The sequence below is a fragment of the Hyaena hyaena genome, unplaced genomic scaffold (assembly GCF_003009895.1).
Source record: "Hyaena hyaena isolate Hyena2069 unplaced genomic scaffold, ASM300989v1 scaffold_965, whole genome shotgun sequence".
Classification (NCBI taxonomy): domain Eukaryota; kingdom Metazoa; phylum Chordata; class Mammalia; order Carnivora; family Hyaenidae; genus Hyaena; species Hyaena hyaena.
In genome coordinates, this window is record NW_024081598.1 from 378,283 (window position 1) to 450,371 (window position 72,089).

Genomic DNA, 72,089 nt, shown 5'->3' on the forward strand with positions numbered 1-72,089 from the left:
CAAATAAACAAACAAATGATTGGCTGGTGTTCAAGTTATCTATTGTTTCATAATTAACTATCCTAGACTTAGGACCTTATAGCAACAATTTATTACCTCTCATGACACTGTGGATTGATTCAGCTCAGCTGGGTAGTTCCTGCTTAGGTCAGTTAGGCAGTGAGATACCGGCTGTAATTTCAGCCAACCGAAGGCTTAGCTGGGCTGGCTGTTGAGCCTGATCTTTAATCCCTTCCCAGTCTTGTTCTTGAACACAAATCTTTTTTTTTTTTTTTTTTTTTTTTACAAATAGTTTATTGTCAAATTAGTCTCTACATAACACTCAGTGCTCATCCCCAAAGTGCCCTCCTCCATGCCCATCCCCCCCTCCCCCCCACATCCATCAGTCCTCAGTTTTTGTCAGCATTCAAGAGTCTCTCATGGTTTGCCTCTCTCCCTTTCCCCCACCATTTCCGCCCTTCTTCTCCCCCTTATTCCTCCGTCAAGTTCCTCCTATACGTGCAAACAGATGATATTTGTCCTTCTCTGCCTGACTTATTTCACTCAGCATAACACCCTCAAGGTCCATCCATGTTGCTACACATGGCCAGATTTCATTGTTTCTCATTGCCATGTAGTATTCCATGGTATAGATAAACCACATCTTCTTGATCCATTCATCTGTTGATGGACACTTAGGCTCCTTCCATGTTTTAGCTATTGGGGAGAGTGTTGCTATGAACATTGGGGTACATGTGCTCCTATGCCTCAGCATTTCTGTATCCCTTGGGTAAATTCCTAGCAGTGCTATTGCTGGGTCATAGGGGAGTTCTCTTGTTAGTTTCCTGAGGAACCTCCACACTGTTTTCCAGAGGGGCTGTACCAGTTGACATTCCCACCAACAGTGTAGGAGGGTGCCCGTTTCTCCACATCCTCGCCAGCATCTCGAGTTCTCTGATTTGCTCATTTTAGCCACTCTGACTGGCGTGAGGTGGTATCTCAGTGTGGTTTTGATTTGTATTTCCCTGATTAGGAGGGATGCTGAGCATCGTTTCATGTGTCTGTTGGGCCATCTGGATGTCCTCTTTGGAGAAGTGTCTGTTCATGTCTTCTGCCCATTTCTTCACTGGGTTGTTTGTTTTTCGGGCATGTAGTTTGGTGAGTTCATTATAGATTCTGGATATTAACCCTTTATCTGATATGTCATTTGCAACTATCTTTTCCCATTCTTGAACACAAATCTATACCGATTCTTGGTTACAGTAAAAATAGAAAATTTGTCACAATTTGAACACTCCCTAGGCAAACTAAGTCTTTATCTTTATTTATGACTTCCCTGGAATACTTTTTTCATATCTCAGCTACTTAGAATAATAATTTACACATAGCAAGGTCTCAGTAACTATGTATTACATTACATTGAGAAGGTTTCTTGGAACATCACCACATTTATGCATTTGGTTAATACTTTTACAAGGAAGCATCTATATAGTGTTTGAGTTACATGAAATTAAAAATTCCTGAAATTAAGGATCCACACATTATCTTGAAGATTTCTGCCTAGTGGGATTTCTTATGCTTTTATATTATTATTATAATCATTATTAATTATTATTGTTTATTGTCAAGTTGGCTAACATACAGTCTGTACAGTGTAGTCTTGGCTTTGGGAGTAGATTCCCGTAATTCATCACTTACATACTACACCCAGTGCTCATTGACACTTTTCCAAAGAAGACATCCAGATGGCTAACAGACATATGAAAAGATGCTCAACATCAGTCATTATCAATAAAATAAAAATCAAAACCACACTGAGATATTACCTCACACCGGGCAGAGTGGCTAAAATGAATTCAGGAAACAACAGATGTTGGTGAGGATGTGGAGAAGAGGGAAGCCTCCTGCACTGTTGGTGGGAGTGCAAAGTGGTGCAGCCACTCTGAAAAACATTGTGGAGGTTCCTCGAAAAATTAAAAATAGAACTACCCTAAAACCCAGCAATAGCACAACTACGAATTTATACAAAGGATACAGGAGTGCTCATTCATAGGGACACATATACCCCAATGTTTATAGCAGCATTTTCAACAATAGCCAAATTATGGAAAGAACCCAAATGTCCATCAATCAATGAATGGGTATTATTATTTATTTTAAAAGGCAGGGAGTGATATTTGAGGTTTTAGAAATAACTACTACTACTAATAATAGCTAGCAGTATGAAGGGTCCACAAGATATTAAAAATAAAGCTACCATATGATACAGCAATCCCACCTCTGGGTATATATTCAAAGGAAATGAAAATAGAATCTAAAAGAGGTATCTGTATCCCCATACTCACTGCAGCATTATTCATAATAGCTAAGATATCAATACAACCTAAGTGTCTATCAATGGATCAACAGATGAATGCATAGAGAAGACATGATATACACATTCACACACGCACACACACATATGTATAACAGAATATGATCAACCATAAGAGAGAAGAAAAACTTGTCCCTTACAACAACATGGTTACATCTTGAGGGCATTCTGTTAAGTGAAATAAGGCAGACAGAGAGAGATAAACACTGCACAGTATCATTTCTATGTGGAATCTTAAAAAAAAAAAAACTCACAGAAACAGAGAATAGAAAAGTATTTGCCAGGAATTGGGAGGTGGGAGATATGGGATGAGGTTGGTAAAATGGTACAAAATTTCAGTTGTAAGATGGATAAGGTCTAAAGATTGAATATATAACATAATGACTATAGTTAATAATACTGTGCTGTATAACTGAAATTTGCTGAGAGTAGAACTTAAATGTTCTCACCAAAAAAAGAGAGATAAATATGAAAAGTTAACATTGATTAAATCATAACATCACTTAATGCAATATTAATCACATGAATTACCTCATTCGACCCTCATAATTCTTATGATGTTCATATTGTTACTCTCTTAATTGTGTGACAGAGAAACTGATGTGTGGAGAACTTATTCCACTTCACACGATAGTAAATTTTGGAACCAGGATTTGACACTTCTTAATCCAGATTCAATGTTCTTAACCACAATGTTATATGGATCAAAAAAGCAGTCCTCTAAGAAACTGGTGAGGGGTAAGTAATTAATTGCACATTATGCATAAAGAAGCACGACGAAATCCAGTGGGAGTATTCAACAATGTCATTCTTCTAAATATAATGTGTTTTGGAATTATTACATTGAACCATATGAAATTGGCATTTGGTGGTTCATAAAATTTGAATATTGACAATTTCACAAGATTTAAACTATTGTTAACAGTACAAAATAAACTGTTATATAATTATATATTATATAATTATATAAAAAATTATATATAGTATCAACAGAACTGTAATAACCAATACCTTATATTTTAATAGCATTGCCCATTAGAAGAAATAAACCAGTTTTAGGTCAGAAAGTTACAAACAGTATTATAATAAATATTACATTGCCTGAAATAATTAGTGCAATATTCAGAAGAAAGGTCATTTTGTGATATCGAAACATCATAAAATAAGAGACTCAAGTCAGTTTGATTGTTCTCTTCATAACAAGTGATAATAAATGATCTAGAAAGAAGCTGAATGCATTCTTTTATTGTCATTAAATAATCAACTTTTACAAAATCATCAACTAAATATGTTCTGGAAATTTAATTTATGTAATAAAGAACAAATCTTTAAGTTGAGTGCTTTCCTATGTTTTTGTGTGCATACGGGGAGTATATGTGTATTCTGTTAATCATATTGATAATAACAAATTAGGGGAAGAGTGATTTATAGACATAAAAGAAAGTCACTCAGCTAGGGAAGGTTGCCTTGCTAACTGGCTGTCCAGATATCTCTCCAATAGACATTTATCTTTGTAAATTTGTCTCACTGCAGTATCTAGGAATCAGTTTTGCAGGCTCAGAGACTTGGATTTATGAGTTGACAAGGTACTGGTCACATAGATTGAAAATAACAAACATTATAGGAAACACTTTTATAAAATGTGTCTGTTTATTAATTTAAAGTTGACACATATACCCAGTAAATCAGACTAGCATATTCTCTTTACAATATATGTTTTTTTTTCAGGACATAAACTACATTGGAACACACATTATAATCAGATGTTTGCAGGGAAATCATAAAGTATGAACAAAAAGAATTAGTTTTAAGATTCACAGGCCTTATGGTATGAAATTATGGAAGACTGAGTCAGATTTCCATTATACAGAGATTATTCTAGCCTTTCAGATCAAGCAGACATGATCCTGGAGAGAGTGCACTCTGCATGAACAGGGCTTCCATAGAAACTAAACTGGAAATGTTGATCCTTGTCTACGATGCCCTCAAAGGTCTTAAGGGTATCTGTATTGACCATATTCCTGCTGCCAAGAGGCTATGTCTCTGCATCTGCCACTCTCCTCATGTATTTTGGACCAAAAGTGAACACCAGACTGCAAACAACGGATCTCCAGACTGACGAGCCATCTCTAACCACAGTGTGTATCCTGGTTCAAAATGATGAGTTAATCAGTTTTCTCCTTCAGGATTTTGAATGAGAGTAGAAATAATATTACTTCAGAATGGTGAAATTGAAATGATAAGGAACTTGTCATGTCAATGTTAGCAAAAGGGACAGTTGTGTTAGTAGCAAGAATGAAGTCATTCTACAAAGAGAAACAAAGTAAGAGTTTGTCCTTACAGCTAAGTCCCTTAAAAAAATCATTTTCTCAGTGCTTTTTAAATGATTTTGTTTTGTTTCTCTTCAAAAAATATTTAATGTTTATTCATTTTTGAAAGACAGAGAGAGACAGAGCATGAATGGGGTAGGGGCAGAGAGAGAGGGAGACACAGAATCCAAAGCAGGCTCCAGGCTCCGTCAACACAGAGTACCATGTGGGGCTCAAACTCATGAACCATGGGATCCTGACCTAAGCTGAAGTTGGACACTCAACTGACTGAGCCACCCAGGTGCCCCAAATTTGTTTCCTTAAAAAAAAAGGTTGATTTGTTTTTGAGAGAGGGAGAGAGAGAGCAATCAGGGGAGGTACAGAGAGCGAGGAGGACAGAGGATGTGAAGCTGGCTCTGCACTGACAACAGTGAGCCCAATGCAGGGCTTGAACTCACAAACCCTAAAATGATGACCTGAGTTGAAATCAGACACAACCGACTGAGGCACCTACGTGCCCCTAAGTTTCTTTTAACTGATATAAAAGTCAAACAAGCACTGTCAAATGTCTAAGGATTTTTTTCCCCAATTGCTTGTTGTTTATAGATTTACATTTGTGATCAACACATTATTGGTATATGTTAACATAGACTTTTCTTCCACTTCAGTTACTCTTTCTCTTTCAAGAAGAATTTGAATGATTTTATCACAGATTGTTTTATGAGTTAACTCAAAGGGAAACACAATTTCTGTAATTTTCAGCTTCTTCATTGACTGAATCTTATGGTTTTCCCATAACTTGCCTATGGTATTAATAAGGTTACAAATACAATTTCAATATAAAATATTAATCTTTTGTAATGGCATTTACTTTAAGTCCGGTCTGTTATAATAATAATCAACTTTATTATAGGGATAAATTTTCTTATTTAAAAAAAGTTCATCAGGAATGAGAAATGTACCACTTGGAAGTTTGGTAGAGTTTAAACAATATATTTAATAAATAATTTTATTTATATCATATCTTTCACAAATTATTAAAAAGTAATTTAGTTTTAAGTAATTCCTAAGTATTTATTCATATGAAGTTTTAAACTTTTAACAAACATTTTAATATTCAAAATACTATAATTAAAAACTGAAATTTAAAAGAGGATCAAAGTGGGGCACCTGGGTGGCTCAGTCAGTTAAGCATCTTGCTCAGGTCACGATCTCACAGATCATGAGTTCGAGCCCCACGTCACACTCTGTGCTGACAGCTCAAAGTCTGGCACCTGCTTCAGATTCTGTGTTTCCCTCTCTTTCTGTCTCTCCCTCTTTCAAAAAAAGATTAAACATTAATTTTTTTTAATTTTAAAAAGAGACAAACTGAGTGGATTAAGAGTACAGTTATCATGATGAGCACTGAGTAATGCATAGAATTGTCAAATCACTATATTGTACACCTGAAACTAATACAACACTACATGTTAACTACACTAGTATTAAAATAAAATAAGCATTTTTTGAAAGATCAAAGTGTATATATGGCACCTTATTAAATGTAAATATTGGCATTTGAAAGTTCTTGCTGCATTACAATCTATATTGTTTTTGCTAGGAAGCTTTTTATCAAATTAAAGACTAATGGAAACCTAACAACATAGAGATGACACTTAAAGTGGTTTTATTTATTTTTACAGTGAACAGTATGAATTCAGGAATGGATTTCACTACTTTTAAAAAACAAGTCTGCTTTTTTCCATTAACTTGAGCCATACGTCATCTTTATCAGTCTTATTCCCTTTGAATTGGTGCTTTTATGCTCCCTAAGAACATTCTGATGTATTTTCATTGCATGGATTTGGTTCAAAGATCCTGGATGTACAGAGATAAGCTACCACCTCAAACTCTCAAGTCAACATTAAAATTTCAATGACTTTTATTATTGTTGGCTATTGTGTTCAGTCTGAATTATATCTCAAATCTGAAGTGGCAATCCAACCTATCAAAAAAAAAAATTGAATAGTATTTTAGTACATGGTGTTAGTTGAGTTAAAATTAACATGGAAATCTCAGAACTACTTTCTAAGTGTTTAACTATTTAAAAGAGGTATTTTGATGTAATTAAAAAGTAGTGTTTATGGGGCGCCTGGGTGTCTCAGTCGGTTAAGCATCCAACTTCCACGCAGGTCATGATCTCACAATTTGTGGGTTCGAGCCCCACATCAGGTTCTGTGCTGGCAGCTCAGGGCCTGGAGCCTGTTTCAGATTCTGTGTCTCTCTCTCTCTGCCTCTACCCCGCTCATGTTCTGTCTCTCTCTGTCTCAAAAATAAATAAAGTATAAAAAATTGTTTTTAAAAAAGTAATGTTTAATTTCCAGAATACAATTAAGATTCCTAACAAAGTAGTATGTATATAATTTTGCATCTGTCACTAATTTTATATATCTCTTTTTCATTTGTGAAAGTAAGAAACGCTATTGTGTATTACTGTGTCTGAGACAGGGAGTTATCTATTTAAAATCTACTTAGGGTAATGACGTATACATCTTTACCACATTTATTGTTGACTACGAAAACAGTAAAAACTCAATGATTATTAGATTTTGATCAAAAATAATGACTCAGTCACAAAGAGATTGTCACCATACATTTACATATAAGCTATCACACTCTATTTCTTAATGATAATAAAAAGACACATTTATACACAACACACATTTGTTTCTCATCATTTTTTTCCCTAGACATGTTTCCTTAATTCTCTGCTAGGTCCAATTGACCACTCAAGTAACTCAATAACTTTTGCAATATTATTGCTGTGTTACCAGAAGATATTCCTCCTCATCTACTCATTTGATTAATAATTTTCACTTGTATTGATTGTCTCACAAAATAATTGTAATTTTGAAATTCCTTTTTAGCTGGGCTTCCCTTAAATTGAATCAAGTCATATTAGCTTTCCTAACTATGTTATTATTCTGCACCTCAGCAGGTAGATTATAAGGAGGTAATGGGCTATAGCAATTATTTGATATCCATCTGCATACTTCTAAGTGATCACTTCCTGCATCTAACAACAACAAAATTGTCAAAAATACATTTGTGGGTGCAAGTGAGAGTTCCCAAGTAAAGTCTAAAAGGTACCTGGTCCTAAGAGATGCTACTAATAAGTGCTCTGTGAAAGAAGTACCTTAATTAGAAATTTGAAGTTTCTGGATCATTTTCCCAGAAAAATGAATATTGAAATCTCCCAAAACAAAAAACACTTAATTTAGTAGGGTCATAGGTCCTGGAAACTGTGCTCACGACTTCAAGTGTTAGCATCTTTGTCATCAAAATCAGGGAGTATTCTCTAAAAAAGAGATATTGGAAATTGTTCTTACATTGTTAGAAGTTCTTGCTTGAATATATATAACACATATATCATCATACATGTATGTGGATAGCACATGATATGTATCATGTATTAAATATGCTACACATAATATATAAAATAATTTTAAAGCCTCTGAAAAATCCATTTAACTTTGTTTACCCTGGTTTATCTCAAACCTTTGTTTATATGGGAATATTATTTCTACATAAGACATTTTAGCACATAAGAATCCTAAGAATACAATTAAAAGGTTACCATACTAATTTATACTTGATCAGATCACCTTGATGGATCCGAAAGTTTCCATGTTTGAATAAAACATTTTTCAAAATTCAAAATACATTTTGGAGCATAATCCATAATTAATACATAACAGACACTTTAAGCAATTTTATATTTATAAATATATAACATTTCAAGCAAAGAGTAAACACTAACTTTGATTTGACCTTATAAGCCAGACTGAATAGGACATGGTTTTACAACTCAAGCATCCTTAAAAGCTTGTCCTGACTTTCCTATTGCTAAAAATAAAAGTAAACACTACTTGCAATAAACTGGTCTGTTAGATCTGCCAAACAAAAGCTTCTATAACTCTAAGCTCTAAAGTGACATGTGTACTTTCAGAAGTTGCAGATTTCTCAAGGACTAAATGAAGCATTTTCTTAAGTTAATGCATTTATCTCTTACACAGTTTCAGTGACCCTCTCAAACATTTCATGGAAACTATTCACATTCTGTGGTTTATTGTCCATAAGAAGACCATTTAAGTCATGGGAAATAAACAGCTTCCAGTGAACAGACTGACTCTTCAGAAAGTTCAATTTAAGTTAGTGATTTCATACTCAGAATTGTAGTTCCCTTTAAAGCCGTGTTGGCACTAGCTAGGCAATACAATACATCAAATTCTTAACCAAGGCACCTCATCTCCTTTTATAAAATGATTTCCTACAGTAAAAGATAAGCAATGACAACAATAAATACAGCTTTCTTACTTTCTATCATGAATTGTTGTGTAATCATCAAGTTAAAACGTTTTGAGCAGGCATTCTACTAGTTGTGGTAAAAAGTTTATCTCCTGGATTTATCTGAAATAATTTCCTGTTGATCAAATTCTAAACCACATGCAGCAAGATAGACAATAAAAAGTATTTTGGGTTGAGTATAAAATTTATGCCAATAGCCTTTAGATTAATGTTCCAAATTTGTTCATGTCGTTGTGAACATCTTATTTAGTATTTCTTAAGTTTGGTAGTTCACATACCCTTTGCAAATCTATTGAAGTTTGTAGATCATTTTCCTGGGAAAATAAAAGTTGAAATTCTCCCAAATTACATTTAATTTAGATGGCTTGTAGGTGATGAAAATTGTGTTCAGGGTCTCTAGGGTTAGTGTTTCACCAAAATTAAGAGCTGTTCTCTTAAAACATCATGAACTGGAAATTCCTGCCTGAAGTTCCTGCCTGAATATAATTTCATAATAAATGTTCATAACTACAACTACTCTGTCATTAAATATTAAATAACACCTATATTATTTTGTGTATAATTTGAAAATATATTAATGCTTGTCACATAGGGAGGAAACACTTGCTGGAATATCCAATGAAATCTGGTAGAGTTTATAAAGTAGCTGCTATAAGATACAAAGGATATCCAGAAAGTTGCAGGAAGGAACTTCTTGGAAGAATGATACATATGTTAATGTTGAGATTGTCAGCATTTGACAGTATTCTGTCATTGCCTATTATTCGCTCCTCATAAGCCGCATCCACAGTATATGATGTGGGTACTGTGAACTCAGGTATAACTGGAGGCAGATAAAAACTGAACTATATGGTGTAGAAGAAAGTGTAGAGGAATTTCTCATGGCCTACATGAGTCTTCATTGGAAATAGGCACCTTTGAGTCAGAATCGAAGAGTTATTTTGCTGATTTCCCATTTGATACTCTGACCTCATAAGGAAAATAAAAGCTCCCAGGTTACTGAAATCAGATTGATCGTTGTCTTCTTTTACAATAGAAATCCAAAGTCCTTAAATATCGTAATAAACAGAGGGCTTAGACCCTGGCAACAGTGAAGTTAAATTTTCTTATTAAAAAGTATGTTAGTACGGAGCACGTGGGTGGCTAAGTCTGTTAAGTGTATGACTTTGGCTCAGGTCATGACCTCACAGTTCACGAGTTCCTGCCCTACATTGGGCTCTGTACTGACAGCAGAGAATCTGGAGCCTTCTTCAGATTCTGCCTCTCCCTCTCTTTCTGCCCCTCCCCCGCCCCTGCTCACAATGTCTGTCTGTCTCTCTCTCAAATAAACACTATTTTTTTTAAAGTATGTTAGTGCAATTGCTGGTTACAGGGTAGTTCTATTTTTAACTCTTTGAGGAAGCTCCATAATGTTTTCTCGACTGGCTGCACCAGTTTGTATTCACACCAACAGTGCAAAAATATTCCCCTTTCTCTGCATCCCTGCTAATATCTGTTGTTTCCTGAGTTGTTAATTTTAGCCATTCTGACAGGTGTGAGGAGAGCTCAAATGTCCATCAATTGAATGGATAAAGAAGATATTATATGTATATAATATATGTATATATATATATATATACGTATATACATATATGATAGAATAGTCTTCAACAATGAAAAAGAATGAAATCTTGCCATTTGCAACAATGTGGATGGATCTAGAGGGTATTATGCCACGCAAAATAAGTCAGTCAGGGAAAGACAAATATATGATTTCAATCATATGTGGACTTTGACAAACACAACAGATAAACATGAGTAAGGGAAAGAAAAATAAGATAAAAACAGAGAGGGAGGCAAACCATAAGAGACTCTTAAATACAGAGAACAAACTGAGGGTTGCTGGAGGGGATGTGGTTGGGGGAATGGGTTACATGGGTGATGGGCATTAAGGAGGGTATTTGTTGGCATGAACACTGGGTGTTATATGTAAGACATGAATCCATCACTGGGTTCTATCCCCGAAGCAAGACTACACTATACATTAATAAATTTGAATTTTTTAAAAAAATGTATGTTAGCTTTTAAACAACGTTCATTATCCCACACAGAGATCCCATTAGTGAACTGGCATCATCATCATCTTCTATGCAAAGGAGCTGATAATGATCATTCTGTCCATTTATGTAGGAATACAGAGCTCAGGAATGATGATTCACATTTCTTTGCACATGAGTGTTGTTCTCACAGAATTCCTTCCCTTCTAACCTCCATGTAGTTGGTTATCTGCTTAGCTACTGTTAAATTTTATGCATAAAAAGACATTTAAACAAAGCACTTAGTTTTTCTAATCATTTTTACAGATGCAAGCAGTAATCAGTTTGTGGAGACAAATTTTAAAATAGCCATTTCTGTTCAGGTAACCAAGTTAACTGTTTAGATTGAAATTTTAAAAAAGTTAATTATGTAATTTTCCATCATAAAAAAATGTTCAGTATTCTTCTTTAAATTAACTTGGAATACATATCACACACATAGATGAATTTATTTATAGACCACCTGACATGACTAAATTGTTCTCTTTTACAGGTCTTTGCCTATTTATTTATAAGGTATGTAAAAATAAATGCAACTTTAGCACATAAATATTCATAGATTCTATGTATCTGAATGTTTATATAGCACCTGCCAACTACTTTGACAGGCATGATAGGTTAGAATGCATATTATAAGGGGGGAAGGATGTTTATTGGGCTTTAGGTTTCAGGTCACTTCTAAAACAAATGCAGTGTAAGTTTATACAGCACATATAAGCAAAAAGCAATGTTGCTTAGAAATGGACGAACAATGGTAGACTTACTTGCTATAACACCTTTATAAATATTGGGCTAAAATAAACTCTATATGGTGAAATGTTGGGACTCATTTTAATCTTGGTAGTTTTGCAGATGTAGTCCTTTCCTGAAAAAATCCTGGCATCATACCCATATATAAAGATGAGATGCCCCTCCTCAATAAGAATGTAGGACATGAGAATTCATTTTTATAATAAAATTCCAATGTAACAACCTTTTTATTCAGTTTCTAAAACACCCAGAACTACCTCAATGAGCAGTCTTAGTCTCGTGCTGATTACAAAATGCAGTCTTACTGTTTTATCTTGGGACACCCTTGGCATAGAGAAAACTGTAGAGAAGTTAACACAAGAACTATGATATCTATTCAATACTTTACATAAGCCTAAGAATTTAATCACAAGATCCTTATTAAATTTCGTTATCGGAAGACTATGTATTTCGAGCACGTAATACTTGCCTTTTGCATTTGCATGAATTGATTTTAGTGTGATGTCTCTTCAGCATATATCAAAAGTCACCACGTGTCCTTTCCATTTGGAATCTCTTAAACATTAGTGTTCTGCAGACTTCTGCTTAGAGTCTTTCTCTAGAATGTGAAGTAGGAGTATATGCTCTAGTGCCTAATTGGCATAATTTAACTTTCAGGTCTGACATTTTATAAGCAATGGGAACTTGGGAAACTTACTAAATTTCTCACTAAGGGAGCGTGATAGTAGTACCCATCTCATAGGTTGTTATGTGTATCAAAGGAATTAAAATGAAACATTTAGACTTGGGACTAAAACTGTAAACTCTCCCCAGATTTTGAAATCAATGTGTAAACTCTGCCCTTCTCACTCAAAAACATCTTTCTTCTTGGGCTAAAATGGATACCTAATGTTGGAAGACCATACAATGATTACCCACTTAGTTCTACTGATCTAATTAGAGATTGTTACCTAATTGTTCTTGGACAAAGAACTCTACCCAACTTTAAGACAATGCTCATCTTCATTCCCTCCATTGTAGTCACTTCATTCTGCTCTCTGATTTTTGTTTCATTCTATGTGTTAGGCCCAGACACTAATTCTGATCCAGGAGCAGTCCAACTGTCCACCTTTAAGAACATAGCTCTGGGTGCATATCCATTTCCTTTTAGCACTCATCCACCATGCCCTCAAGATCTCATCTTTCTCCTTCACAGCTCCTTTAAGATCTAAACCTCTCTGAGAAGGAAAATTCTGACTTTCTCTAGCTAATGATTACTCTGATACTTAACACTGAAGCATTCTTCCCCCAAGAAGATTTAGTGCTTCTTTAATTTTCTGAATAAATGTAATACCCAGAGAAAGAAAATTTAAGGCACACGGCTATAAAATGTCTTTCTCTGCTTTTGGATTTGCAGTAATTTAGGAATTTTTTTGTTTTATTTTTCTACCAAAGTTCTTAAAAATGAATGGAATACACTTTTACAAAAGGATATAGGCTTTTACTTCCTTTTAAAAATTCTTCTGTGCATGCAGCTCTGACATAAAAACTAATGATCATGGCTTCAAAATTAACAAATCCTGAGTCAATTTCTCACCACATGGCTAAAGTTGCCCTAAGTGACCCAAATAAAGTTTAAAACATTAATAGAAATAGAAGTGTACTGCTAATCTAGCACAACTAGTTACATGTTGAACTAACATTTTAATTCCAGGATAGTCTTAGTCTTCCACAGCTCAAGTGGATCTCAGGTGTTTTTGACCTTTAAAGATGTGGCTTGCAGACTTGGCTGAACATCTCAGTGAAAATAGGAAATATTGTTTTTAAAATGTCTTCCATTCCATAGTGTGGTTTCGCCGGATCTAAAAGTCTCTCTGAGGGTGTTTCCCCCTGCCCCCTCTGTTTCTCCCTCAATTGAAATTTCAAGAAGAAGCACATGGCTTAAGGTCTTCTGTTGGGGTCCACATAATGAGGCTCCCATGACTGTGTTTACCAAGGTTTCCATGGCAGCCATTTGCCTCTTCCCCCAAGCCTTTATTTGCTAATTTCTCTGTAGCCAGTGATTGCTAAAGCTAACATAAGTCATAATGACATGCCAAAGAAAAAATTTCCTAATGGTCATATTTACTAAAGCTTAAGGTCTAAAATACTGATGGCCTTTAAATGAGCAACATTCATTTAAAGACAAACACACAAGTGTGAGACTACTAACTTTCCTGGCACATTGTCCCTGTCTTCAAGACCTCTGGGCCTATTAGGTTATTTTTAGTTCCTAGTGGACAGTGAGTTTCTGTTCCCTTATCTCTGCTTTGCCAACCTTTATTCATCCTCAGGACTTAGCTCAATACTTTCTTCTGGATATTTTTCTTGACTCTCCTCACTAGATTAATCGCCTATTCCTTTGTGTATTATATTTCTTCTAGTATGACATTTAACATATTTTTTATTGTTTGTTGTCTCTTTTTTTATATTAAAATCAGACAAGCTTCTGGATAGGAGGCATTGGAGATCCACATGGATGAAAAGAGGAAGTCCTGAACAACAGTAAGGATTAGGTAAATAAAGTTCTCTGCCATATGAGAACATTCCCTGTTGCCTGGAAGAATTCTTGATCTATAGTAGAAATACACTGAATAATTTTAAATGAATACCTGAGTACAGAAAAATGCCCTATTTAAGCCTTCTCTTCCAATTCACTTTGAAATTGTTAAACATGTTGCCTAAGACATATTTTTTCCAGTTTTGATTTGAGAAATATATTGAATTACCCTCAGAAAGTAGTGACCTATTAATTTTATATTTTTGTTTATTAGCCAGAAGTCTATGATCTGGTTATATTCTTAATCCTTCCAGATTTTGCTCTAATCTCATAAGTGATAGATTGAAAGAAAATGGCCATGAGTTCTTCCCTGACTCTATTCATGCCACTGAAAAATAGTTCTTTGCAGGCCCTTCACTGAGTAGGGAAATCTACTTCCCCACCTCTTAAATCTGAGTTGGGCTTGTGATTTGCTTCGACCAACAGAATGCTCTTGGAACAGCTCTGTGATATTTTCAATCCTGCACTTCACAAGACCTCACATGCATTTGCTCATATTTTTGAAACTTTACGAGCTTCCAAGGGAACAATTTTGAGTTAACCTTTGAGATGATATATACGTGGTCCAGGCATTTTTGTCAACCCAGTAAAGAACCTGAAAGTATCTAGATATGTGAAGGAGGCAGCCCACCATGTGAGTGTGGAGGCATGAGTGAATCTAGCCAAGAACAACTGACTGTGGTTCAGATCTACACAATTACCTGCCTGGCCCAAACTCTCATGAGCCATAATAATTGCTGTTTTAAACCAATGAATTTTGAAGTGGTTAAGCAGTAATTGCTTCTGAGTAAGTCCTGCCTAAGTGATCCTATTTTAGAAGAGCAACTCCTCTTCCAAGTATCACTTTCCACTTCCCAAATTTCTATGTACATCTTTGACTATACACACACACACACACACACACACACACACACACACCATACTTTTCCTACTCCCAAATTGTAAAGGAATCTCCATATTAACAGGATCTTATTTGTTTTATTTGTTTTTTTTTTTTTTGTCTTTATGCTATCTCTCCAACACCTAAAATAATGCCTTGCACAAAATGGACATGTGATAAGTATTCATTTAATTAATTTAATTAATCCTGGCAATTTTATTTATATTTAAATATGAAATACTTGCTTCTTTTACCAAATTAAAATTTACCCCCTCTCTTGCTCTTCATTTGATCAATTCAGTTACAGCTTTCAGATTTATTGTTACCTAATATATTAATTATATTAAACAGTAAAAGTAAATGTATGCATGAGTGGCTTACACGAGTCACTATAACAATACAGTGAAACCCTGTTCTAATGAACAAAAACTATAACCTTTCCTAGTGAGGTTCAGGGATAGTAGCTAATTAGAATATAATCCCTGGGTTTTTCTCAATGTTTTATTTAAAAAGCTAATAAACATTATAAGAATCTAACAGAATATAGGCAGTTACTTATTTTCACTGAATTTCTGACTGTTTATGGTTCATCATCCCAAAACAGAGAAATGGGGTTGGTGTTTCTAACAAGATAAGAATGGTTACTTCTGCCCTGTGTCTCATCCCCTTCAAATAAGTAAGCATGCAGCTTCAGGAAGGGCACACGTGGAGGATTGCTGATGGACACAAACTAGCCATATGATGGATCAGTGCTAGAAATGAATTGTTGTATGTTCCAACTTGATCACTTGCATGTTGCATTACATATGCCTTTTAACATGCAAGAATTGGGAATTATTTTCTAAAATAAATTGGCTACATGAACAACCTAAGAAATCACTCAATTTAATACAATCATCTATTAAATGAGAAAATCAACACAAAACAAGCATAGAGTTTAAAAGATAAAAGATGTTATTGAAATTCCAGTTGAATTATTTTTGTTATTCTACACAGAGTTTATTCTAATGTTAAAAGGGAACTTCAAAAGGAAAATATTCTGAAATATCGTTCTCTTAAAAGTTAAACATATAAAAATTCTGTTTAACAACCTTAGAATAGTTGTAAAAAATAGAGAACATCTCAGAGTTCATGATATTAAAGCAAAGCATAATTTTTCAAGTCGTAGTAATTATGCTGACTATCACCCCATTACTGATATAATGTGAAGCTAATAAGCCAAGTAATTAGTATGCTCTGGGTCAGAATTTTCACCTCAGTAACTGAAGGGTAAATGAAGACAAAGCAGTATAATATTAAATGTACAAGCAAAGGAGTAGTAACATGTCATAATGAAAATCTGAAAGATCACATAAGAAAGAGTGTATTTTTATGTGCTTATTGAAGAAAAATAGGAGAAACTGATTTAGTTTTTAAGCTTAGCAAAAGTTAAGACATATTCGATTGTGTTGCCAGTGATTACTATTAAATACACAAACACTTAAATGTTAATACGTGTTGAACATTTTTTAAATCATGCATTAGGTAACTTATGCTCATTTTAATTGGCTGTTGTAGTGTCATAATTGTAATGAAAGTAATTTTTTTTTGCTGTCCTGAAAAAGAAAAACAAATAAACTTGCATTGAAGAGCTGGTGCCCTCATAATGAAGAGAAAAATAAACCAAAGGTAACCAGATATTGAGAGTTTTCCTATTGTTCTGCTAACGGGAACTAACACAATAGCTTTTCTTGAGGATAAAAGAAGGAAATTACCCCAACCCCCATTCTATGTTCAGAGAGCCCTAGAAATGACAAACAATCCCCACTCCGAGAGACTTCTTAAGACCTACAAAACTGGCACTAAGTTCACTAGCCTGCCTCTACCAGCATGCCAAAGAGAAGGTTGTCTCTTTGTGGTAGTACAGTGTTCTGGGAAAAGGATATTTCCTACGCTCTAGAGTGGAGGAGTGCTTGCCATCTTCCTCAAGTCAAGTTTTGCAGAATAAAAGGATGTTTATTAGGAAGCACAACTGAAATCAACATTTATGGAAATAAGGGCAAGGAATTAAGAATGCGTAGAGAGAGACGTTGATTTGTGGTACAAGATGGTTACAGTGAAGAACCCAACTGACCCTACAGAAAGTTCTAGATTTGGAAGGCTCTTCAGAGGAGACCTAAATTAATTTGAAGGGCCATACCTTTATACCTGCACTATGTGAAGTTACTGAATGTAGGCTGCACCTGGGGGCAGGTGTAACTCTGGGCAAAGCATTTAACCAGAAAATTCCTAAGAAGGCTGAGCACTTTCCAGTAACAACCTCAGCAGTTGCAGAAATAAGTTCTTCAGTCTTGAGGGTGATCTGTGTAGCCTAACCCATCATCCATTTCACTAATTCTTTAAATCTTGGCAAGACATATGATTGAGAACCTCCACACACAGAAAAGGCAAAAATGCTACACTGATTCTTGTACTTCCTCCTCTTTTTTTAATGTACATTATTTATTCTTTTTTTTTTTCTTTTGAGAGAAAGACAGACAGAGAAGAGAGAGAAAGAGAGAGAGAGAGAGAGAGAGAGAGAGAGAATGAGTGGGGGAGGGGCAGAGGGAGAGAGAGAATCCTAAACAGGCTCCACACTTAGCAGAGAGCCACATGACACGCTTGGCTCGATCCCACCACCGACCTTGAGAAATACTGATCGACCATGAGAGATCATGACATGAGCCAAAATTAAGAGTTGGAGGCTTCACCATCTGAATAACCCAGGTACCCCAACCCCAGCACTTCTCATGGCCTGACAGTGATAAAAATGATGGGTCTTAAATAAAGTTCAAGGACTGAAGAAAGTACATGAGATCAGGGATTTTCATCTTGTCCAAACAATGTTAGTATGGATGTGTGGACTGTACAAAGCTGTTGTGTACAGGCTGAAAGCCATGGGTCAAATGAAAGGGACTGCCAGGTAACATAAGAAAGAATCAAATTCTAGGGGTTTGTATAGGAATGAGCCATTTTCTGCCGCATCTAGCCCTAAGACATGAGTCAACCAAGGAGGGGATTAAAACCTTATTCAATTAAATGAGTAGACATAACTTTTTCTTATGCTTCCCCCTGTCCCATGACTAGAGAAGTAAGAAGTAAGGCCAAAAAAAAAAAATTGAGAAAAGGAAGTGTGAGGAAATTATACTTAATTCCCACAACTCCAAACTGCTAGAGCCACAGACAAACCTAGATTGCCCTAAAAGAGAAGGGGTAGGAACAATCCAAAAGTATTGGAGATTTAAGGTCTTTGGGGTAACAGGTGACTTTTGAGGGATTGAAGCCAATAGATAAAAACTCCCGTTTATTGCTTCCAGGGCAGAAAACTGTAAGACTTACTGTAAGATTCCTTATAATGATCTAAAATAAATCAGCACCAGTGGTCCTCAGTATGGCCAACTCATACAACTTTGTTTATTACCCTTCTCTTCTTTCTTGTTTCACTCTCCTCCCCCTCAATTCTGGGTACTGCTATAGTATTTCTAAACTTTTGTCTCGGTTGTGCTTTCCAGAGAACCCAAGTTGACATGTGCAAAACACATTATTCTTTGTTTTTATGTGAAACAGGAATCTTGTCATTCCCAGTTTTTCAGGAACCAATCATTCTATTAATAATACAAATTATAGCTGTAACATATTTGAAAGTTAGAAAATATTTTTGTCTTCAGTGCCTTCAGCACTTTTATTGAAGAAATTGAGATACTTCCTCTCAGCAGCTTTCGAATTGGAAGTATAATTTTCTTCTTCCCTAAATTTGATCAAAGATACTGGATTGCATATGTATTCCTCTCATATCATAGATCTTTGTAAGCTTTATATTGTGGTTTTAGAAATTTGATGGGCTTAGAAATATTTCTACTTAAACTCTCTAGTACCAGAAAACTATAAAAATAATATATTGCAACCTTGGGTTGGACTTGTATTTAAATAATCACAGAGACTATTCTAGGTTCTCTTTTTGAGGAACTACAGTTGTAGGACTATCAAAGTCACTCTGAAATATTCATGTTATAACTTATATATAATATCAGACCTTCCAATAACACACACTTTCCCTTGCACTTTATGGTTTCTGCAATTTTTTTCTCTCAGTAAAATGAATACACCTTGGACATTTATATAAATCATCAGTAGAGAAATGTTTGTACTTGTCAAGCTGAACAAATGTTCTACACCCCTTTCATTGCCATGAATCTACCAACTGACTGCTTATTTATTCATTGTGTTTGCATGTTTGATTTATAAAGGAACAAAACTACATGATTGGATACATTAAGTGTTACATCATTTTTTATAGTGAATAAATGAAAAGCATTGGTAGGTTTGAGAGAAATTTCCATTAAAATTAGATGCTGAGGATCTTAACTCTAAATTAAAAGAAATTTGACCTAAAATAAACATTATTTGAAAGAAGTCAAGATAAACATTTGAAACCTATCTCCTGAAAACTGAAAGTGAGGGACATCCCTAGTATAAAACAGCTGCCAGAGATGACACAGGAGAAGGGAAAGAAAGCATGTATAACCATCATACCCAAAACTCTTCTGCAAATATGCATGCTATTGTGTGTCTGTGTATGACAACATAATATGTTATCATTCATTTTAAGCCTCTTTGTCATGGTCCAAAAAATGTCTTTTTGCTTTTTTATGAGGAATTTCCTTTATGAGAAAAAAATAATTACTTTTGGAAAGTAGTTACTATATGATATTTATTTTTTCAGCAACTATCCTTAATAATAAAAGTAAATGTCTGGATATCCTGTTCTTTCTCTTCTCATTGCCCCAGTACTGACTTATCCTCCCTCTTTTCTACACCATGCCCTTGATTGTATATCAAAGCTAATAAAGTAATGCTATTGTAAATTCTAGTCCCTCACTAATAGCTTCTTTTGATAGAATTTAACAGGAGAAGTAGATGAAAGGCTTAAAACCTAATCCAGCTCAATCCAGCTCTAAAAGGAAGCAGCTCAGAAATGGCTACCTCTTAATCTCCAACTCAACTGCTTTGGCCATATGTGAAGAAAAGATCAATTTACCAAATGGTACTTCAAAATAGAGAACTTCCCACCCAAATCTCAAGGATAAGTTCCAGCTGCCAAGTCTAGCAGAAGCAGAAGCAAAATCAAAGGAAACACACGTACAAAATCTAAACAGTTGGCTCCAAAGAGTTTTTGATCTAAGAAAATGTGAGCCAAAAATGAAGACATTTCCCAAAGAAAAAGCATTTTCAGAATGAAACCCAGCAAAATGAGTAGATGAAGTATACATCATTAGCATTTCTGGAACTTACTATATGGCTGTTCGATGCATGTTTGTATAGTCTATGGGAGGAGATGTGTAATAAGATGTTAATGTGAGGCCAATAAATGGGCAAATAACAAATAATCAGAAATAAAGCTCTCATGGTCTCTAACCTCAAAGCTATAGTTGCCTCTTTCCCTCTCTTTTGCTCATTTCTTGTTCCAAGAAACTTATATTGAAAATCTGCTCAATTCCAGACACTTATTATTTTATTTATTAAATTCTTAGGATAAATCTCTAAAATAAAAAATAGCATTATTTCATTTTTAGGAAGGAAGAAATTGAGTTTTGAAGACATTATAATACTGAGTAGTTAATAGTTGGTAGGTATCAAAATCAGAATTCAATTCCTATCTTCTTGCTATAGAATTCCAGTGTGCTACCACACCAGACCTACCAAATTATATGCCAATTCACAAGCTTTCAAACTGTATGAAATGTCTATCCAAAACTAGTAACAGTTTAGTTTGCATCATCTTGCAACCAGAGAAGTTCCTGATAACTTTTAACTTCATTCTTCTGATTTTTCCCACTCCAATTCAGTATCCAAATTGCTACCAAAATTATGGTTATAAAATGCACATCTGTTCCTTCCCTCCTTTATCCTATACCTCTAAATCATGACTTCTTAGATCATGACATCATGACTTCTATTTTTCAAGTAGGCTGCAAAGTAACATGAGGCATGCTTTATGATCATATGACACATTTACCTTTCCTCCAGACTTAGAGAATATATTGAAGAATTCTGAACTCAACATTAACTTTCATGCTGATGTGCCACTATTTACTCCAGGACAAACAATCCAGCATATATTTGTGGGTAAGTTGTGCTCTAATGATAATTTGTGCCTGGAGTCCTGTACTGATGTGAAGGGTGAGGAAGTGTCTACCAGGGAAATTGAGAAGAGAGTAGTTCCATGAAATCAGTGGATTTGCCATCCCATGTCTCATTTCTCTATTTGCCTGAAAAATCTTTGTCCACACACTAAATCAAGCATTACCTCCTCCTTGAAATCATCATCAACTTTGTGTAAAGCAAAGTGAAACACAGTCTTCTTTGGTTTCACATGACAGTTTTTATAGATATCTACTTATCCTTGATTACATGTGGAGTGTAGTCAAAATGTATGTGCTTATCTCTTCAAACCTCACAAGTTCTTAAGGGTAAAGGGTCATGCTTTTCTCAATTCGTGTTCTGATGTATAGTACCCTGTCTGACTTTTGCAGTCACCAAATGTGTAATTAACTAGATTCTAATGATTAAATAGATGTCTTTGGCTGATCCTCTTAAAGTTTTCTATCTTATATTATTTTTCTTGAGATGAATGAAATATATATTTAATATGAGAAAAGGACAATCTCCAAGTAAAACAAATATTTATAACTTGAATTTAATATATCTTTAAAATGCTAGGGGGGTTAAAATAGCAATGATGCATATATTTATAAAAAAGCAACTTCAGTCACCAAACGTAAAGAACAAAACAAAACTAAAAAACCAAACCAAAACAAAACAAAAAATCAAAAAAACCCCAAAAAACTTGCCTTGTATATTAACAAGTTCATAATATAGCCATATAAAATCATCATTAATTTATATTATCGATGAAGAAAAACATCACACTTGCATTGTTATACATTATAGGTAACAGATAATATTGCAGATTATGTTCTGAAGGTTTAATTTTAGATATAAACAAATTATAAAAATATCATTTATTTTGATCTGTAGTCTATAGAAAGTGTAAAGTTTTGGTTCAATTTTCACCTATGGATTGGTTTCCAAAATAGTTTGGCTTTCCCCACAGCTTAACAAAAGGTATCTTTAGCATTGACATTTTTTGTTGAGCTACTGTATCTATGATTGTGTTCACTGATAGAGTGATACCCTTTCATCCTCTATTGTGAGAAATATCCATTAGGGATGGTTTCTACCTGCTCATGCATTCTCAAAGCATTCCACAAATCCATCAATTTGCGATGAGAATGAAAGAAGAAAACTGAAATTATTTTGGCAGCATTTCTGTTTTATATTCATAGACTCATAAGTTTTTGTGTGATGAAGAAATCACTGTAAATTTTTTCAAGTGATCAGGAAGCATAGTCCAGGCCTAAGGATAGCTAAGGACAGATATGTAAATGTGACTGTTTGAAAAATGTCAAATCTTCCACTTTCCAATGTTCTACCTATCCAAATGGATATTTTTAATGGAAAAGCTCCTGCTGACTAGAATGTCTGTAACAGCTTTTTGGTAAACTACTTTGTCTATGACATGCCATCTCATAATTTAATATGTACATCCATGGTATGTATGGTATACATGTGACAGGTATAACCTGCCACAGAAAAACTTGTTTATCAAAAGGCTGATGAAAAAAGGTCATAGGGGAGCCTGGGTGGCTTAGTCGGTTAAGCGTCCGACTTTCGCTTAGGTCATGATCTCGCGGTTCGTGGGTTCGAGCCTCGCGTCGGGCTCTGTGCTGACTGCCAGCTCAGAGCCTGGAGCCTGTTTCAGAGTCTGTGTCTCCCTCTCTCTCTGACCCTCCCCTCCTCACTCTCTCTCTCTCTCTCTCTCTCCTAGAAATAAATAAAACATTAAAAATTTTTTTTAAAAAAAAGAAAAAAGGTCATAAATAAAATACTTAATTCTTAAGGCATGGAAGTTGCTTACTGAAATTATATTGCCATTAAAACAAATGGGTTTGTGATGAGTATTTGTAAAATACAATAAAATTTTATCTTTGTGATAATATGCAATTTAAAATCATTGTTCCTTCTGACTTCCTATTTTTCAGTTAGTTACTAAGGTCTCTGCGTTTTTGAAAGTCTAAAGCTAAATAATATTGACAGTCTAAAAACATGGTAAACAAAATGGCAATGGAGAATTAATATAGAGATTTATTTTAATACCTATTATGTTCAAAAAAAAAGTATAACAGAGAAGTAATTAGGCATAGACATCAAGTATGCATTTTTTCTCCATACATTTTCTGAAAAATAAAATCACTTTAAAAGACAAATTTTATATGTAGATAATTTGCAGAAAAAAGTAGAAAATCCATAAAACATTTAAATACTAAACCCTATTTTTAATTAACACATTTCAAAATCCAAACAATAATGAAGTTCTATTTTTTACTGACCATACAGTTGCAAATTTAAAAGCTTAATAATGCTTGGTGCCTATGAGAATTTGGAGACAGGCATCCCCACATTTCTGGAGAACCTGATGAAACATATTATAGGATAATTTGGCAATTTCACTGCTAGTAATTTACTCAATGTATATAATTCCATTTGTATTCACAAACATACACAATTTTATTTCTTTGTTTTCAGTAGTAACAAAAATGTCAAAATAATGGGTGGAAGAAAGATAATTTGTTGTAGCACTGCTTACAATGAAAAACAATGTTGCTTAAAAAAATAGAGCCATATGAATAAATGCTGATGTGGAAAAACCTCCAAGATTTATTTGTAATGAAAAACAAACAATACAAATAAGCTTAGTATAATTGTACAAGTGTTGTGTGTAAGAAAAAGAGAGAGAGAGAGAGAGAGAGAGAGAGAAAGGGCTCTTTTCAAACTATGAAAATACATGCTTAAAAAAAGTCTCAAATGTTTGCATGCCCAGAAGAATGAAACCTGACAAGGTAGCTGAGGGAATAACATAAGAGGGAAATTATCTCATTTAAGTTATTGAAACATAGTAACATTAGAGAATAGGATAAAATTAACAACCAGCAAGAAAACTTTTAAGAGAAATAAGCAACTGGGAAAAAGAAACAAAAATGTAGTTTTGAAATCATTTTACTAAAATAGTGTGAATGATGTACAAAATTAGAAACAATATAAAAAATAGACTTTCAACAATAGAAGTTATAAAAAAAAAATCAACTCATCTCCTGCCAAAAATGCTGGATGAAAAAAAAAATGAGTAAAGAACTAAAAAGAGAAGTGTCGGTGTAGCTTAGTCAATCAGGTGTTTGACTCTGTTTTGTCTCAGGTAATCTCACAGTATGTGAGATGAAGCCCCTCATAGGGCTCTGTGCTGAGCATGGAGGCTGCTTTGGATTCTCTCTCCCTCTTTCTTTGCCCCTCCCCTATTTGCACTTGGCCTCTCAAAATAAATAAATGTTTTTTAAAAAGATTGCAAGGCCTGTGTGTGTATGTGTGTGTGTGTGTGTGTAAGACAGGGAGGGAGGGAGAGAGAGAGAACATATACACTCGAAATATTAGAAATATACACAAAAACCACAGAAGGAAATTAATATTCAAATCTAAGAGAATATAAAAAATAATGAAATATCCTTGGGGACAACTTCAGTGTCAGGTCAGCAGTGCCAGCCTCATATATATTTCCTTTTGTTATAGATAGTTCTAGAGTCTATGTGTCAAGAGTGCCCTGGTGGTGGTGGTGGTGGTGTAGTCATCTTGTTACTTGTTGAAATGCCTGAATAATGTCTTACTCATAGGTAAATTTTCACAAAGTACTGGGTAATAAATAAATTAATGTATTAACGGCAGTATGTTGAATTTAATGAAACAAACAAACAAACAAGCAAATATATCCATCCTATAGGCATAAGAATATTGGGACAAACTTTGATGTAAATATTTGGCCTAGAAATACTGATTTTCAATTCATTAATACAAAGTGAAAGAGTCTTGTGAATAAAACCTAAACAGATTGCAATTGTTGTTGTAGGACAGTATTAAGTGCTATTTATCTTATATGAACAACATCAAAATAATTTGAGAAAAGCACTTAGAGGTTATTTGCCTTTTCAAGTCATGTTTTTCAAAATTGGTTATGATATCAAATATCCACAATATTGATGAAATATTCAGTACTTCTCACCTAGCACAAAACTATCAAGAGAAATTTTGATTCTATGAAACATTACATTTCTTTGAAGAGTTTCATTCACACATGATTACGAGAAAAGAAGGATTTTCCACAGATCCGTTGAGAAATGCTTGAAAGGAAAGCATTTCAGTTACTATACCATTCTTTTCTATATCCCTAGCCCCACCTTGAAATAAAACTGGGGTACATATATCCTATAATAACTTCATGAAAAATCATCTAAAACTCTTATTTTTGTGAAATTAATGTGCAGCTGTTGAGCCTGTCTGCCAGAGAAGCACTGTAAAAATGCATCTCTAGACAAGAAAGAACATGATATTAGTGGAGGAGATGGAAATGTAAGATAAAGAAACAACACATCTCTTTCCATCAATAGATTGTATGGGGAAAACATTGAGAAGGAAAAAATGGACTTATTTGGGCAATTGAGACAGATACTATTTTCAACAATGTGAATCACATAGTAGTCAAGTATCAGAGAATAAGTTCATTTTTACTATGATATAATAAAGCAGGAAATAACTTAAAATATATAATGTGAAGTATATTAATATATGATAATAATAGATGATACTGTTTGTTTAGTCCAATTATATTTCCTTCTTTAGTCACTTAGTAGAGCACATTCTACAGTATTTTTATATTAAAGAAAGACATAAAATATAACATCTCTCAACATATATACTTTCTAGTGATTATATTTAAGTCATCCAAATATAGTCATTGTCTTTGGCAAAACCTATTTTTCACATGAAAGCCAAATTGAGAATTAGCCACTCAATTTTAAAAATGCTTTGGCTCATTCTGGTTTTATATTTTCTTTTGTGTAAGGCTTTCTATTTTCTCAAGTGTAAGGGTATGTATTCCTTTAAATGCAGAGATTTTTTTATGGCACCAAGGCAAAATAAAGACTTTCAACCATTTTTCCCACGATAACACAAATGCTATGACATAACAGAAACATGAGCACTAACTCAGCATGTAGTTACTTGTGAAAATGTCTGAAATTAAAATATATAAAAAAGAAATAAAATATTGTACATGATTTATGTCATCACAAGGTTAATATCCTCTTCTTTGTTTACCTATATTCTTACCTTGCAACACATATGATATATTCTTAAGTATTTTATACATATATACACATATATGTTTTTAAACTTATACATATACATATAGAGGGAGAAAGAGAGAGGGAAAGCGAGAAGGAAGGAAGGAAGGAAAGAAGGAAGGAAGGAAGGAAGGAAGGAAAGGAGGGAGGGAGGGAGGAAAGAAAAAAGAAAGTTCTTAGAATATATTAAATTGAAAACATAGGCCAGAATGAAAGATACGACTCTAATAACACTGAAAAGACACAGAGAATTGAATCTGTTATAAATGATTTATGCTCTAGGATCATGAGGTTAAAAAGGCAAACGCTTTAATGCTCACTCATGCGAGAATGTCAAGTCACTGGTCTAGATAAAGAATTTGACAGTAATAAGATTTTAAAAGCGGATATTTTCTGGTAGCATTGTCTGCCATAATAAATAGAGGTTATAAAGCTTTGGTCTAAACATATTCAGGGGGGATTAATACTGCAAGCAGATCATTCATCTGAACTTTGAGAATGTACTTATAGGCCAATTTAATAAATGGATAATGACATAAAGACTATTTGTGAGTCTCAGGGAAACATATGCCTCTTCTGAGATTTTTTTTTATTTCACTATAATTCTTCTAATGAATAATTTTTACTGCAAATTTGAACAAAGTTATGCTGCTTTTTGAGTAAAAAAATATAAATCACTTATATTCACTACAATAACAGAAATGTCACCACCACCATTAATTCCTGTATGTCCTAAAAGATACTGAGAGAAGTGAACCATATAATGGAAATGGATTTATTTTAAAGGAAGATAACTTTGAATCTGAGTGTATCACTCATTTAAAAAATGGATTCATCTTCTAGGAGTTCACCTTCACAGAGATGGGTTGTCTATTATATTTGACAAATAATCCTATTCACTTAGGCAACACATCAACTTAAAATACAAATTTGTTTCAGGGGATATGAGTTAATGATTAATCAAAATTACTTGGTCTAAATGGAACATATTATGGAAATATCTGACTTTCATTTAGTACAGAAACAAAGTTTCCCTTCGAGTTCTAATACTAATGTTCGACAGAAATATGGAGACAGAATATTAGCAATAAATCAACCATTTATTTATAATGATCACTTGTTCTCAACTTAGTTTAATCTACAGAATTAAGATGGCTTTAATACCTTCATTGCATATAAATATATAATTATCCAACACATTAACATATGACATTTTAAAAATTTGGCACAGAAATTTGCAAATGCTGAAAAGGCATCTGCTTGGCAGTGGCTCACAGATGAGCCTATTATTTTACCATTAAACACTTACAGGTAGGAGAGATACAGTTCTTAGAATTCATAAATGTGTATGCATATGTGTTTGTGTGTATGTATAAAATTATAAGAAATTTGGAATTTGCATGATGCAAAAAGAAAATAATGTCACCACAAACAAGATCCAAAAATAAATTATACTAAGGTTTTAACATATACCACATTTCCAAGAATTACATATATATACTTTCCCTTATTAAAAAAAATCATAAATCACCATGTTACCATTATAATGGCTTCAAAATGTTGTCATTTTATTGTACCACTATTTGATTAAATACTCTACTATTCATTTCCCTGTTGAATGGTTTTAATAGTTCAAGATGAGCATATAATATGCATTTTGAAGCAGGAAGCTTTTAAATAATATTTAACTTTTAAATATGGCTAATATTTTTAAAGTTTCAGATGAAAATTAAATAAATATCCTACTCTGTAGGACAGATCTATCTATAGGACTTTGTGTACTAAAATGCACTAAACTTTTACTACAAGCCGTGACTATTATCCATAACAGTTATTTTATTCACTTCATGTTTATGAATTCTTTAAGTATACACAAGAGACATAAGAAGTAATTATAATTATTTACCCAGTTTTGTAGATGAGAAAATTGAGGAAAAGATGTTGCTGACTACTAAGGCTAAGCTCACTCATCAGTTGAGACAGTATTTCAACCCAATCCAACTCTCTGGAGGCTATACTCTTAATCACTACCTAGTAATGTCACCAAAATCACATGATATGAAGACATTTTACTTTTAGAATTTCCTTGGATATTATTAAAACTGATACTGGTAAGTGTACTGTTCCCTGAGAGAGCTTTGAAAATATTGCCAACCCCTTTTCTTGGGGGTTGACCCCAGCATCATTTGAATTTTGTACCTCTTTGCAGATTAAATCCCTCTCTTTCTTTCAAATTATTTTAATACTTTGTGTTTGTTACTGATGTTCTGAAATTTTATTAGTATAACTCTAGATGTGAAAGAGACATTTTAAATGCATATAAATATCCTGTTTCTTAGTAGTTTTGGCATCCATTGATTATTCTTACTTGAATTAATTATTACAAGGATGACAGAAAAGTCGTGAATTTCTATTCTCATAATTCTTCTATATTAATGACTGGGTATCCCATTGTAAGAAAGAGGTTTTAATTTATGAGTATATATGGATTATCAGTATTATCAATGTCACTTTATAGATTCTTTATTTCATGATGTAGAAGCTGCTGCTATCATATAATATCCTAAATTTGACCAGTGGAGATCCTCTTGGGCTCTCCCTTATCATTTTCTTTGTTTTAGCAGTTACTTTATGGAAACTGAATTTTTAAGCTGTGCCCTTTCCCCAGAATCAATTACCTCCCACAAGGTGTTTTAAATCGCCTTGTGTTTAAATGGAAAATTGTATTTAGAAATCAATATATGGGTGCTAGTCTTCCTCATTGGTACTGACACGTTATCGTTCATAGGCATTTCAGCACACATAAACATTGAACAAGTTAGTGACAAATAACAGGATATTCTGAGATTTGCTTCAAAATAATGCAGTTGAGAAGAGGGAGTTGGCAGAGTTAAACACAAAACAAACTTAGTCATAATCACTGAAGTTAGTTGATGGCCACATAAGTTTCTTTATACTATTTTGTTTACTTTTCCAGAAGTCTGAAAAATTCCTTAATAAAAAAATTTCAAATCAACAATGGCAGCAACAAAATGCAGACAAACTCCAAACACACACACGCAAAAATTTTCCAGCAATAATGGTCTTGAGCCTGAAAATCTATTCAAATGTATGTACAAGTATTTGGCATAAGCAATATAATTTATTGATTCATTTATTTTCATATTTTGAAATTTTATTTCTTATTCCCAAAATTCCTCTTAGTGAGTCGACACTAATTCTAACAAATTGTGTTTAATGCTTCAGATTTTTCATTCATTCATAGCTTAACTCGATCTTAAGTTCTGGATCTTACATGAAACTTTCCTAAATTGATCACAAAGAGCTCTATTCTTTTCCATGTATGTTTGGGCCCATCACCCCCCCCCCCACCAAGCGACTACTTTTCTTCATCATTGAATGCTTTTTCACTCCTGTAATACTTAAGACACAATCACATGTGTCATGATTTTTCACTTCCGTGGTACTAAAGAATCATGTTCCCTACTCCACCTCAATATTTCCTTGTCTTATGGACCATAAAGCTCATATCCACCACAATGGTCCTACAGTGAAAAAAAAAAAAAAAGACACTATTCCCTTAAAATTGCATGCATTTTTATTATCAGGAGGCACCCTAATTAACCCACCCTTTATTAAATGTCCAAAACTGTTGTTAGACATGAGGAAACTATGCCTGGCCACCCCGTGCAGAATCAAATGATTCTCCTTTGAGCTGCGTGGAGCCAGAAGAAAACAATTGCATGTTTCAAAATATGGGGTAGAAAAAAGTACTAGGAATATCAAAAAATTGGTATCTTCTATGCTTTCAAGGCTCAATATATTGTGGATCAATTTATATATCTAATTAACTTTCTAAAATCTGTCTTGTAAAAAAATTATGAATGCATTATGTTTTACTAAATTCTGTTCCCCATTAATGGATATTTGTCCCTAAATTCTATAACTATTTTTTTTAATTTTTAATTTATTTGTGTGAGAGAGAGACAGTGTGAGAAGGGAAGGGTCAGAGAGAGAGGGAGACACAGAATCCGAAACAGGCTCCAGGCTCTGAGCTGTCAGCACAGAGCCCAACGTGAAGTTCAAACCCATAAACTGTGAGATCATGACCTGAGCCGAAGTCAGCCGCCCAACTGACTGAGCCACCCAGGCGTCCCTATAACCACTTTTTGTAAAAAAAAAAAAAATCACTCGTAATTGAAAATTGAAAATTATAAATCCTAGAATATTTCAATTAATTTAAGATTTCAGTTTTTTTCGGGGCGCCTGGGTGGCTCAGTCAGTTAAGCGTCCGACTTCGGCTGATCTCACGGTTCATGGGTTCGAGCCCTGCGTCGAGCTCTGTGCTGACAGCTAGCTCAGAGCCTGGAGCCTGCTTCAGATTCTGTGTCTCCCTCTCTCTCTGACCCTCCCCTGCTCATGCTGTCTCTCTCTCTCAGAAATAAATAAAATAGCATTAAAAATTTAAAAAGCTTTTTCAGTTATTTGCATCAACATATTAAATGATGATTACTGGGAAATAATCAAAATATTTTTTAATTTTATTTTTGACAGAGAGAGAGACCGGCAGAGTGTGAGCGGGGGAGGGGCAGAGAGGGAGAGGGACACAGAATCCAAAGTAGCCTCCAGGCTCTGAACTGTCAGCACAGAGCCCTATGTGGGGCTAGAACCTATGGACCAGAAGATCATGACCTGAGCCTGAAGTCCGGGCTCAACTGACTCAGCCACCCAGGCGCCCCTATCACAATTAGATAACAGATTTTCGACAAACATTAACATAGCTTTTCTCAATGTAGTCATACAGAGAGAAAATTAACATTTGTTGGACTAAAAGTCAATTTGCTGAATACCTTTTCCTTATAAACTAGTACACTATCAAATCTTTACAAGAAGATACAACTGAGCTATGGTGGAGATATATGTGCGAAATAGTGGCAGAAGCTCTCTGGCAGTCAGCTGGAGTATTCCCAAACACATCTCCATTTCCCGACATACACTGCACAGACATTATATTGTTGTCTAATTGAGAAAAATGTAAAAATCACTGAGTGTGAATAGGACTATTATGCAATATAATGAGCATGGAAAATACTGCTACAACAACAGAAAACATTTTGGGGTCTTTCAGGCTTTATAGGATGTGCTAATTTCTATCATAATTCTGAGGCCTGTATTTTTAAACTCTGTTCCTTTAAATATATATTTTTATCATTGGGTTGTTGGAAGGCAAAGCTCCTCTGAATCTGTTTTTTTTTTTTTATCCCTGAAATTAAATCGAACACAAATACTATGCTGTGTAAACACACAAAAGAAAATTCCATAACTCACAAGGTCCAAAAAATTAATACCAAAATAAGGTTAACATTTGTATACATCAACTCAGTTCTGGTTTGAATAAGATTTCTTCTCTCTCTCTTTTGAATAATATGTGTATGTGTTACTTGAAGTACTGAAAATGTAAAACCTATTAGAAGTATCTCCTTACCTTATTATAACTTTTTTTTTTGGCTATCTTTTTTGTGTATTACCACATGGCTCTCTGTCACTTTAATCCATGGTCCATAAAGAAACAGGCTGCCTGTGAAACAACATCTTGATAGAAAAGAAATCATCCAGTCATGGCATATCCCTAAGCATCTGGTTTGGGAAAATAGAACAGGGAGTCTAAGCATCTTGACACATCTGTATGAAACACAGTGGAGCTAGTTTCATTTGTTTGTTTCCTCTTTACAGTTTAGAAAATGAAAGCTGATGCATTTGAGGCTTACAATAAGGATAGCAAATATTCCAAAGGCATTCATATGCAAAATATTTTAATTGCTGAAGGACTCGGAATAAATCTTGGCTCACTTGCATTAACATTTCTCTTCTTGGGACTTCTGCTTCATTTTCCACAAAGTTTGTATTATTAGTACTTTGTCAAATTTCTCATTCCTTTCTTTTGATCTTCTGAACAGTAGACCTCCCCCCACCCAAAAAAGAGCTTACACTGAAATTGAATTTCATAATTAGTGTTCAAGCAATAGCAGTTTTCTTAGAAAGTTTACATAATAACTGATAAATCAGCAAACCATGTCTATTCCATTTTGAAGCATCAAACTTTTGAAGTTTTTAGGAAATTGTGGTAGTGATATAAAACCTGAAAAGATATAAGATTTAATTGATGCAACATTTCTCCTAGGGGGAAAAAAACCCAATTATCATTGTGATGGCATAGACTACTATGAATTCGAATGCTGACGATTTCCAGTATTTGTGTTCTCCCTCCCATTCAAGAGTTGAAATAAAACTTTTCCAGTCTCATTTACATTTAGATGAGGCCCTGAGACCTACTTTTGACCAATATAGGGTAAGTTGAAATACAAAGGACTGGATCATTAAAAAAAATTACATGTTGATTCTGTCTCTATCTTTCTCCATCTCTCAGCCTAGGCAGAGGTACCAGCAGATTCTGGGGCTCCAAGAAACGACAAAGCCACCGGATGGAAAGTACCACAGACTCCAGGATTCCTTGTATACTATCAAGTGAGCAATAAAGAAATATATTAAACTTCACTTGATCTTGGGGTTTGATAACAATATCCTATTCTGACTTTATCTTCAGGATTATCTTGTCTGTTTTGGGGCCTTTAAATCTGTTTATCTTGTTTGGAATCAGCTAGTGAATTGCCACACGCTCACACACATACATGCATCTACACACACACACACACACACACACACACACACACACACACAGCAAACCCCTGCCAGGATTGGAATTGCAATTGTACTGAATCTATTTATAGGTTAATTTGAGGGTAATTTACAACTCCATGACATTAATGCTTCCAACCCCAGCCATAACATATCCTTTTACTAAGTTCTACTTATGTTTTTACAATACTGTATTATAGTTTTCCATGCAGATGTCTTATGCCTTCTTTCATTAGATATATTTCTAGCTATTTGTAATTATAATATTTCTAGATAATATTTTTCGAAATTTCAAATTCTTATTGTTCATTGGTAATGTATAGAAAACTATTTCTTTTTTTTTTTTTTGAAGTCTAACATACAAAGTGCACTACTATTAAATGCACAGCTTGTTGAAATACTGAATATGTATACAGTAAGGTAACCAACACAGACATCAAGAAAAAGAACTATTCTGGAAGCCAAACTCCCTTATGTACCTTACAGTAAATAACTCTTCTGTGACCCTTATTCTAATTCCTACCAGCTTACCACCTTTTATGTATATATATTTTAAATTTATATAAACAGAATCATACAGTATGTACTCCTTTAGTTTCTGGCTTCTTGTGCTCAATATAAACTTTTGAGATTTTACCCATATTGTTGCATGTTAACAATAGTTCGCTTATTTCCATTGTTGTGTGTGATTACATGACTATATCGCAATGTATTTATCATTTACATGTAAATAAACATTTAGGTCGTTTCCAATTTTTGTCGATTAGGAAAAAGAAAACACTCAACGAGTCTTTATAGGTTCTGGTTTTAAATGGCAGGGTAGGATGATCCTAGTGTACCACCTCTCACAGACACATTGAATCTACAGCTATATATGTACGGATTTCCTCTGAAAACAACCTAACCCCTGGCTCAGCACATATGCAAATAAGAGGGAAACCACAGAAACGTGGGTAGGAAAGGCTGGTACACAGTTCACCATAAGCCCCACCCACCCCCAGCCCTGTGACTCACAATGGGAAGGGCATTCACAAACTGGGAACTTCTCCCCAGAGGAGCAGAGTCCACCAGCATCAGCTACGCCAACTTTGAAGACTGGTATCTAAGAGACAAGCCCTGAAAACTGAAGACCAGTGGCCCACACTTGCAACACGTGTGAGCTGTGACAAACCGAGGCATGGCTATTGAAAGGCCGTGTTCTTGGATTCACCTGTCCCAGGGCCCAGAGCAGAAGAAGCCCTTTGAAAAGTGCCCAGACTTCATGTGAAAAAGACTCAAGTTCATAGATACAGAGAACAGATTGGTGTTTGCCAGAAGCAGGCGGTGGGTGGGGGTGGACTAAATGGATGAAGGAAGTCAAAACGCAGAAACTTTCAGTTATAGGATTTATAAATCATTAGGGTATAATGTACAGCATGGTGACTATAGTTAATAATACTGCATCGTGTATTTGAAAGTTGCTATAATACTAAAAGTTCTCAACATGAGAAAAAAGTATGAAACTATATGATGACAGATGTTAAATAGATTTGCAGCGATCATGCTGCTAAATACACAAGTATCACATCATTATATTGTATATGTGAACATAATGTATGTCAATTATTCCCCAATAAAAAATTAAAGTTTTAAAAAATCATAAAGAAATTCTGTACATATCTTTAAAATTACATATACACTCACTACCTTAGGCATATACCTCAGAATGAAATTACTGCATCATAGGAGATGCTTATGTTCAGCTTCAGGTTTGAAGGAAAACAGGTTTGAAAAGTAGTTATGCCACTGTTTACACCTAATGGCAATGCTTGAGAGTTTCAGTGGTTCTATATCCTTCTTTACATTTGGTATTAGAAGGTTCCTTAAAAAATCACTTTAGTCATTTTAGTAAGTGTTAGATGGATTTACTGTGGATTTAATTTGCATTTTCCTGTTTAAGGATACTGAGCACATGAGTATGTGTCAAGGGATATTTGGATATTTTCCTTCATGAAGCCTCACTTCAAATTTTGGTGCACATTTTATTGATTTTTAGAAGTTTTTTTGCATACGTTGGAGGCTGAAATTTACTTTTTGCTCTCTTATTGATGTATTCTGATGAGAAGAAATTACTAATTTTAATAAAGTCCAATTTGTAGGTTTTTCTTTTTATGAATAACTCTTCTTTGTTATTTTAAAGAAATGTTTTTCTACCTCATAGTCATGAATAGTGTCTCATGTTTTCTTCCAGGAGATTCATTGTTTTATCTTTTACATATATGTCTATGATTCACCTTAGTTAATTTTTGTGTATGGTGTCAGGTAGGGATTTCCAAACAGATATATAAATTAATATGGCATCATTTTTCAAAGGGCCATCCTTTTCCCACTAGATTACATTGATGCCCTTATCTTGAGTCAATGACCACATGTGTGTGAGTTTACATGAACTCTTTCCTATTGATATATTTGTCTATCTTTGTAAATTTTATGTCATTATCATACTGTCTTAATTAGTGTAAGTTTATGGAAAGTCAGAGTTCTTATTCTGCAGATTTTCAACTTTGTTTTTCTTCAAGATAATTGTGGGTATTTTTGGTCTTAAGTTTTGATAAAATTTTAGAATCATCTTGTAATTTTTCAAAAAAAGAATTTTCTGAATTCCTAAAAAATGATATTATTATTTCTGAAATGTATTTATATTTATGGTTTGTCTAAAAAAGTAAGAGACTTGTTTTATATTGATTTTATATCCTGTGATCTTGCTAAATTTAATTATTATCTCTATAGTTGATCAATTATTTTTAATTTTCTACTTGTAAATATATCTTAGAAAATGACTTTTTTCCTTTTCAATTATTATAGGTTTTTTTTTTTCCTTTCCTGGTGTGAAAGATCTTATTATACCAGAATGGGCCCCTGATACAATACTGAATATAAGTGGTCAATTATTATAGTAGCTTTTTAGGTCTTAGGAAGAGAGCATTGCATATTTCACTATTAAATATGATTTGCTATAATTTTTCTTTTGTAAATACCCATGACTGGAACAGGAAGAATATAACATACTTGTAAACGTGGTATGATTTTTTAAAAAACTATAAGTAGCTCTCAATTTTATCAATCTTTTTTTTATAATATAAAGAGGTCATGTGGTTTATTCTGATGTGATATTAACTAATATTAGTTAAAGTTTGAATATTAAATGAAGTTGATAATTGGAATAAAACTCATGATCATGAAAAATTATCTTTTTTACATCACTGATTTGCTAATATTTTATTTAGAGGTTTTTCATCTACGGTAGTGATAGAAAGCCCTTTACCTTGACTTTTTGTAATATTAGGTTGTGTTATCAAGATTATGGCATATTTTTTTTTGTATTATTTGAAAGTTTTGTGTAAGCTTGATGTTAAGATATTTGAAAGCATTTTCTTGGGAAGGCAACTGGGCTTGAAATTTTCCCTTCAGGTAAGTTTTTAGTTACTGATTATGTTTAGCTAATAGATATAGAGCTACTGAAACGTTTTATTCACTCCTTCATATATTCTGGCAATTTGGTTTTTAAATAATTTAAGCTCAGTTTTGAGGTTTATCATGCTATATGTTGACAATCAATTATTGTTTTTTAAAAAATATCCATGGTATCTAGATTGATGGGCCTCCTTTAATTTCTAGCATCATTGGTAATTTGTAGTCCTCCAATCTCTCACACATTTTTTAGTGATTAGATTAGATTAGTTTTGCTAACAAGGATTATCAGTCTTATTAATCTTTTCAAAGGAGTAACATGGCTTCATCAATTCTCTTTCTATCTTCTTAACATTTATTGATTCTGCTCTTTATTTTATTTCTTCTGTTTTCTCTAGCATAGTACAGTGTTCCTTATGTAGATTCTTGAGGTCAATGCTTAAAGAATGGGTTATAGCTCCTCTCTTTTCCTTATATGCATTTAATGCTAAAATTCTATTTGATCATTTCTGTATTCCAGAAATGTTGATATGTCATATTTTCATTTGTATACGGTTCAATTATTTCCTAATTCCACTATAATATTACTCATGGAAAACTTGTTATTTAGGAATATAGTGTTCAATTTTCAGATCTTTGAGGATTTTCTTACCTTTCACAAATTCTTATCTACCTAGGTTTCACTGTGATCAGAAAAACTGTATGAATGTGTTCTTTGAAATTTATTGTTACTTCCTTTACAGCCCAAGATATGTTTTATTTCAGTAATTGCTCTATATATACTTTATAAGAATGTGGACTGTTAGTGCTAGACATAGAGTTTTCATATGGAAATGAGAACAATTTATCTCTCTGTATTCTGAAATATACTGTATATTTACTAACATTGGATTTGTTATATTAATGCCTGAGAAAATATTAATTAAAAATTCCATATATAATCATAAATTTGTTCTTTGAATCATATCAGCTTTCAATTAAATATTGAGTCCCTATTGTTGGATGCATAAATATTTAGGGCTGTTTTTTTCCTGTTTAACTGTAGTCTCAAATCTAGACTACATTAACTTTTGGCCTTAGATAAATTCTTAATCAACTCATTACTTTTACCCATGTAAAGCTAACACAGTAAAATAAAATTATGTTACATTTTGTATGTAATTCTTTATAATTTAAAAACATTTTTATTATTGTTTTCTTTTTTTTTTTTTAAATGTTTTATTTATTTCTAGGAGAGAGAGACAGCGCGAGCAGGGGAGGGTCAGAGAGAGAGGGAGTCACAGACTGAAACAGGCTCCAGGCTCTGAGCTGGCAGTCAGCACAGAACCCGACGCGGGGCTCGAACCCACGAACCGCGAGATCATGACCCAAGCGAAAGTCGGACGCTTAACCGACTAAGCCACCCAGGCGCCCCTATTATTGTTTTCTTATCAGGATAAGTGCACTCCTTAATTCCCTTTACCTATTGCACCCATCCCCCACCCACCACCTCTCTTACAACTATCAGCTTGTTCCTTTAGTTACACGTATGTTTCTTGTTTTTTCTCTCTCTCCTTTTCCTTTGCTCATTTGTTTTATTTTTTAAATTCCACATATGAATGAGATCTTATGCTATTTGTCTTTTGCTGAATGACTTAGTTTGCTCAGCACTATAGTCTCTAGCTCTACTCGTGTTGTTGCAAATGGCAAGATTTCACTCTTTTTTATGGCTGAGTAATATTCCCATTATATATATAATACATATTATATATATAAAACATATACAATTTATGTGCTCTGTTATTTACACTTCAAAATTACACAGTCAGGTTATTATTATTATTATTTTATTTTTATTACTGTTATTTTTTAAGTTTATTTCTTTATTTTGAGAGTGAGAGAGAGGGGAGAAGAGAGAGAGACTCCTAAGTAGACTCCATATTGTCAGCATGGAGCCTGATGCAAGGCTGATTCTCAAGAACTGACATGATAACCTGAGCCAAATTAAGAGTCAGATGCTTCACTGACTGAGCCATCTAGGTACCCCAGTATAAATTTCCTGTAATGTTTTCTCGTCTTATCAACACTTTCCCAAGTTCATGATATGCTTAGATTCAATTATTCTAAATTCAAATTCTGTTCTCTTCCAATCCTCTGTGCTTAATTTTTAGTCTAAGAAAAATAAATTTATTCCTCATATCTGTATCTTTTTTCCGTTTAATTATTTATGTTTATACCTAGGGCATTCTAACATCTTTAAATACAATCTTCATCTAAGTCAAGTAATAAAAGGATCTTTATTAAATACAATCCTCTTTAAAGTCAATCCTCATCTATGTCAAGTAATAAAAGGATCTCTGAAGGCAGCAATGATGTTTGAATAAAAGCATGATCAGATTATAATTATTTTTATTTGTTTTAGTCATAAAAATCAAGTCATACTGAAAAATTAAGTAATATTTAAGAAGGAGGCTAATTTTGCTTCATTTTTCTTTTGATTAGTTGGTTGGTTTAGCAAATAAATTAACAACCATGTAGAAACGCTTGGTCTCAAATGGGATTGATATAGTATAAATTTGAAAATTGATTTACTAACAAAATTCTCTTTATTTGTCATGTTGGTTGAGTACTATGGATTGGTAGACTTTATGGGTCATCAACACTAAGATTTGTTTTTCTAAAGTACTTTTCCTACTGAATAGTATGTGTTATAGACTAAATTGTGCCTCCTTCTCCCATTTGTATGTTGAAGTCCTAACCCTCAATGTAATTGTATGTAGATATAAGGCCTTTAAGGAGGTAATTAAGGTCAAATGAGGTCATTGGGCAGAGTCCTAATGATAGGACTGAAGAAGAGGAAGAAACAGCAGATGCTTCTCTCTCTCCCTCTTTACATGTCACAGAGAAAAGGCATTGAGGGCACCTCAATGGGTGGGAAAGAGGCCCTCTGGTACCCAAGGAGATAGGCCAAATCTGCTGTGATCTGGACTTCCAGCTTCCAGAACTATGAGAAATTTCTGTTGCTTAAGCCACTCAATCTGTGGTAAACTGTTACCACACTTACAATGGGTGTTGCTGAAGAATAGAAAATGATGTTACAAAGAAAGAAGAGAACACATCTCCTTACTTTTGCACACACAATGTTACGTATACCCTAAAAATATATTTCCAGGGTATGCGGGTGGCTCAGTTGTTAAGCATCTGACTTTGGCTCAGGTCATGATCTCATAGTTCATGAGTTCAAGTCCCATATCAGGCGAATTCAACCCCACTTTAGGTGAGTTCATGCCCCTCTTCAGGTGAGTCCACTCCCACCCTGTGCCTCTGTCTGTCTCTGTCCCTCTCTGCCTCTTCTGGGATTCTCTCTCTCTCTCTTTCTCTCCCCTTCGCCACTTGCACCCTCTTTCTCTCTCTCAAAAAAAAAAAAAAAAAAAAAAAACAACGAATATATATAGTCCTGAAGATTATTGAGTTAGAAAACAGTTATTTCCATTGTTCAGGCTATTTTATTCTGTAGTATTGGGGTGGGGTTGAAGGTAGAAAAATTACTAAATCATTATCTAATATTTTAATAGCCTATTATTTTCAGATACTTCTTTTTTTCGATAATGGCTTACAAGCTTTATAAACTAAAGTTTGTATTATTACCTACAAATTTTAGAAATCACTTATTTCAAGAAGAAATTTGTTTTAGTAAAGTGAAACTTACATTTATAGTAATATTTTTACCATTTTCAGAATACTGAGAGTATATTATATACACAGTTATAAGCATCTATTGACTCTATATTTGCTATAAAATATTTCATAAGGACTCTCAGTGATTTTCCCATTTTGCAGTATGACTCATCAGTTGGCAAGTTTCCACTGTTATTTGCTATAAGCAAATCCGGTAGCAAATGGGTTTTCTGAAATACAGCACTGCATAACTACCAGAGTTCTTAGTTTTATGGTATCACGTTAATTCATGTACCACTACCAAGTTTGCTTCTCTTACATCCACTATGCAAAAAAAATTTGTGGGTGTGTGTGTGTGTTTTGAGAGTTTGAAACTATGGCAAGGAAATTCTGGAATATGGAAGTTAGGATGGGAAATTAGAGTTCACCTATAAAAAGTTTTCTGCAGCTAAAGGGCAGGGAATGTCTTATTCCAACCACTTATAGCTTTGAACTTCTGTTCAAAATGTAGTCTTATGATGATTTTTGGTAGATATTAAGTCTTCTTTTTCACATTCTGAAATAATTCTGTTTCCATGAAACAGTGAAGAACCTAAAGGCCCTCACATCATAGATTTTATAATCTTGCAGAAATTAACAATTAAAGGCATTAGAGCCTAATTCCATGTAAGCAAGTGAAAAATAGAGTGTTTAAATCATCATTGCAAGAGGCCTTTGCTCAAATTCTGTGTCAGCATTATGAAACTCCCTTAAAGTTGACCATACATTTAAAAATTCATTTTTTTTTCTTGAGGAAAAAAGAGATAGAAACAAATCATGCCTATTTGCTATGGTTATCAAGTAAGTCATTGACAAATTATGTGCCTTTTTGTAAAAAAAATATATATATAGTGTTTACAATTATTCCGGTAAATGGAGCACAAAATGTACAAAAAATTCCTGTGAAAAATTTCTGCTTCAGTAGGTGTCTGGCTTGCAATTTAATTCATGTACTAAAAAACTGCCTAAAATAAGCTTACAGAGTTAGGATTGGATATCATTATTTGCCATCACATCTACTTTTAAGATTGGTTACCAAAAAACAGTATATAATGCTTTCTTCTTTTGAAGCAGATAACCAAATTGGAGTAAATGGGTTAAAGTGTCCAATTACCTTGGATATAGGAAAAGGATTAAAGTATGCAACAGAGGGTTGAAACCAATATATTAATATCTTCATGTAATACAGTGTTACTTTAATTAAAGAGTAGAAGAACAGCATAACAGTCATTTGACTAATATCTGGATACTTTGGTGTACTGAACTCTCTGCTATATTACTTTAAAAATAAAGAAAAATGTAACAAAACAAAAATTAGATTTTACCTACAGAAAAAGATGATTTCTTTATTTTATTATATATATTTTAATATATATGTATATATCTTTATGAGTAAGTGCATACATACAGTTGTTTCTCAGCTAAGATCTCAGAGAAAACCAATATTAATTAGAGCTGTAGCTATTCATACAGTATAAGTGAGAAGGTTTTGTTTTTGGATATAAATCGCATTTAAAGTCATTTGTTTTTATAGCATAACCTGGCCAATATTGACTGATATACTTAATTATAAAATATTGATGTTATTAACCAAAAATTCCATATTTTAAGCCTAACATGATTAGTAACTCCTTTCAAAAAATTTTTTTTGCCTTCTCTAAGTCCTAAAGAATCTATCTTCTCATACTATCACACTTTTATAATATAGGAATTGATCAGTAATTTTGGAGAGGAGAAAGGGCTATGTGCCAGTCTCAAATCATGCTGGGTCATAAGAGTGTACTGTACTGTTCTAAAACATGTACTGTTTTAGAAGCTTATCTTAGATTTGTCCATCTAAGATATGGGTCATTTTCCTTACAGAGTGCCCTCATCTTCATAATGGAAAAAAAAAAACATAAAACCCTAAATATTGTTTTAATTCTGGAAACTGAGTTTGGATTTTAGATATTCTATCATCCTTTGTTTCTTTTTTTAACTCATCTTTAGTTTCAAATATATCACCTCCGGCTTTTTGTGCTATATGTTATATGTGTATGTAGTGCATGTTTCACAGTAGTGCATGTGGCAACTACTCTACAGTTCTAGCCCCCTTAATGTTGTTCCCAGTTATTTCTTACATTTCCATGTATAATTTTTCAGAAAAATCTGGTAAATATCAAGTGACCTCCAGCAATCAATTTCCCTTATTTATACTGTCCTTCAGCCTCTCTTCAAGGCTGCTGATAACTAAAATCCTACACACTACCCATTGGGCTCTGCCTCCCATCTTGGATGCTTAAACCTAAATGTGGACGAGGCATTGTGGCCAATGAGCCACAGACATGCTATATTCTCTTCAGTGTATTCTCCTAACACTGAGAAACCATTATATGAATAGATCTTAAATTAAATATTATAAATATGGCTGTAACTTACTTGGAGATTGTGATATACCTGACATTTAGCTAATCCGTGTAACACATTATCTTATTTAATACCCAAAATAATTGTATTAGACACTAATAATCTGTCATGTTACATATGAGGTAAATATGGCCCCCAAATAATAAATTACATGCTCTAAGTCTTGCAAAACAGATATGGAGGAGACAAGTTTAAAGTTGCTTTTGAATTAGAACTTGCACCCTTGATCATTCATTTATGTTGCTTCTCTCATAGTACTCACTGTACATTAACATGAGATTGCATTCTTTCTCAATATGCTACTCAGTTTCTTGTCCTAACAGAGTCTTGGTTAGATTTCCAACCATTCTCTCAGACATCATAAGATATATCTGAATCCCCGTAATGGACAGAGTATAAGCTCAAAAAATTGTAAATTATAAAGTTGTGCAAAATTTAGGATGCTCTTAAAGAATTGGAAATATTCCACATTGTCTATAAACTGAGGCCATATAGTTGATTTAAGAATATTTTAATAGGGCCAAATATATTCAGTAAATTTTATTGATAAATTATTAAAAACACACCAGATTTGGCAGCTTAAAAATACATCTTTTTCCCTAGAATTTTACATGCTCTAAAAACTCCATGTCAGTAGAACACAATGAAAAACAAAACATATTTTACACTCAACATAATTAAGAATTACAAACTATTTCACCCTTTCCTTTTGAATCCATATTTTAAATGTTTAACATACATGACTAAAACCTGAATAGATAAGATATACATACATATTTCCCAAAATAAAGATAAACAAATATATGAAATACCTATAAAATAATGTGGAAATGTCAAATCATATATTCATATTTATATTATTTAGGTAATGGGATTGCATCTAACTACAATATGTTATGAAATGTTTTTTGAAAGCATTTGTATTGTGAAATATGACAGAGAAAACTGCATAAAATATATACAATTCTGAACTGGATTCCCCTATAATTTTCAAATAAGTTAAAATATTTCAGAAGCCTTCACATTTCTGAAGCCTTTCAGAAGGCTTCATCAAGTCTTCTTGATTATAACTTCCTTTATTTTCTGAGCAGTAGTCATTAATCTAACATTGTAATATTTACCTCCTTAGTTTTCTTTTTTTCTATGTGTATTAGTATCTATACAAAGTTTGGATTTTGTTTAAATGTAATCAAGCTGTCTATATTCATTGTGTCCTTAAGATTCTTCCAGGTTTTTGCTTGTTTATGCAATTCTTTTATTTTGTTATTGTATAGTTTTTCATAATATTAATATCTCATGATTTGTTGACATATTGTATGGACATTTCCATACAATGTTGTTTTCAGCTTTGATGTGTCACAAACAATGCTCTCATCAGCCTTGTGCATGTTTATGGATACTCGTAAACTACCATTCTTATGGAATATATACCTAAGCATGGGATTGTTGAGTTATAGTTTATGTTTATCTTTTGCTCTGTTAGATGCTGTCCAGCCTTTTCCCACTGTACTTGTTCCAATTACATATTGCTCCACATTCTCTCAAAACTTGTTCAGATTTTATAATTTTTTCAAACTTGCTTGTGTGTCATGTTCTCATTGTGGTTTTCAATTGCATTTACCTGCTTAGCATTTATGAAATTGAGGACATTTTCATCTTTATGAGGCATTTGAATTTCTCTTGTTATGAAGTCAGGTTTTAGGTTCTTTACCCATATCTCTATTTGCCCTTTTTTTTTTCTTTTGCTGATTGATTAGTATGCTTTATATATTCTAGATACAGAGTATTTGCATGTTATGTTAATTTCAAATGTGTTTTGTCATTTTAGTTTGTGTAGTTTTGGTAAGGAAGGAAGCCAGGAGTTGTAGTACAAATGTTGCAGGCCATTTTTGAAAAGTAAATAATTCTTAAATGAAAACATAATTTATAAAGAAAATTACTAAAAGTATCAACTACGTAAAAGAATTTCTGTCCATATAAAATTCTAAATAAGTAGTTAAGTAAGTAATTTGAAAAGTTAAAAAAAAATCTCAGCAAGAAGAAGATATGGCAAAGCATATGCCAATAAGGCAATAATAAAATTATATTAGATAGATAGTCTTACCAATCAGAAATAGAAAAAAAGAGATAGCCAAGATGCATGACTAAGAATGTTCACAGAAGATGAGACAAGAATAATGCATCAATGTAAAACTGAAGTTTTAGCCATCAGAAGTAAAGGGCAATACTGAGAAATACAAGGTCATCGGCCTCTTTTCCTTGCCTGTTATCCTTTTTTTCTCCATACCCAATCACATGAAAGTAAGATGAGTGGAAATTTAATTGGTTTTAGATACTCTAAATTATATTAATTAATTAATATAAAAATATAAAAGGAAATAAAATCTCAAAGTATTAGAATATAGCCTTTTTTGCTTTGTATTTTTTCCTATCGAAATGTTGCAATGGGGAGGTGAAACTTTCCCATGTCATAATGAAAATCCAAGAAGCCAGAATTCATCCAGAGGAAGTCAGCAGACTCTTGGTGAGTATGTGGATTACATTGTAGTGATCCACAGACTTGGATATGAGATAGTTGGTTACTATATTATCATTTAAGTTGCTATATTATCATTCAATGGATTCTGAAAGTAAGGCAATAAAACCCTAATAGTTGCAGCAATACTCTTCAGAGTAGTGTAGCAACCAGCTGACTACAGACTCAACTGTGACAACATGTTAGGTAAGCCATGAGCTTTCAATAATTACTTGGAGGGTACTCTGTATGGTGTTTCAGTTTCAGCATCACTGAGTTGTACCGAGACTAGGATAATTAGGAGCACTATCTTTATTGCCAAGCTGATAAAACCTAGTGTACTAACATACACACTTTTGAAATCTCATCAAAAACTGTTGAGGAAACAGGGTGCAAAGGTGCTAATCACCACTGGGATGTAACCAGGAATGTATCCCCATTCCAACCATCAAATTAGTACTTGAATTGCGCTGTGTGATGCAGATGATACTGACAGTTTGTGCCAATCTTTATAATATAAACCAAAGAAAAAGGAAAGATGGTAACACCACATTTTTCATACTAGTATTGGGGTCTCTCATAGTAGGATATAGATAGGGAAAAAAGAATTCTAGATAAAAAATGATAGATAATAGATGGATGGATAGATAGATAAGAAAAGGGGAAAGAAGAAAAAAGAGAAAAGAAAGATAAAAAGATGGATAACCCCTCTTTCAGAAAGTAGAGCTTAATCTTTTTCCTTTGAGTATGGGGTGGACTGAATGCCTCATTTCCAAAAAAAAAAAAAAAAACTGTATGAAAAATACAGAAAGAAAGTAAGTTTACAGTTAAGACAGTGGCAAAGAACAACTTAATCAAATTATTAAAGTTAATACCACCAGTGATAGATCATGTTGATATCATCGCCCGTGAGATGATACAATGAAAAGGGACATCCATCTCTGTGGTGTTCTTTACAAAAACTCATAGCCCCAGTCTAATCATGATAAAACATCAGACAAACCCAAATTTAGGTAAACTTGTCAAGGCTGGAAGATCTTCAAAAACAAGGAAAGCCTGAGGAGCTGTCAGAAATTAGAGGAAGACTAAGGAGACATTACTACATGCAGTGTGGTAGCCTGAACTGGACCCTGGAAGAAGACATATGTGGAAAAACTGGGGAAAATAAAATAGAGTCCCTAGTTGAGTTAGTAGTATTGTATGAGTATTAATTTCTTAATTTTAACAAAAATACCATGGCTATAAAAGATCTTAACATTAGAGGACGGCAGTAAAGAGTATACAGAAACTTTTTGTACTATGTTTTTAAGTGTTGTAGAAATCTAAAATTATCTCTCAAGTAAGTTTATTTAAAAGTTTTAAAACTAACTAATAAGATGATAGGTAATGAAGTAAGTCCTAATGACCATAACTGAAGTCACACAGTCACACATACAAAAAGCTGGGGGTGTTTTCAGAACATACTGTGCTAACACCTGAGAGAGAAAGTATTTGAGTTTGGTTAATCTATGCCTTGGAGGAGAGAGAAAGTTATATTAAATTCCGTAGGGCTCTACGTTAAGATCATTCATGATCACAAAGTATCTTATCCTTGGGGCCTGTGTCTGATAACTTAACATCACTCGAATAGGCACGGCACAACCTGATAGCTTTTGTGTCTCTATCATAGTTAAGAGGCGAAAAAAATCTTCTATGTCAGTAAAATTACTGACCCAGCAGAAAAGGATGAAAGATCTGAATCATCTGTGATAAATTCAACTACATAGGTTTCAGTAGTGCTAAAGAAGTTAAGAGTCCATGTATTCCAATGGAAATATCCCCAAATTTCATCTTAATAGGGTAACTATAGAGGAAAAGTGGATGGAAGGTGAACCTGGTGCAGGGTAACTTGATAAAGGCCTTTTCATTGTTTGCTTTCACGCTGGCTCAGTGATTCAAAAACAGAATTGTATCACAGAAGATTTCTGAAATAGAGGCTATCCTGGGGCCTCCCCAGGATGAAAATCTCAAAGGAAAGAAAAACAACCAAACAAGCAGACGTGTTTTAAGAATCTGTAGGTGTAATTTTGCTACTAGCATCAATGAAAGACATATAAGCCAGTCAGGTATAAGTACCTGGTGCTCAGAAAAACTTTGGCCTCAGTCAAGAAACACTGGCAAGATGAGCAGGGCGATATCAAAGCCATGACATTGAAGAACAGCAACTGCAGAGTCATCACCGTTCTGCCAAAAAGGATGTGCTCCCAAGGTAAATTGCAACACTTTCTGGAACAGCAACACTCCCAAGAATTACTGGTTGTATGAGAATGGATCTTTTTTGCAATGTGTAACACAAAGAAAAATAGTCTTTAGTGATTTGACACTAAGAATTGCCTCAGAAGACACCAGGAAAAACCAGAGTTGTGAGCTGCATTAGGCCCTTCAACAAATAAGACCATATATTAGATGCATGAGCGACAGCAGCTCTCTTTGTTCCTCTGAGACAACAAAGCCCCGACAGGAGCAGAGGGAGGAGTGACCATGTCAGCACCAGGTCCTCCTGCAATTTGGCATCTCAGGAGAATTCCAGAGAGAAGCATTGTTCTGAAACTCTAAGGATTAGGTGAAAGGGCAAGGGGAGTATGAGCCAGATGGGGGCAGACTGCATCTCTTCTGGCCGCTAGAGAGCTCACGATTTCAGTGGTGGAATATATTTTAGAGAATTCAGAGGTGTGGTTGGGAAAGTCAGCTGAGGAACTCTTTCGCCAGGTCTAAATATTAGATACTGCCTGAGACTCAAAGACAAATGCCAGTTTTTGGGCTCTGCAGAAATTATAGCTGAATTCCCCAGAATTGAGATAAATTCTGTCTGGAGGCTAATGTTGGAGGGACTCACTAATGAAGTGGAAAAATCTCTGGGTGGATAGTCAGCTCCCCACAGGGCATGCTATACAATTCATACTGTGATGGTCCTGATGCATCAGAAATGGTGTCACACAAACACCCAGTCAGTGAACAGACTCTGGAAGAGAGTCTCTAGGAATTTGCCCAGACATATACCAAACTAAATTAACCTACTTTTTTCAGACTTATATTTGGTATTGCTGGCCACCTATTCAAAACTTCAGTCCTGCACTGCCACAACTCAGCTCTTGTCATTCCAGATTTCTCCTCATGTGCTTCACTAGCAAAACCAGTTAGGTTGAATAAGAAGTCACTGCATAGTTTCTATTTTCTGGTATGAATGTCATCAAATGTATTCACATGTTTTGTGTTTGATTGTTTTTCTTCTTCATATGCTGCTTTGCTGGATCTACTGTATGCACAACTCCTAAAATACTTTTCAGAAGTGGGTAATGTATAAATAATGAATTAAGAAATAAGAAAAAATAGAAAATTTATTGAAGGTAGTAAATTTATAATTAATAGCAGAATCTGGATTAGAATACATTCTGTTTTCTTCATTCTCAGTTTACTTGTCTTTCCACTGAGTTATATTGACTCTTAAACTTTCAATAAGGATTTTTTATCAGTTAAAATATTATCTTGTGATATCAGTTCTATGGAAGAACTACAATTATAATTATTTTTAAATGTGCCTAGAGAGACAGAATTCTAAGATGGTCTCCAAGATTCTGCATCTGGTGTGCACTCTCTGTAGAATCCCCTCTCCTTGAGTGTAGGTGTATGAATATGGTGGATAGTCTCTCCTATAATTGGCTTATCATATAAGAAAAAGGTGACGGAATTTTGAAGATGTAATTAATCTCCCAGATCAGTTGATTTTTGTGTTGACAAAATCGATTATTCTGTCTTGATCTGGTAAAGGTTCCAAATAGAGGTGGTGGGCCCTTCCTGAAGACAGATTCTCCTGTTGGCTTTGAAGGAAGTGCGATGCTGTGAGAGCATAAGATGCCATGTAGTAAGGAAGTGTGGGAACTTCTATTGTCAGGGAGCCATGCTCAGTCAACAAGAGAGTGGTGGTTCAATTGCACAACATCAAGGAGCTGAATTTTGCCAACAACTTGAATGAGTTTGGTAGAAGACTTTTTATCGTCATAAAAAAGGAAGGAAATTCTGCCATTTTTGGACCTGAAAGACATTTAACTAACTGAAATAAGTCACACAGAAAGGCAAATATTGTATAATCTCTCTTATATGCAGAATCTAAAAACAAAACAAAACAGAACTCATAGACAGAACAGAATAGTGGTCTCCAGAGGCAGGGGGTATTGTGGAGAGTGTGAGTGAAATGGGCCAAGGTAGTCAAAAGGTAAAACTTCCAGTGATATAATAAATAAGTATATAGTATGATCATTATAGTTAATGTAACTATATTTGAAAGCTGCTAAGAACGTATATTTATTTTTTTAATATAGTTTATTGTCAAGGTGGCTAACATACAGTGTACATATACAGTGTGCTGTTGGTTTGGGGGGGTAGATTCTCATGATTCATCACTCATACAACACCAATACTCATCCCAACAAGTGCTTTCCTTAATTCCATCACCCATTTTCCCTCTGAGAGTAGATTTTAATAGTTCTAAACTTTAAAAATTTGTAACTATGTGTGGTGATATGTTAATTAGACCTACTGTGGTGATCACTTCACTATATATATAATATACACACATATATATATTGCATCATTACATTGTACATTTAAAACTAATATGATGTGGGGCGCCTGGGTGGCTTAGTCGGTTGAGCATCCGACTTTCGCTTAGGTCATGATCTCGAGGTTCGTGGGTTCGAGCCCTGCGTCGGGCTCTGTGCTGACTGCCAGCTCGGAGCCTGGAGCCTGTTTCAGAGTCTGTGTCTCCCTCTCTCTCTGACCCTCCCCTGCTCATGCTGTCTCTCTCTATCCTAGAAATAAAATAAAAATATTAAAAAAATAAATAAATAAATAAATAAAAATAAAACTAATATGATGTATATCACTTATATTTCCGTTAAAAACTGTTATCATTTTATTCTAATAATTAATTATAATATCACTATCACTCATTTTTATGTATGTATGTTTGTATGTATGTATGTATGTATTTTTAGAGAGAGAGCTTGGGCAGGGGATGGGCAGAGAGAGAATACCAAGCAAGCTCTATGCCCTCAGCTTGGAGCCCGATGCAGGCTCAAACCCATGAACTGCAGGACCATGACACGAGCTGAAATCAGGAGTCTGACACTTAACCAACTGAGCCACCAGGCACCCCACTATTACTCACTTTTAAATTTCATGAGCAAAATCTTGAACTTACAGAAATTTACCCTTGCCTTTGTTCTTGAAAATGTTTTCATTCCAACATTCACAGACTTTTACCTTAATATATTTTATGGCAATATAGTCTTTAAATTGTCATCATGTAAAATGTATCTATAATAAAATATTTATCTGTAATGTAATTATAAATTTTATTTTATTACCTGAGACCATAGTCTTTATAATTGATTTGTAATTTATAATTGATGTTATAATATTTTTATTACATCTTACATAATACATACAAGAAATATACATCTTATGAGATTAATCATAATCAACATTTTTAAAGGTACCCTCTTTTAAATATATACCTTTGATATTTTTAAAATAAAACTTCTCTCACTACTTAGGCAAATTTCATACCATCATATTAGAAAATTCTCCTTAAATAGAATTCAAGTGTCAAAATAAAATTTTCTGTACCTTTTAATTTGCTAAATTTTTGCCTAATGAGAAGGGCATACTAAGAATAGTTTCTTGTACAATAATTTGTGTATTCAGCATCTCTGAAGAAGCCAGAAAATCAAGCAAAAACCAGATAACAAAAAGGAAAAGAAACAAAATGAGCCAATAAACAAATGATAATTTAAGTGTCATTAAAATTTAGTTTCAAGACAGCTTCCATTTCCATTCCTGCTTTATATAATAAGTGCTGTGCCAAATCCACTTAAATCATGACATTAATTTGTGGAGTTAGACAGATTCAACCAGAAATTTTTACAATTCCTCAAAGCATAAAAAAACAACAGCTCAGTATTGTAGAGAAAGTTGTCATATATTCACTACATCTGTTACTGTTTGCAGCTGAAATAAATTAACTTTTTATGTCTTACAAAGTAATTATCTAAACAACAAAAAAATACAGTAGTGATTTTTTTCTAATGTTGTCAAGTAGCATGAGAAGCACCAGAATTCATGACACAAAAATACTAATGAACCATACATTAATATTAATGTACTCCTTTGGGAAGGGAGGGAGATAATAGAAGTCTCAGAAAACTTTTCTCCTAACTTAACTTCAAATACAAAAGTAGACATAATTTCTTATGCACGTAAAATACAAATGAAAAGACGTTTTGAGTATTTTATATTTTGTCTTTCTTCTCACAAGTCTAGTGTTCATTTTTGCTGAAAAAACAACCACTTGGGGAAAATTCATTTTATTGTTTTAGTTCAGTAAGTTGTGAATTCTACACTTCCTTGATTTTATTCAATAAGGAAGGAGAAAGGGTGACTTGCCCCACAAATTTTATTGAATATATGAAAAAACTAAGATTTGAACCAATTCAGAGATCATATCTACCCATATCCCACGGGGTTAAGAAAGAAATGAGATGTGGATTTATTGTCTTTTAAATCACTAATATGAAATATTAGCAGAACTAACATTAAATCTGTAACAGGGATTGTGTTAAATGGGATATATATTGCATCCAAAAACATTCATCCAGTAACATATTATCCAAATCTGGGGCTTCTGGATGTTTCAGTTGGCTGAGTGTCCGGTTTAGTTCAGGTCATGATCTTGCATTCATGGATTGGAACCCGCCTCGCTGGGGTCAGTGCTGACAGCTCAGAGCCTGGAGCCTGCTTCGAATTCTGTATCTCCTTCTCTCTCTGCCCCTCCCCTGCTCATTCTCTTTCTCTCTCTTTCTCTCAAAAACTAAAGTAAATCTTAGAAGAAAAAAAAAACACAAATCAAATTCCCTCAAAATGCATTATTTGTAGCTACTTATATTTATGTACAGCCAGCTAAATGAAAGGTGGCAACCAGAAAAAGAAAAGGAGATAAAGACAAGAACAATCATTGAATCCAGCGAATTATTTTCATGAAGAAAGATGCAGGAGATTAAATGACATCCCAACTGGTTCAGACCTATCTAAATTAGACCCAACTTAGGCCTCTGAATTCTCAGCAACAACTTGAAGCATTTAAAAAATTCTGGTAAGTGAAATAAGAATCTACCACAAATATCTGAGATATAAGTGTTTAACACTATATCCAGGTCTTTCCAGTGTGGTGCTGAAGCCCCTTGCCCTGCCTTATAGAAGCTGATTTTAAAATTTTCAGGTTTTGAAAGATAGTCATTGTTAAAAATGTAATTGTAAAAATTTATAATTAAATTATATTAAAATCAAAAGTAATACTTTAAAATCATCATGTTCTAATATTTTATTACATTTGTGATTATCTATGGTTTTGATGTTATTTTATCTTTTATATCTTGGTGGTGGAAATACTGTATAAGGGTATGCTACGGCACATCTCTTCCAACCTGTATTCATTGGCATCATGTTGGTAGCTGAAAATTAGCCATGATGGGGTATTTTTTCATGGAGATCAACAGACTGTAAATTGGCTTGATTTATTATTTTATTGATTGTCTAGACTTAGAGATATGATAGAGAAATGTTAATAATTCAGGTTAAACTTAATAATATGTCATGTCTATAATTGTTACATTATGAATCATACAAAAATTTGAGGAAATATCCATGTTTCAAGAATTATTAGTAGAGTCAGTCAAGAAGTGGCTTATGTCATTAACAAACAAGAATAGTTCTGACATGTAGCTTTGACATATCACTTCTTACTCGTTATTGAAAAGGAAAATATCAACCAATGCGTGTGTTAGAACTCCACCCATTTGGCAGTTACAACCACAATCAGGCTATACATTTGAGAGTCTGGAAAAAAATTGAGCAGAGCATTCTGTAAGAATAAATTGTTATATATAATTTTAAATATTAAAGAGTATTATATATTTTATTATTTAAAAATATTTAGAGGTGACTGGGTGGTTCAGTCAGTTGAGCGTCTGGCTTCAGCTCAGGTCATGATTTCATAGTTTGTGGGTTGGAGCCCCACGTCTGGCTCTGTGCTGGCAGCTAGCTCAGAGCCTGTAGCCTGTTTCAGATTCTGTGTCTCCCTCTCTCTCCGACCCTCCCCTGCTCATGCTGTCTCTCTCTCAGAAATAAAAATAAATAAATAAATAAATAAATAAATAAATAAAATATTTATAAATTGCTATAGAGCTTTCCATTTTCTTTAGTAAAAGAAAAAAAAACTGTCTCTCTATTACTCTCTACCTCTGAATTACAGCCTACCCACTCCATTATCCACTGGGTGTTTGCGTTACTTTCCTTATTGTTTTCTCTTCATGTCTCTCCCCACTGCTTCAGAGTTTTCTTATCATCACAATTTTCTGTCAAAACCATAATATGATTGTGCAAATCCTCCCCTGCCTACTTTTCAAAATAATGATGTTCCTTAGTAGGTTAAAAGAAGGATATAAAATGGGGCGCCTGGGTGGCTTAGTCGGTTAAGCGTCCGACTTTCGCTTAGGTCATGATCTCGCGGTTTGTGGGTTTGAGCCCCACGTCGGGCTCTGTGCTGACTGCCAGCTCAGAGCCTGGAGCCTGTTTGGGAGTCTGTCACTCCCTCTCTCTCTGACCCTCCCTGCTCACGCTGTCTCTCTCTCTCTCCTAGAAATTAAAAAAAAAAAAAAAGGATATAAAACTAACAAAAATAATTCTAACAATTTAATATGATATAGTTAGACTAGGAGTTGGAAAGGTTTTCTGTAAAGCACAGGGAGCAAACATTGTACGTATCAAAAGCCATAAAGCCTAAGGTCACAACTGCTCAACTGCTGTTGTAACATGAAAACAGCCATAGACAATATGACAATAAAACTATGAGGGTGGCTATATTAAAAAAACAGTTTTATTTACAAAAAGAAGCAGGGGGCAAGATTTATCCTAGGGTCATAGTTTGGTGACCCCAGTACTAGATCAGTGTAACTTGGTCCCAACATGGTTAACAGGCTTTATTTCACATGAATGCTTTGTGAGCATGGTAAGTAAAAGAAATAGTTAAATGCCCATTATTTCCTAAATATTTTTCTATTGTATTATTCTATACTATTTCTTAATAGCTTAATAGTTGAATCTTTTTCTTTCCTTCCTTCCTTTCTTCTTTCTCTCTCCTTCTTTCTTTCTTTTTTTCTTCTTTCTGGGAGTTGAGGGAACAGGATAAGATATATTTTGAATATGTTAATTCTTTTAGAAATCTGTGAGTAAGGTTTCAATGACCAAAACAAGCAGTTAGATGATTCAGAAATCAGGGGGTACTATGTAAAATAAACTTGGGTATTTTCAGGATATAAATGCTAAAAAGCTATGGGGTGCTTCATCATGTAAAAAACCTAGAAGCCATCATTCCCATTCTTACAACAAGAGAAAACTGGACAAACTGAAAATCAGTAACTATTCTTGGACTCTTAGATCATTAAGCTAATCACCAGCCCAAAATTTGAAGAGACAAGTTGTTATGAGCTTAACTGTGTTCCCCTACCCACAAAATATATGTTTAAGTCCGAAGTCCCAGTACATCATGATGTGACCTTATTTGGAAACAGCATCTTTACTCAAATTACAATGAGGTCATTAGAATGGGTACTAATCCAATTTGACTGGTGTCCTTACAAAAAGGGGAAATTTGGACACACAGATGGATAGGGACAGAAAGAAAACAATGTAAAGGCACAAGGAGAATGCCATCCACAAGCCTAGTTAAATGACTGAGGCTGTCAGAAATTCAGAAAAATATGTGGAATAGATCCTTCACAGTCTTCAGGAAGTCCCAATCTAATCTTGGGAGTGAATCTGGCCACTCAAAATTATAGAGTGTGATAAAGTGAGATATTGAAAAAAATTTAAAAGGACCTGAAAAATGAATAACTGGTCAAAAACATGAATCATAAAGTATATAATCCCTAAATAAAATACATCTCCTTTCTAAGGAAATAAGTCAATTCTGAAGGTCTGGAAGCCTTTAAAAAATCTGAAGTACTTCACTCAGGTTCTAAGGGTTATTACTGAGTAAGAAGTCAGAATCGGAAGTCCTTGTATTTTTTACCAACTGGTCTCAGATTCCTGACTGAAACTAACCATTATACTATGTTCTAACCTCATACTGCCAGATTGGTCCTGGAAGATAATGTCCTTTTGAGAGTCACAGCTTATGGAAATAGTGCACAACAGCAAATTTGAACTTTTGGAAATTTGAGTTGTAGATGATCGTATGTTTCATTGCCTAGTTGGAGACCAGCAATGTACTCATATCAGAAAGTTGGCAACTGTATGGTGGAGGCAGAATTACCAACTGTTATGCAACTGGAGGACATTGTATGTAGATCCATATGTGTGTGTCTAGAGAAAATTAAAAAAATAATTCAATAAAAAATATAAATAATGGCAAAATAGAAATATTTTAATAATTAATTTAAATTTAATACAATGGACAATAGGGATTTGAAGGGAAATAACTGAAAGTTCAAAGTTCCCCTCTGTAGTAGATCAAAAGAGGGAGAAAAAAATAGCAGGATTTATCATACAGCAGGGAGTCAGTAAATTTTCTTGATTGATGTGAAAATATGAGAAAAGGACTTATTTGATATATAATATTAATAGAAATGAAAGAAAGTAATAAACAAACCAGTTATTTTTATATATGTGGATTATGAACCAAAAAAATAAAAACAGATCAGTTCAAGAAAAAAAAAAGCATTTGTGCACCAGATAAAATACAATGGGCCTTAAAATGGGCCTCAAAAAATAAGTGCTAAAGTCAAATATGAGATTGAAAATGAATTTTCTATTTTCAGAGCCAGTAAATCTAGATTTGGTCAACCTATCATAAGAAATGGACTAATGGTCTTCAGTTAGAGGCAGTCTAAAGGGTGGTCCAAGATTTTTAAGATTTTTAAATGGGTCCACAGATCAAGTATAGGTTTGTAATGCGACGCATCTCCATCAATACTGAGAACAAAAATAACAAGAGAAGGAATGTTTTACTAAAAGTAACTGGACACTTAGAGCCATCATAAATACTTTGAGTTTTAAGTAAAAGACCCAGCACCAGTCAGGACTTTTTTTTTTTTTTTTTTTTGGCTTCTAGGGTACATTGCTGTCTGAGCATCATCTTCAAGCAGAAAAACAAAAAGAGCAGAAATTATAAATATATAATAGTACTGTGATAAATACATATAAATATGTATGTATACATATAAATATATATGTATATTTCTATATGTATAAATAATATATAATACAATCAAAAAAGAAAATTGACCTGTAAGGAATTATGAATTTGTAAGTAATGATGAATAATATTAAATTCTTACACTTCAGGGTTATAAACTCTTTAAGAGGTAGCTGAGATTTAGATTTCAGTAGGTGTAATGCTCATATGCTAAGAAGTTAGAATTGTTAGGATAAGTTGATTTCACATCACATTTGCTTAATTTGAAAACCTTTTTGAAACAACCTCAAAAAATAAGTGCTAAAGTCAGGGTTTGGAGTTGAATTGAAACAATGTTGCACAGCTGTCCTGAGAGATTAATGCTAACACCAGCCTGCTCAAAATGTATGCACAGCCAGGTTTTTATGAAAATTAATTTCTAAAGTTGTGTGTTTATCAGCTTCCTGGCATAATGTCAACAGAGGACCCAGCTTAGTTCTTAAAGCATGAAGTGCTAATTATGTCTTTCCCCCAACTTCCATAAAGGTGGAAAATCTTGGCAGTTACCAACAGTTTTGCAAAATCTGATCTGCCTTTGTGCAGCTTCATGAATTTCAGGGTATTAGGCTAAAAGTTTACTTTGTTAATTTTTCATATTCCTTTTGTGAATTTGAAGGCATGACAGAAGATTTCTGAATAAAAACATTTGTAACTATAAATGATGCTAGTTAAAAAGATGCATGCTTGCAGAGCTGTTTTATAATCATCTCCTATTTAAGTAGGCACATTTCTAATAGAGATACTAATTGCAAAGTGAGTAAAAATATTGATACCATCATAAAAAATACACTTTGAAATTTTTAAGTTTTAAGAACCTGGGAGCCAGTTGAGGTAACAGAGAAAACATTGTTATCTCACTCTCTATATTGGTTGCCCATGGCTATCGTAACAAAGTTCCACAAAGCAGGTGTCTAACACAACAGAAATTTGTCTCCCAGTTCAGGCGGCTACAAGTCTGAAACCAAGGAGCAGCAGGGCCGGGCCTCCTCTGAAATCTATAGGGAAATCCTTCCTTGCTTCCAGTGGTTTACCAGCAATCTTTGGCATTTCTTGGATTATGAAACATCAGTTCACTGTGTCCACATGGCCTGCTGCCTGCATCTCTTATCTGCATATAGAATTCTTTTCAGAATAGAAATAGTCATATTAGATTAAGGCCCCCATCCTAACACACCCCATCTATGACCTCATCTTAACTACATCTGTAACAACCCTATTTCCTACAAGGTCACATTTCAAGGTGCTTCAACATACACGTTTTTGGGGGGATGGACACAATTCAACTCATAACAGTCTCCCACAATGACAAGAAGAAAGAAAGAAAATGAGAAACAGAGAGAAAGAAAGGGAAGTAGGTACTGGTCCATAACCTCCTCAGGGCTTCCCTGGTGTAATCCGAAACTGGACCCCAAACAGAGAGGGCTGAGAGAGACTAAAGAAAGAGGCAGGTCACTCCTGGTTGGCAGGTGGCAGTTTTAATAAATAAAGGGACCTTACATATGAGGCTTGCCTTGGGTGGCAGCAAGGCAAACACATCCTGACATCTGCCCACCAAACTGTAAAAGTTTGTAAAGAAGCCTTAATTGGATTCAGTCATTATATTATGTAGGTATTCTCAATATCACATCATAATCTCAAGGATGTGTGCTTGAAGCAGTCTCTGTAAGAAGGCAAGTGGAAACCACATTCCAAGGATGTGGAAGGAGGTGAGGAGCCTCTGAGAGCCTGGTCCAGTTCACAGGTCAACTGGCAGTCACATTCTTTTGATGACTCTCCCAAACAGGAAGAATGGAGGGAGAGGAAAAGAACAGAAGAATAAGAGGCTATCACAATTGAAACTATAAATGGCAGATTTTGGTCACTATATAGAGTGCTACTTGGACTGATTCTAGAGAGGGTGGATAGCTAGCTACATCATACATATATACACACACATACATAGATTTAAACCTATGTTACCGACTCACAATACACAAATTTCTCCAAAAGAGGGAACATTGGAATGTCCTTATTGTTAAAGATAGATCAGTAAATGAGAGAAACACAATCTGAGCCATTCCTCATACTAAAGATAAGCAGATAAATTGAATAAAAATCATTGTAAATATGCTGTTTGGCAGCAACCAGTCAGGAAAAATACAGGGCAACAGAGAAGAATGAAAAGAACAATTGGTAAGCTACTGTGGAAATATTTTCCCAAACACTGGGCTTTACTGAGAACTTGGCAGACCTCTCATATTCAAGAGGAGATAACAGAACTGTGAAGGAAGATGTGACTCTAGCCCAGAAGGCACAGCAGATATCGTAACGATGGTTTCTGCAACACTGTGTGAAAAACAAACAAGGGTTCTTCCCCTTTGAACAAAGGTTCAAAGCCAAACTGATTCCACAATTTTTTGTGTGTGCCTGGACTGAAACTGAATTGAGGTAACTCCATTAAAAAATCAGTAATTAATAGGGGTGCCTGAGTGGGTCAGTTGGTTAAGCGTCCAACTTCAGCTCATGTCATGATTTCACGGCTTGTGAGTTCGAGTCTCACGCTGGGCTCTGTGCTGACAGTTTGGAGCCTGGAGTCTGCTCTGGATTCTGTGTCTCCCTCTCTCTCTTCCCCTCCTCCACTTATGCTCTGTCTCTCTGTGTCTCTCAAAAATAAATAAATGTTAATTTTCAAAAAATCAATAATTATAAAGAGAAATTTTTTGTGAGATGGTATAAAATTAAACATAATACCCAAGTAATTCCTTCTTGGAAAAATAAAAAGGACCCATTATGAGTGAAATTAGAAAAATCTGCCCTTTTTAAATAAAAGCTTAAAGATGTTTGCTGGAGGGGAGGTGGGGGGATTAGGCTAAATGGGTAATGGGCTTTAAAGAGGGCACTTGTGATGAGCACGGGGAGTTATATGTAAGTGATAAATCGCTAAATTCTACTCCTGAAACCAATACTACACTATATGTTACCTAACTTGAATTTAAATAAAAATGTGGAAGAAAAAAATGAACACTAAAAATAAAAGTTTGAAGATGAGATAGGGTAGATACCAAAACAACAAAATCACAATATAATAGTAATAGTTAATTCTACATGCCAAGAAATGATCTGAATTTATTGCTCAAGCCTATGATGCAGGTACGACTATATCTGAATTTACAGATGAGGAAACCAACACATCTAACAAGTGGGGAGATCAGGATTCAAATTTGGGAAATCGGGGTCCACAGTCTGTCATCTGCACCATTATATGATGCTGTCTTTATGGATACCAAAATCAACATTAAGTCATTCAAGAAAGAAATGGAATTCAAAAAATAAAGTCAATCATGAATACTACTTTAAAAGCAGCACAGGGGCTCCTGGGTGGCTCAATTGGTTAAGTGACTGACTCTTGGTTTCTGCTCAGGTCATGATGTCACAGTTGGTGAGATCAAGCCCCACATGGGGGTCTGTGATGACAGTGCAAGGTCTATTTGGGATTCTCTCTCTCCCTCTCTTCTGTCTCTCTCAAATAAATAGGTATAAAAATAAAAATAAATAAAAGCAGCACAGGCAGTAGCTTCCTTTGCTACAGCTTGTGGCCAGTACTTGCTATTTCATTCTAGGTATATTCAGAGTTAAATACCTCTAAATCATACTCTTTGGTTCTAATATTGGATTATTCCTATAACTTTAAAGTTTTGGCATGTTTTCAAAAGTCACTAATTCAAAGTACAGATGAGGAAGGGAATTACAGGTGGACAACGATGTTGTGCACAATACTCCTCACGAAAGGAAATTCTCACTAAGGGGATTCCCTCTCCCTCATACTTCAGAATGTCAAGAAGAGTTAAAGGCACAAGGGATCACTAAATTCTGTATAGTCGGAAGTATCTACTTGCATGGGTTGCTCTCTTGGGATACAAGTCAGCTGAGATAATTACTTAGATGGATTCCACATTGCCCACTGTAGGACATTTTCTTGGACTCTTCCACATCATGTGGCTGTGTCTTTCTCATGGCTGTGTCTCTTTGCTGTTCTGTCTTAGGTGTTGACTTCTTTCTCAGTCAGACTGGTACCAACATAACTAGAAATTCCAGTTTTCATATTTGATACAACTACCGTCTCTTCTTGCAGCTCGATTATGAGAAAAGACATTTTTTCCAGAGGATTCCAAACAGAGTTATCTTCTTCATTGAATAATAAAATTTGCTTCTAAGTATCTTCCTGAATCAGTCTTTGTAGAGGATAGATTACTAATCATTTTGAGTGTAAACGATGTTTTAGGAGTGTCAGCTACAGTATCTCTGGACACCTTAAGACTGAAATGTATTGTTAACCTTCAACAAAATATTTTAAGAGGAAAGTGAAAAAAGAAAAACTAATGTGCATAAATATACATATATACATACATGAGTACATACTTCCACAAATACACAGGCACTAAGGCAAAAAAAAAAAGCAACAACAAGAATTTTATATATATAAACTATATATATATTATATATAAACATATATATATAATATATACATTATATATATATATCTCCAATTTGGTAGCTGGTTGTGAAGCCATAGTTGTTATTTCTAACTTCCTCTTCCATTGCCCATTCCATGTTTTCTTTGCCTTCAGTCAGGACCTCAGTTATTTGAGGTTCTTTATTTAATGAATTGACAGTAATTAATTTATTACCTCTCAAATAACCCTTGCATCCATATTTGCCCTGATTTGTTAAACTGGAGCTGGATCCTGTAAACATCTTTGTCAGTTGGCAGAACGTTAAGCTCATAAGCTTAATTAGTAGTGGGTGCAATCGGGACACTGCAGGATGAAGAGCCTTCTCTTCCTAGTTCCAGTGAGCTCTCTCCTGCTTGCTCCTGAGACACATGACATCCAGTGGTACGTGCAACATCCAGTAAGTTCCCAGCAACTGTCTGTGGTCACCTTGAAAGTGGTTCCCTGGTGAGTTCTGCTGGAATACTTGATGCCTTCCCACTGAATTTGACAGGCACGTTAATGGGATAACTTCCTGTGAGTTTTGGCAGAACCTCTGTGAAAGCTTCTCAACAAAGTCTCAAGCAAAGTTCCCCTGGCCAGTTTCTTAGTAACTTCATTCCCCATGCCAGAAGGCAATTTCCTCTTTGCCAACCTCAACCTGCATGATCTCAAAAAGTTCCTCCATGGTCCCGTGGACCACAGCCATACTTCCTCCAATGTGGTCTGAATCTCAACCACAGAAGCACTCTCTTGCAAATGTGTTCTTCCTTTGCCTTTCTGCCTCAGCCTCTGAAGTAATGGTTGCTCTCTATATTTGCTATTTCTGTATTCCCAGAAGTTCTTTTAGCCCCTAGTGGTTAATCCCTACTAGGGATTACCAGTTCTTCCTATTCAAATAATTGTGTGATTTCTGTTTACTGACTGGACCTTGACTAATACAGAACTGATATCAGGAATGGTCCAGGGAAATATGTATACAAAGATGAAATTTGGGGATTGGTCAGTTGTGTCATTAGTCTTACGTACAATAGTGAGTTCTCAGTAAATAGAAAATAGGATGGTAATGATTCACGGTATGCAGTAGCATCACAATTAATCAATCTATTGCCTATGTTTAATTTTGGTCAACTGAAGCAACTATCTTGGGATCCAAAGTAACTGCTGCATTTGACTGTTGTGACAGTGAGGTGACAACAATGTCTATGTGTGAATGGAGTCTCTTGCCCTGGCTTCTTACAAATAAAAAAAAATGACATGCTCAGTTAATTGAACTATTAGCTCAAGATATGATCTGAGAACCAGGTTCTGTGACAACCTTAAAAGAATCTCTTATTTATTTTAATATTTTTTTTTGTAGTCACAGGGCTGATGTTAAAATGAAATGTGTATCTAAATTGAGTGGTTTGGAATCAGAGTCTCATCCTGTTTCTTATAAGACAGTTAGGACACTAATTGAGAAAGATTGTGGCCCTAAAACACTTTGGATCTAATTAAATTATTTGGACCTAAATGTAACTAAAGTTCTCATATCCACAAAATACTCTGAGCCACCATTTCTACTGGAAGTATGTTGCCCTCTTATGTCCAAGAAGACTAACCTAAGTTTTGTGGAAACCCTTGATATTTCATAATCTAGGGCAGATACTTTGTAGGAGTAAGCCCACCCTCCTCAAGAGCCACCACAACTATCCTTTGCTGCCACTAAACCCTTAATTAGGGTAAGTCTCAGGTTGAGCCTAGAGGTCAGGTATACACCATGACCTTCAAGGAAAGACTTTATACATTAAAAGAATTAAAAGATATCAGGGCACCTGGGTGGCTTAGTCAGTTAAGTGTCTGACTTTGGCTCAAGTTATGATCTCACAGTTTGTAAATTCGAGCCCCAGAGTTGGTTTCTCTGCTATCAGGATGAGCCTGTTGCAGATAGGCTCCCTCTCTGTCTGTCTCCCTCTCTCTCTCTGTCTCAAAAATAAACATTAAAAAAAGAATTATAACATATGTATGCATACCTGTGTGTATATATATGTATATATACATACATATGTATATATGTATGCTTACATAGTCATTACATACAAAATGAATATAAGGTGTGTGTGTATATATATGTATATATGAGAGCATAGATTCTAAGACTTTTAGTGCAAAGAAGTAGATGTATATAACACTAGATCAAGCTAAATGTATTAATTTGGGTGTACATACTAGAGATCACTGATTTAATGTATTAGCTTGGACAATTGCAATTGCTTTTAACACCTCACTTGGTTTGAAGACTGAAACTTGAACTCAGCAGAAACCAATGTTTAATGAGTCATTATGTCACAAATTTCCCAGCATGATATGGTGGAAGGGATCCAAATGTTTCAAGATTGAGACTGCTATAATGCATTCATCACATGCAATCTACACATCTACTTCTAAACTACATTCTCCTAGAAGATTCAAAATACCACGGTCATTAAGGTGTCAAGAAATACATTACTGAGTTGATTCCTGCATTCTTGAAATGGTCTATGGGTTTCTCTCGTCTATAGGCCAGATGTGACTGTGAGGGGTATAATCACTGAGGTGGATTCACCAATGTCAGTGAAAATGATACAATCCTAGAATAACAAAGCTGCAGCACATAACTGTCAAAGGCAATATGAGAGCATTATCAAAACAGGTAGCAGACATGTAGCGATGATGAGAATGCCTTGGCCTATAGGGATATTTGACAATGGCTACTTAATCATGGTGAGCCTAGAAATTTAAAAGATGGGAAGCTTCCTCCACATAGCAGAGTTATTGATTGCTCCATGTAACAGAAAAAAAAAAACTCTAGGTCTTAAGACTAAAGATCTTACTTAAGTTACCACAATGGAATATCACCCACAATGGCTCCCCAACCCATGTGGCAAAGGCTAAATGGAAGCACCCACAATTTACCTGCCTACCAAGAGAATAATGTCACATCCCCATTACACTTACCAGTTTGGCCTGTACATACATCCATGGATCTTAGATAACTGACTAGGGACAACTGCAAACAGAATCAGATAGTGAATCTAATTGTAGCTGCTTTCCTATATGTAGCATATTTACATATGTAGCATATTTACTGAAGCAAATCAACATGGTCCCTGTTATTGAATGATCTGATTTACCTAATGTGTTTTTCTCCACAAGCATTTAAAAGGACCACTAGAGGCAGTTTGCCATTATCTAGCAGGGCCAGCATTACATCTTGACTCACACGAACAGTTTTCCAATGGTTCTCATAAGTGCCATAATGAATGGCTTTCTAGGACGCTCAACAGGTACCCCAGACAGGAGCTTGTCAGCCAGTTTCAGTGACACCACTGCTAGCAGCTCTCCAGCATGTGTGTCTCAGGATCATCCAAAATGAGCAGCCACCCTGCTGGCCAGCTTAGCCAGCTCCCTATATCTGCCATTTCTGTATTCCTTGGCATTCTTTTTACCCCTTAGAAGTTAATCCCTTTTTACTAGTTAATAGTTTTCTCTGTCATCTTTACCTTTCAAATTACTAGGGTGGTTTCTTCTTGTCAGTGAAATCTGAAGCATTTCAGCTCTGCTTTGTGGTCTTTGCTTTTCTGGGATCTCGTCAGTCAGGCAGCATATCTCAATGGCATCTCCCTCATCATAACAGACCTACATAGGAAAGCCACACAGAACTTTTCAAGGAGACTGTCACTGATGTATGTCTCAATGTTTTATTGAAGAGAATGGGCTCTAGGACCTCTAGGGATATGTGATAGGTGAGGTGGTATGCAGTGTACATGGAACAAACCTATTCCAAAATCCCTATATCCAGAGGACTTTTGAGTCCTTTTGCTATACTATGCCAGGGAAGTTCACGCACCTCAACCTCATTAGCTTACTCTGGGGTGGATTGTAGTTTGAGTCAACCAACTAAATAGAGTCCTTCCAGTTTTACAAGTTAACACATCAAATCTAGAATCTCTGATAAATGTACTTCTATCAGTAAATTTAGGCAGAGCCTTTGTTAAATCCCATCCTCTTTGGCTTAATACCCATACAATCTATCCCCATGCATATTTTCCTGATTCTGTTGATATAATTTAGAAAGACTGTGTAACTCTTTTGATGAATAAGTGATTTTATCCTGGTCAGATTCCCCCAGAGCACTGGAAACTCACATCCTAGTTACTTGCCTGGTGTAAATAAAAGGTCTAGAAGATAGTAGTATCAAGCACAGAAAGGCTAGTCTCCTCAGAAACACTGTTAGCTGTGTCTGAATCCAACCAGATGTCCTGAGCCTTGTTTCAGGCTTCCACTACTTCCTATCACTGCTTTAACCTTCTTACAAGAGAGACATGGTGATGTAATGAAAACTTATATTCTAATTATGTAACCTACACAGTTTAATCCCGTTTGATTTTCAGCACCACTGACCTTGCAGCTATAAGAAATAAACAATTTTTAATGGCTGCCTTAGACATTTTCTTATTATTTTACTATCACAGAGATGAGAATTTAAAGACATGAGCTTGTCACCTTCTTCCTTTAAGCACTACACTGTACTCAGAAGAACTCATTCCATACAACAGTATTTGTAACTGTAATTATTGTCCAAATGGTCAACTATAGCAGCAACTTGGCTGCCAAGACATTTACTTCAGTAGACATTTTTTTTCAGAATCAACCACTGGTGATAATATAATTAAGTATGAAGCCAAATTAAAATAGATTACTAGCATCCCATTTTCCATTGTTGAAGAAGATCAGCACTACATTCAAGCTCAGGGAGATGGCAAAATTAGTAACAAAATCCCATTTCCTGGAACTCCTTAAGTATCATTCAAGGTCCAATCAGGAGACATAAAATGCTCCTCTTGAACAGAGCAAATTTTATATAAGAAATTGTTAAGTACATGTAAGATTGTTAACAAAATAATTGGAAAGTCAATGTGAGAACACTAAAGTATCAGAGAGGTAACAGTAGGAGAAAGCAGCTATCATACTTAGAATGAGAGGAATAAATACAAGAGGAGGGAATCAGTAAAATCTGGAAACATGTTAGGGAAACTGTTTGGACCTGAAACCTTAGCGTTTGAGGAGGGTGTTCTCTTGGCTGTTACTGATGGGTCTTGGATCTCAGAGCTAAGGCATCATGGAGCTGGAACCCAGAGTACCTTCTGGGTCGGGAGGAGGAGTGGTGGCCCCTGGTTGTGGCACCCTGGGATTGGAGAGGGGTTTGCAGACAGGCTGGACTGCAAATGACGGAAAAACTGAAGCTGAATTCAGCTGTCACTGCAGGAAGAAAATGCCCTTGCTGGGCGGAAGAAGCACACCATGCCTGGGAGCAGAAGGTGCATAGCAGCCCACAGGAAACATGGGAAGAAGTGAGCCCCTTCTTCCTGCAGTCCCGTAGTCTCTCTAAGGCTCTATTGGCAGAGACTGACAGGGAACTGGCTACCAGAGCAGAAATGTGCTTTCTAGGGTCCCAACTCAAGCATCACAAAACACAGTATATTTGGTGAGTTCGAAGCTGACAGGCAATCATGGGATACCACAAACAGAAGCCTCACAGAAGCTCTTGTACCTCTGATTCACATGAAATATGGTGTTTCTTGTGGCTTTTGTATGAAATAAGATTTGTGTGCTTGCAGTGTGGGTTTTAGAATTGTGTCCATGTGTGTCCTCTTAATTAGAATATATAAAGAGTATGTCTGAGAGAGAGAGAGAGAGAGAAAGGCAGGAAGGCAGGCAGGAAGGCAGGCAGGAAGGAAGGCAGGAAGGCAGGAAGGAAGGAAGGGAGGAAGGAAAGAAGGAAGGAAGGAAAGGAGGGAGGGAGGGAAGGAAGGAGGAGAGGGGAGGGGAGGAGAAGGAAGGAGAGGGGAGGGGAGGGGAAGAGAGGGGAGGAGAGGGGAGAAGAGGAAAGGAAAGGAATAAATAGAGTACAGTGGTATTAACGTGCAGATCTTTGTTTACAGGTAAACAAAACTGATTCTAGACAACTTCAGAAAAAAAATTATTAGATAGATGTAGAGTAGCACATATAACTTGAGAAACTTAACAATCAAGATTAGAGTGGCAAAAACCAAGAACTTCCTGCCAACATCACAGATGGAAGGCAACAGATAAAAATGGTAAACCATGATCATTGTTTTGTAAGTTTCATGATTACTTTATAAGGCTGGCAAAATTGACAATCAGAAGTTCACACTTCTGTACTCCAAAAACATATTCAGTCAAACTGCCATTTTTATAGTACACTTAACTTGGGAGAATTTATACTAGTTTTGGGAATATATGCATACTATGCATGTCACTGACTATAAGATTCAGGGTTGACCAGTTTATTTTGTTAATCATATGGACTGACATGGGGTAGTAACAAGGACAGAGTCATTGTTACCACAGTTAAGGACTATTGTTAGCATGCTCATCTCTTGGTTCTCATCTATTACCCAATATAATATAATTTGAAATAGTACCGACTATTAATCTCGATATCGATTACATGTTTTTCAAGCAGAAATTGAAAGAAATACTAAAAAATAGGAAATTAGCCTAGCATGTTTCAGGTGCTTGACCACAAATACTATTTTTTTCTAATATTTAAAAATGTTTTATTTATTTATGAGAGAGAGAGAGAGAGAGACAGCAGATCTGGGGAGGGTCAGAGAGAGATGGGAGACAGAATCTGAAACAGGCTCCAGGCTCTGAGACAGCTGTCAGCACAAAGCCCAGCACGGGGCTCGAACCCACAAACCATGAGATCATGACCTGAGCCAAAGCCATACACCTAACTGACTGAGCCACCCAGGCACCCCCTCAAATACTATTAATTTAATTTTGTCCTAGAAGACATACAATCAATTGAATATAAAAATAGGTAGGTAACTGAAAATAAAATATATGGTTTTAATTTAAAAGGAAGAATTAGATACACATTTAACTGTATTTTCAGTTACTGAGAAATCAACTTGAATATGGTGCTTTGGCACATCATGTCAAAATTATTAGGGGATTTGAAAGCTTGTTTTCTGATCTTCAAATGAGATACAGAGTAAAATCAAGAAAAAGAGATAATGAATATTTTTTTATCCTTATAAAATATTAGATATTAACTCAATGGCCTAATTGTTCAAGAGAAGTTTTAAAGCCACTCATTTTTCAAAAGCAAGTATAATTTTATAGGGTAGTGCTAAAATCATGTCAATATGACCAATAATTTTGCCTTATTTTCATTCATGCCTTAAGTTGCATTTTACATTATCAATTTAATTGTAAAGAAATAGAAAGACACACTGAAATTTTATAGTACATTTTGAGGCTAAGGAGGATCTTCCAAAGGAGGACTATCCCTTTTCATAAAAGCTTTAATGAATATATTGGTAATAAAACCGTTGCTGCAGATTTCAAAATTATCTGTGACAGTTTCAGAAAATGGTTGCTCTACTTTTTGTACTTAATTCATATTACTGATAAGAAGTGTGATTTAATATATTATTGCAAGTTTAGGAAGGGATGTAAGGGTTTTAATCTTATGAAGTCCATTTTTATGAAGCTAGGTATTTTTATCACATTAATGAAATCATTAATTATGTATTTCTAGAGAAAGAAGATAGAAAGGTCTATAACATGGACTATCACCTCAGTAGCAAATTTCTAAGTTGGGACACCAACCTTGATTTAACTTCCCTTGTCCAGTAACTTGTGTTTCCCAACAATAAAAGTAAAGATGAGAATATGGCTAAAGATCTGGAAAAGCTAATGATCTATTTTAAAAGTGAATAAACATTTTCTAATTTAAAATTTATAATTAACTGTGTAGCATCTTTCCTGGTTTTTAAAACTATCTTGTTGAACACAAAAAAGGGACTATTTATCTCAAGTCATATGTTTTATCATTTGTTTTATCCAACAGATGTATCAAAGACAAGGTTGGAAGCAGTTGTCTAGTAGTTAAATTATATTTTATCTCTATGGAACATTATCATAGACCTTTACATGCATAAGGATAGTTTCTGGTCCAAATTACACTATCATTTTTAATAAGATATGGCTTAGAGGGGTAAGAGAGCATAACCACAGTAACATGACTAGTTATCAAAAGAAACAAATGATAAAAGCAGATAAATTTTCATTCCATTGTATTTTTCTGTGTCAAATCCTATTGTTGGTAGCAAGGCTACAAAATTAATAAATAAAAATTTAAAAAGATCAATTGAGTCAATTACTTCAGGTTTTACTTTTTTTAAGGATAGTAAGTTATCACATAAATGCATGCATAATAAAATAAGATAATAAAATAAAATAAAACAAAAAGCAACCAACCAAGTAATGAGAAAAGTGATGTTAAGGTAGCATGTGCTATTGGTTCCTGTCTGGAACTATGGAATTGAGCAGGGTTAGGGGAGAATACAGGAAATGTATCTCCTGAATACTGAATCTCCTGATCTACTGAAGTACATCACCACAAGTACTAGAGAATGAATGAGAAGAATGCATTATCTTAGAAAACAAAGAAAAGTCATTTCAAGGAGGAAAACGTTTTGTTCAAAGTTCTGAAGGCAAGTGGATACTGCTGCATTTGGGTATTACTCATATTATACCATATCAGGGGTCTTTTGTGTGATTTATTCCCTGATGCATCTAAGGGTTTGAAATAGTCTCTGGCACATAATAGAAGCCCAGTAAATATGTGTTTATTGAATAAATAATTCATGAAGGAGGAAACATAAGCAAGTTAAACAACGAAGAAGTATCTGTGCAATTGATACACTTCTGTAATTTATTAGGAAAACAATGAGAAGTCACTGCAGAAAGTGAAAGACAGAAACGGTAAGTTCAGGTTGGTATTTTAGGAAATCCACTTTAACAGCTAGGTGGAAAATAGACTTAAGAGTCAAAAGAAAAGGAAAAGAAAGGAAAAGGAAGGGAAGGAAAACTAAGCATATAATAAAATAAAAATAAAAGATATACCAATTAGGATTCTATTGAAGGACTGAAGAACAGGATTGATAGTGGCAGTAGAACTGGAGAGTAGTGCAAAATATCACAACATTAAGTTGTGCCCACTCATTAAGTAGAGCCTACAGGTGTTGTGACAAAGATTATGCAGGGAGTTGGGGGCAGGCAGAAGGTTTGTGGGGTTAAGAAAGTAGGTAATCAGTGTTTTCATTTAATAAAATGGGTATGATAGGAGGAATCACAGTTTTGGTAGAAAGATGGTTTATTACATTATGGACATGCTAAATTTGAGAGCCTCTTTTTACCCCTACATGAGAATGTCCTTGTAGATGGCTGCATATAATGATCTCTATGTCAAGAGAAATGACAGATTGGATATTTAGATCTGATGATATTAGTATATCAAGCTGGAACCAGGAATGATGTAGGGCTGTTGGAACTGCCATCCCATTCTTTCAGTATTTCTGCTTCTTCCTTGGTAGAGAACATTCCTGCAGACAATTCAGATTGTCAGTATATATTCCTCCCCAGCTCTTTACTGTTCAGAACTGCAGCCCTCCAGCAGTCCATATTTAGTGTTGGGTGGGGCTATACTCCTTCAAATTAGAATCCACAGAAGACATGCTCTTCCTTTTCCTGATGCTAGTTGGCCAAGACACTCAGGTGGGCCCAAGTCACACAGTTTAATAAAAAAAAAAAGTAATTCCTACCTGAGTATTCACCAGGCGTTTGCCAAGATGTTAATAAATCAAATTACAGTTATGATTATACTATCTAATACCTACACCTCCCATAGGTAGAGTCAGTTTTAAAATTTCATGGGAAAGAGCAAAAGGCAACTTACCATGAGAGTCTAAAAGATGAGTGTCACCAATGAGAAAATACATAATAGAAATATTGCACAGTGAATCCAAATTCTGAGTTTTGAATCCAAGAGACAGAAGCAGAGGGGGCCACAGATTTTGGAGCTTTTAGGGTAATAAGCTCATCAGTCCTCTATCATTGTTACCCACACAACCTCACTAATACCATAGCCTTCAGACTATCAAGATTAAACTCATGATGTTTATCCTTTTCTATGATAAGTTATATATATGTATGTCTATGTATGCATATTAAAGGTTTTATTAAATTCTACTTTGTTAACATACAGTATAGGTCATATCTTTATTTATACCCAGAGGAAACTCAGATTTTCCAGACCATCTCTTAAAATCTAAAATGGCTCATATCCATGATCTTTTTTGATCTTAATTCACACCCTTATTGGCTTCTAAAGGGTGTTTACTGTTAGTCATCAGCAAAATCATCTATATCTTCAATCTCTTCCCAGAACATATGCTCACCTTCTTGCTCTAAATTAAATATGGCTTTCCCTTGATGCTTAAAAAATTAAGAAAATTATATGTACATTACTGAGGCTGAATTTGACTCTCAGATCCAAACTTGCTTCTCCAAAAGGACCTCAGAGCCCTGCGTTAACCACCTCTTTCCTCAGGGATCATTTTTTAACTTCCTAACACTATTTAGACTATATTGTATGTTAATGTCTTTAAATAATGTATATATAACAAAACCTAAAGTCCTTTTCTTAATTTTCATTTCAAAATACTACTCCATCTTTGTCCTCCTTTTTCCACTATAAACACCATGTAAATCTCTGTCACAAACTTTGAGTCTGGAGTTCTCTTTTGTTCAGCAAGAGAGTGGACGCAGAATTAAATGCAAGAGACTATGTCTGGGAGGAGACACGAGCCCTGAGTAAGGGTCCTTGCTCCGTATTTATTAAGATCAGAAGGCTTACAAATGTGATGGGTGTGTAGAAAGAGACAATGAAACCATGAACATTAACTCATACGTGTTTGTGTTTGGGAGAAAGGGGGTTTCAAAGATATGTGGTGTTAGGGGTTTGGATCAACACAAAACAAAATCCAAGTGCCAAGCAGATGGCTGCTTACAGCAGGCACCAGGCACTGTGCCT

General features: G+C 34.6%; 1 long non-coding RNA gene across 3 annotated transcripts; it reads left to right on the forward strand.

Moving 5' to 3' along the window:
• Positions 1–13,920: 13,920 nt before the first annotated feature.
• On the forward strand, positions 13,921–33,153 carry LOC120223190. Of its 3 annotated transcripts, XR_005526226.1 has the most exons (6): positions 13,921–14,095; positions 14,294–14,368; positions 16,897–16,960; positions 24,992–25,092; positions 28,509–28,709; positions 33,026–33,153. It is a non-coding gene; the product is annotated as an uncharacterized LOC120223190 (long non-coding RNA). The 3 variants fall into 3 exon arrangements; XR_005526225.1 differs by lacking the exons at positions 24,992–25,092; positions 28,509–28,709 and adding an exon at positions 21,338–21,436; XR_005526224.1 differs by lacking the exon at positions 28,509–28,709.
• Positions 33,154–72,089: the final 38,936 nt, after the last annotated feature.